At 36.5% G+C, this 60,396-nt stretch overlaps 2 protein-coding genes across 6 annotated transcripts; one reads left to right on the plus strand and one right to left on the minus strand.

The window, feature by feature from the left end:
* The first annotated feature begins 5,288 nt into the window (after positions 1-5,288).
* Positions 5,289-25,683, plus strand: Gnpda2 (glucosamine-6-phosphate deaminase 2). 4 transcript variants are annotated; one of them, XM_048363890.1, is made up of 9 exons: positions 5,378-5,429; positions 6,385-6,437; positions 8,098-8,245; positions 10,365-10,466; positions 11,460-11,642; positions 17,919-18,103; positions 19,329-19,503; positions 24,224-24,276; positions 25,537-25,683. In XM_048363890.1, the coding sequence occupies exons 3-8, from the start codon at positions 8,122-8,124 to the stop codon at positions 24,232-24,234; spliced, it is 780 nt and encodes a 259-aa protein (XP_048219847.1). In that variant the 5' UTR covers positions 5,378-5,429; positions 6,385-6,437; positions 8,098-8,121; the 3' UTR covers positions 24,235-24,276; positions 25,537-25,683. The 4 variants fall into 4 exon arrangements, with proteins under 4 accessions (XP_048219848.1, XP_048219847.1, XP_048219846.1 ...); XM_048363889.1 differs by having other exon boundaries at positions 24,224-25,683; XM_048363888.1 differs by lacking the exons at positions 24,224-24,276; positions 25,537-25,683 and adding an exon at positions 23,261-24,196.
* Positions 25,684-27,053: 1,370 nt separating this feature from the next.
* On the minus strand, positions 27,054-49,104 carry Guf1 (GTP binding elongation factor GUF1). Of its 2 annotated transcripts, XM_048363886.1 has the most exons (17): positions 48,872-49,104; positions 46,825-46,936; positions 46,531-46,679; positions 46,183-46,263; positions 44,487-44,564; positions 42,682-42,765; positions 41,309-41,373; positions 40,091-40,294; positions 38,333-38,472; positions 36,892-37,015; positions 36,413-36,545; positions 35,500-35,643; positions 34,323-34,456; positions 31,899-32,000; positions 30,480-30,599; positions 27,790-27,826; positions 27,054-27,205 (listed from the first exon to the last, which is right to left on the minus strand). In XM_048363886.1, the coding sequence occupies exons 1-17, from the start codon at positions 49,034-49,036 to the stop codon at positions 27,068-27,070; spliced, it is 2,010 nt and encodes a 669-aa protein (XP_048219843.1). In that variant the 5' UTR covers positions 49,037-49,104; the 3' UTR covers positions 27,054-27,067. The 2 variants fall into 2 exon arrangements, with proteins under 2 accessions (XP_048219843.1, XP_048219844.1); XM_048363887.1 differs by lacking the exon at positions 27,790-27,826 and having other exon boundaries at positions 27,153-27,205.
* Positions 49,105-60,396: the final 11,292 nt, after the last annotated feature.

Below are 60,396 nucleotides of genomic sequence, written 5' to 3' on the forward strand. Positions count from 1 at the left end.
GGGCTAAGAGTGGAGGATATTATTAAATATATATCATGCCAGGTAAGGTCATAGGCCTGAGCAAGGTACTTAAACTGTTTGACATAACCATTAGGGTCTTGGGAATATGATCCCAGTTTCTTCTCAATCTGAGCCATATCAAACATTGAAAATGGAGCATGCACTCTTACTATCCCTTCAGGCCCCGCCACCTCCCGCAAAGGACACAAGGAGTTTGGTGGGGCTCGAGTGTCACCTGTGCGAGATCGGGTGCGAGCCGTAGGAGGGGAGGGGAGAGGAGGTGAGGGAGGGGGAGAGGAAGGGGAAGAAGGTGAAGGTGCTGAAGACTCGGCAGGAAGAGGGGTGGAGTCAAAAAGGGGGTCAGAGATAACAGGTTCCAGAGGGGCCTCAGAGCTCTCAGCAACTGTGTGTCCACGTGCCAGCAGAATGGGGAAAGTCAGACATGTTTGACAGAGAGCTGGGTTATTCCTGAGAGCAAAAAAGGCCTGAACATGGACGACCTCTGACCATTTACCATTGCAGTGGCAAAAACTGTATCTGAGCGAGTATTTCGAGCAGGCCTCATTGCACTGTCAAGAGGCGTGCTAGCAGTGTCGTGGCTTGGGTGTGACTGTGATGCAAAACCCAAAAAGCACGGGAGGGAGGCGCCTGGTGAGTGAATGAGCTTACCGGGCAGAAGCGGCAGGCAGAAGTGGCAGACGGAGCGGCAGAGAACCCGGGCAGCAGCAGTTTCACTCACCAGGGTAGACAAGTGGTGTGGAGGTGGAGGTGGATGTGGAGGCCAGCAATGGTATTAGTGAAAAGTGCCGCGTGGCTACTTGCAGTTCGGTTCGCTGAAAAAGGGCCGTCAGGACTGGGGATACTCCCAGAAAAAGGAGAAAAATAGATGGGAATTCCGCCTGTCCTGACTCTTAAGCCCTTCCCGAGTCACGGCACCATATATGTTAGGTTTTTAAAGTAGGTAGCCGGTAAAGGAGAACGCCACGCGGTATTCAGGCAGGAGAGAACGTTTATTACCGAACTGCTGGCCTGTGGCCGAGATGATCCATGGCCGGAGAGAAGGGAGGGAGAGAGAGAGAGAGAGAGAGAGAGAGAGAGAGAGAGAGAGAGGAGAGAGAGAGAGAGAAGGGAGAGAGAGAGGGGGAGAGAGAGAGAGAGAGAGACTCACACCCAGCCCTGCTTTATTTAGGGCAGGGGCAAGGGGTGTGGCCAGGTGGATTAGGATGTGACCTCAGGGAAAGGGGAGGTAACTGCCTCCAGGTCTGCAGGTTACCCAGGTAACTGGGTGGAGACTTAATGAGGTAGGGGCATCTACATGGAGCCCTCAGGGAGAGGACCTAACAAGACTGAGCTCAAAAGGAACACATCTGGATGGTTTGATCTGTTTTTCCCCTGTGTTGAATAAGAAAGAGCAGAACCAATACATGTACAGCAAGTGCACTAAGTGTAGCACTTTTATGTGTTTTACTATGTAAGTGGCTACAATTCTCCAAAAAAGTATTTATTGCATTATTTCCTAAAAAGTTTTAATCAAAATTCTTTTTAGCACGTTTTTACTAGTGTATATTAGTTGTAAAAAGGAGTTACATTGTGGTGAAATACTATGATATTGACACAAAGACAGGCATACAATGCAATGGAATAGAAGTTAGAGTAATCTAATTTTCAACAAGTCTGCTAAGGCTATTGAATGGGGGGAAATCATCTTTTTAATATAGAGTGCTGTGATAAATGAATGCCTTCATATAAATGAATGTAGTTGGACTCCTACCACATATTCTATATAGTTATTAGCTCAAAAACCTAAATATAAAAAGGTAACACTAATAAGTTTTACAATTAAAGTTAGGTATAAACCTTTTTGTCCTTGATTAGGCAATGACTTCTTAGATAGTGGACCAAAATCATGAGCAAGAAGTTAAAAATCAATTCTGCTTCTCTAAATTAAAAACTTTTTTCTTCAAAGGACATTATTAAGAAAGAGAAAAGAGGAGTTATAAGCATAGCTCAGTTGCTAGCCAATGAGTGAAAGTGTCAGGTTCTGAGTTTGAATCTCTGTCTCAGACAAAGGAAAGAAAGAGAGAGAGAGAGAGAGCATGTGAAAGAGGGAGGGACAAAGGAAGGAAAGAGAGAGATAAAGAAGAAAAGAAAGGAAGGAAGGAAGGAAAAGAAGGAAGAGGACAAAGGAAGGAAGATGGAAAGAGGGTAGAAGATGAAGAGGAGGAGGAGGAGGAGGAGAGAAGAAGAAGAAGAAGAAGAAGAAGAAGAAGAAGAAGAAGAAGAAGAAGAAGAAGAAGAAGAAGAAGAAGAAGAAGAAGCACAACAACAACAACAACAACTTGGGCACCAATAGTTCACATTATAATCCTAACTAATTGGAGGCTTGAGATCTGAGGATCTTGTTTTAAATCCAGCCTGGTCAGGAAAGTCTGCAAGACTATTCTCTTCATTTAACTACCAACAATGTGGGAAGTGGAGCTGGGTCTCATGTGGTAAAATGTGACAGCCCCCCAAAGCTGAGCAGTGACCCCTGAAATGATTGGGAGGCTGGACTGCCTCTTCCCAACATGAACTCTCAGGAAACTGGGAGTTTCCTCAAATGGTCACTCAGTCCTAGCTTCAGATTTGTATCTTGGATGTGTGCTAATTCCACACCAAACTTTCTGGGAACTTGGGGATAGACAAAAATCTATGCTAACTGTAAGTCATTGACTGCTTATACCTACTTCTTAACATAAAGAAGTTATTTATCACTTGAGTAAGATTATACCACATGACTGGTGCTTGTGACTTCAAGAAAATTGATGAAGATTATACCATGTTATTGATGCTTGTGACTTCGATAAAATTGTGACTTCTCTTTCTGCATGTACATCCCTATACCCTACTCAATAAATACCTTGTAAAATGGACCCAGGGCACCTGAAGGTGGCAGAAGGCTTCAGCCCTCTAGTGGCCCGAACCTCAATTCAACAGTCTAATGTCTGTTATTGTCTTGTCTCCAGTCCCTGGGGTTGCTACAGTAAAGTGCTACCCTTTGAGTTACACCTTCAGGGCTGCTGAGGGTGTGGAGGGGGGAGGGTAAGGGCTAACTTGAGAATCTGAGTGACTAAATATAAGTTTAGTGTTAAAATTATAACAGCTTCTAAACCCTGGTGATGACTCCATGCTAGAGGGCTGCACCCCAACCTGTGAGACTAGTTTTTTATAGTTTGACATTTAAAAATATAGGGAGCCCTTGTTCCCCTCTGTACCTAGGTAGCAACCATGGTAATGGACAGTAAAAAATGATCATAGTCATAGACTATAGAAATAACCATAATAGTAGTAGAAATGCCATGGTAACTGTTGGGTTGGTTTACTTATGATTGAGTACTGGATTGTTTTAGCCTGCTCAAGCTTGCTTAGTGGTAATGGGGAAAACATGGTGGCAATTGTTAAAATAAAATTGCTATTAGGTTAGCCTGACTGCAGAATTCTGCTTCTGTAAAGTTTGCTTAACCCATTTGTAACTTGCTCTACCCCCTGCATTAACCCCCTGCATTAGTGCTACATAACCACCTGCTGTCAGTTCCTGATACCAAGGCCAGTTCCCGTTATCAAAGCCAAAATAGATAACTGAAAGTGTAGATAGCCAATAGAGGTAGGACAAGACTTACTTGCTAAATGCCATCCAATCAAGTATCTGCCAAGTTGGAAATACCCTGCCCCTGTTGTAATCACAATAAAAGCCCTGCCTATCTGAGGGTTGGGGCTCTTGATTCTGACTGGCTGTGTAGGTGAGGGTCATGAACCAAGCTCTAGCTTGCAATAAAGACTCTTGTGGCTTACAGAGGATTGGGCTCCTTGGTGGTCTTTTGTGATTCCGAATCCTGGGCATAACAGAAGGAAGGAAGGAAGGGAGGGAGGGAGGGAAGGAGGGAGGGAGGGAGGGAATGTGATCTAGTGGTAGAGTACTTGCTTAGCATGCATGGAACCCTGGGTGGCTCTGTAGCTCAAGTGGTAGAGTGCTAGCCTTGAGCAAAAAGAAGCCAGGGACAGTGCTCAGGCCCTGAGTTCAAGTCCCAGGACTGACAAACTGACGAGAGAGAGAGAGAGAGAGAGAGAGAGAGAGAGAGAGAGAGAGAGAGAGAGAGAGAAAGAAAGAAAGGCAGGAAAGAAAGAGAGGGAGGGAGTGAAGAAGGGAGGGAGAGAGGGAGGAAGAGAGAGTTAAAGATAGAAGACAAACTACAAAGTGGAATAATATATATTTAATATATATAATAAGGATCTCATCTTAAGGAAATATAGAGAACTCTTACAACCCAGTTATTTAAAAAATAGCCATTTAAAATCAAATAAATGAGATCTGGGAGCCTAAGTGCATGCCTATATTCCTAGCTACTCAGAAGTCTGAGATTCAGAGGGTGTGTGTGTGTGTGTATGTGTGTGTGTGTGTGTGTGTGTGTGTGTGTTTAATTGGAGATAAAACTCTCACAGACTTTATTTGCCTTGGCTGGTTTCCAACTGAGATTCTCAGATCTCAGCCTCCTGACTGGCTAGGGTTAAAGGCTCTTAACCAGTTTTTTAATGGATCATTTGTCTAATGGTCATTTGTCCTTGAAGTGATTGTTTTGAGTTTAACAGTGATATTTTCCTCCACTTTCCCTTACAGGACCAAGACTGTTATAACCATTCAAAGCCTATTTTCCTGTTTTTCCAACTCCTCAGAACAATTCCCAGCCCTAATCAAAGAGTATTTTAGTGTTTCCTCTTTCTGAGGAATTTCAATGGTTTTCTTTCCAAATTACACACTTTGACTTCCGGCAAACATTGTTTAGCGAGGTGTCATGATTTAAAGCACTCAGAAGCCATTATGTTTGCAAAGAAGGCAAGCAAAAGAACTTGGAGTAAAATAATAGGCAAAATCATATTGCCATTGTAAACAACTAAAGTTACATTGATGCAGGCGCCTTACAGTTCCACAAAATGGAATTGATTGCAATTTAACCTTTTGAGAATTTTATATATATATATTTTTATTATCAAACTGAATTACAGAGAGGTTACAGTTTCATACATTAGGCATTGGATACGTTTCTTGTACTGTTTGAGAATTTTTTTTAAAAGAAAAAAAATCAAATTGTAAAGGGACGCCCCAGTGACCACAGTCCCCTGACAGCCACTCCTCCCCTCCTTCTCACCCCTGGTGGGAAAGGAAGGGTGGAGAGGTTGAGAACTAGGACACAGCTCGCCACCCCTCCCAGACGCGCCAAGCCGCACACATGCGCAGTGCTTGCTCAGCGGCCCTTTCCGGCGCGCGGGTCTGCATCCGGGTCCTTGGGCTGGGCGCACCCCGCGTCCGGTTGGGGGGCGGGGGGACGTTCGCAGGTTGCCAGGTGTGGGCAATTCCAGCTGTTCTGGCATCCGAAGAGCTTGTGTGTCCGCAGGTGAGTTTAGAGACACGGCCCGGAAAACGGGGCTGGGACGGGGCAGTGGGGACCGCTGCCCTCCCGCAGGCTAGGGAGTGGGGGGGAGGGGACGGGCCGGGCCGGTTTGGGGATCCCGGAGCCGGGGTGGGGCGCGAGGGTCGCTTGGCGTCCCGGGCCTGGCTGCTTTTGAGCCTGGATGACTCTTGGGGCTCTACTTGGGCATAGGAGGGGCGCCTGCCCCTCCCCTCATTTCCTCACGCCTTCCTCCAGACACCTCTCCTCTCACTCCTTAGGAATTCCTAACAATCACTCTCATTTGCAGACCCTGTAGCTTGCTGCTTCGTAGCCGGGGTGAGGGGGCCCCTCCCGGGCACGCTGGCTTTCTGGGGGATTCTCCCCCCCCCCTTGAATCAGCACGGGGCCCCCGCAGCCTGTCCCAGTCCCCCCCAACACACACACCCCGGGGTCCCCAGACCTTCCAGGTCCCCTCAGCAACTTGCACACCAGCTTGGCACCGAGATTCCGAGAACTCAGATGCCAGGGCCTGGGCGCCATGGGCTGTGAGCTGACTAACTCCGGGCGTGAAGACCTACCCGTCCTCCCCGAAGGGGGCAAGCAGGTCGTGCCCGCTGCCCGGACACTCCCGTGGCATGCCCATCCGAAATGAATCAGCACCCACTAGGGGGAAGGATGGTGCGGTGGCTCAATCCTGATGCCAGAGAATTGCTTTCAAGCTACAACCAAGTTTGGGCCTCTGGGGATTGGTAAAAAGTGGAAAAGGTGAATCTTACAAGCCCAAATGGATGTGGCCAAGGCATTCTTCTTTTATTTGGATGAGGACAATTCCTTTAGGATGTTTGGAAGTGAACTCTGGGCCGAAACAAAAACAACAAAAACTTGCCTGTACCTTGGTTTGAGAAATTTTAAAAATCACCTGTGGCATTTGTGTTACCTCTCTTGGATTTTATTGCAGATGTGCTGAAACACTGTCCTAGGAGAAGGTCCTGAAAGTCTGTTTTTAAAAAGGTACTAATTTAAGGGATTTTCAACCCGTAAAGGATTGTTGGGAACTTGATTGAGTCTTTGAGTCAGACACACTTAAGTCCAGCCTTCTCTCAAAGTTAATACCTTTATAATTTCAGCATACCCTCCTTGGTATTGTGTAATTTTCATCTAAACACTCAAGAATGATTTCAGCCTTACAAACTCCCTTTCACTGATATGCCTTTGAACAATACCATCCTTATTTAATTCAATCTCACTGTCTGTACTGGCTAGCATAGTACATCACATAAAGTAGGTTGATACCAGCTGTAATTGGTTTGCTGAATATTCGTATTAGAAGTGTGTGTGTATATATAACGTGTGTGTGTGTGTGTGTGAGAGATCCTAGTAGCCAACAGTTGGTTTTGACCTTTGGACATAACTATGAAATTAAGTTTTGATGTTAGAGTATTGATAGATTTAAATAGAAGGGGAATCTGTTTATTATAATGAATTTGGCTAATTTTTTTTTCTGTAAGTGCTATTTATTTTGTTACTGTGACAGAAATCTAGATGGTGGTCCTGGACTAATTATGGTGGTATTAACTTTACTGATGTGCCAGGATTCTAGATCATTGTATTCTTAAGAATGTCATCTAGATTCTGTGTACCTGTTGTATTAAGACCTTGTATTCCCATTAAATTCAAACTTTTGAGTTTAAAACATTTGACTTAATTGTTTAGTAAATTAAAATATGAGGATACAAAAGCCAGGAATGCTAAAGAACTGTTATGAAAAGATGGGCGATAACTCACTTAAAGATAAAAATCACGTTAAGACTTACAATCTGAGGCTTATACTCTTCATAACCTAAAGGTAACATTTCCTATGTAATCCAGGAAGTGTGAATTAGTGCCAGCTCCCACATCTTTCATATCATTTCACAGTGCTTACCTTAATACTCTTATAATAATCTTTTCAAAAGTACAATTGCTCTTTGTGAAGAAAATTTCCCTTAGATATCAGTAGTTCCTTTATCGAACTGTGTAATTCACTTAAAAATTAAAAAAAGAAAACCAGCATAGTAGGACCTTATTCTCATAAAATATTTCTTTGCATTTCATTCAAATACATTAACCTGGAATCATATATACCTAATAATAATTATGAGTATTTCTGAGAACTGGGATTTAAATACTTTAAAGAGAAGGGAGATTTGGTTATTTTGTTATTTATGAGTAGGTCTGGACTTTAGTATATAACTCAGTTTCTAAGTAATAATTACATTTACTTGAATGAATAAATGAGTACTTCTTTGTTTATAAGGGTGTTCTATATAGCTTTTGTACTTAATTAATTATTTAATGTACTGTATGTGGTGTGTAAGTGTGCTGTCATTGTAGGCAGACTGCTCTCATGAATTCTGTCCTGTTGACCTCAGTCCATTTTGTCATCTAAAACTGGGCCATGTATTTACTTAGCAATATAGTTGTTGGGCTTTAGTTATGCATTGACCTTCCTCAATCACTGTGTGAAACCTAGGATCTGCTCAAAAGAGACCAGTCATTATTACAGTTTTGCAAGTACAGCTTGTGTTGTTATATGTGCCTGTTCTTTCAAGTGAAACCTTTTTAAAAATCATCAATGTATTAAACTTCTCATTGTAAATGACTTAACTTCTCTCGAATGGCATTTTCATAGGTTTCAAATCCCAACATCACCGAAATGAGACTTGTAATTCTGGATAACTATGACTTGGCCAGTGAATGGGCAGCCAAATACATCTGTAATCGTATCATTCAATTCAAACCTGGGCAGGACAGATATTTCACACTGGGTTTACCAACAGGTAATAAAAAACATTTTCTAGTGTAGATATTCATATTACCTAAGGTTGTGAAATGGTAGGGTTTTCCTTAATGCTTTTCTTTTTCATTCCATGCCACATCATTGATTTAATGTTGTTTTATAAAGCCAGAAATAAAAATAAAATTTGTTTCTATTTCTTGTACTAAATTTCTGTTTTACTTATTACTCTGAAGTGCAACAACTAACTTAAATGGGATTGTGGTATTGTTTCTACCTTTTTCTAGTATTCATTTGTTTCTAGCATTGCTGTCACTATTATTATTATTGTTGTTATTATTATTTCTGTGTTGTTCTAGCCCTTTTGTACTCAAGGGGGATACCTGAAGTATGTCCTGTTTTGTGTTAATTTCATATGACTTGCTTTATAATGTCTCTTATTTGCCTTCTTTTTCTTCTACAATAGAAGTATTTCAAGGGAAAATTTTAAAGGTTGCTATCTTCACAGCATACATTTAAGCATTAATTACATATCATGTTAGATTTAGTTTTCTGTTAAGGATTTTCTTAGGAAATATCCAGGTATGTTGGAAATAACAACAACAATGACAAACCACTTGTTTCTATAACTTTTGTCTTTCTTTCACATGGTTTTACCCCTGATATCACTGTAAATGATTTTGGTACCCTGGATATTGAATATACATGGATTAGGAACTTTGGAAGGGAAAGGGAATACCAAAATCAAGAAACAAAGGATAAAAAGACAAACCAATGCAACAGCAATACTTATAAAACTATATGGTGTAAACCTACTGTACAACTCATGGGGGTGGGGAGAGTAGGGATGGGGGAAGGTAGGGGAAAAGAGGAGCGGGGAAGGCAGGGGAAAAACAAGGGAGGAGGTAACAAGTTGGATAAGAAATGTACACACTGCCTTATGTGTGAAATTGTAACCCCTTTGTACATCACTTTAACAATAAAGAAATGGGGGAAAAAAGTAAAAAAAAAAAAAAAAAAGAAAGAAAGAAAATATCCAGGTAGTGACATTTGATTCGTTTAGCTACATTATGATAATCATCACTTTGTTCATGGTTCATAATTCTAAATCATTATGTTCTTAAGAATACCTTTTAGTTTCATATATTCATTGTGATACCACCTTCTATTTTATATTCTTCACCTTCATTTCTTATTGTTAATCTTTCTTTGGCAAAGAATAGTATATCTAGAGTCAGAGTGCTCCTTACTGATTATGACACTTGTGCTATATCCTAGTAATAGCAATAGAATAGTAATAGAATAACATGCTGTTTGAGGCTTAACTAAGTTGTGTAAGTCCTCTCCATATTGTAAATTGTGTGTGTGTGCGTGTGAGAGAGTGTGTGTAACTGATGACAAGATCACATTTTCTTGAAGTCTTTTCTGTATTAAACAAGACTTACCTTTCTCATACCTTGTAGTGGATATGTACTAAAGATGACAAGTTATTTAGAAATCAGAGCTTTAGATAAAAAAATGGAATTAAAGTTCCTTTCATTCCTTTCTGAGTTTTGTGGATCAATTTGAAAGCAGGGACAGTTATGTTACTTGGTTCTAGTTTTTCTTTTGATTTCAGGAAATTGTCACTATTTAACCTAATTAGGTATCATTTATGCTAGAACTAAAGGTTTTTTTCCCCCATATGTGTATGTTTCTTTTTATTCAGATGTGTTCTTTAGAACATTTTCTTTTTTCAGTTGTATTTTTATTATCTTTAAGTAGTTGTACAGAAGCATGACCATTCCATAAATCAGTTTATGAATACAGTGCATTTTGATTGATGTTGACCCTTTCATCATTCTCACCCAACCTAACTCCTTACCTCGGTTTTCTCAGTCTCAAAGGATATGCTTTAAATATGCATTTTCTCTCACATGCCCTACTACTCAGGAATAACATTCTAAACATTTGTTTGTAGACAGATTCCCAGTCTTACTCAGCAAGTTCTAGCTTGTAAAGAGAGAATTTCAGCCTGTTTTTGTTAGTTGGGTATGTATTTACATTAATAATTGTTTGCCTAGTTCACTAGAAATATGGAATGTTGTGCAAAGAATAATTGATGGAAGTATTTTTAGTAGATTTTTAATTTATTTTAGAAAATGAAAATCTCTTTCTTTTAGGGAGTACACCTTTAGGATGTTATAAAAAACTAATAGAATATCACAAGAATGGAGACCTTTCTTTTAAATATGTGAAGACTTTTAATATGGATGAATATGTGGGTAAGATATATGTGAATATAATGAAGAAGTTATTTGAGCATGTTTTATATTATTTTTCAAATAAAATGAATGTATTATCTGATTAATATATTTAGGCCAGAGTTTATAATATATTTGAATTCACCCATTCACATTTCTCATTCTCTTCCTCTCTCCCTCCTCAGCCCTTTTTTCACCTAAAGGCATGGATTAAATCACCTTTGTGTGTGGTGGGTGGTAATTTACCTGATGTATATATAAAAGAAATTAGAAACATAAGAAAAATAGTATTTCTTTGGAATTAAAGACAGCATTAGTAGTCTTGAGCTCTGATTGGAAAAGTCTCTTTTGCATAGTAATTGTTAAAATATAAGTATAAGAATACCTTAGGCTGGATGTGGTTTACTAGTAGAGTGCTTGCCTAGCATGCATGAAGCCCTGGGTTCAATTCCTCAGCACCATATAAACAGAAAAGGCCAAAAGTGGCACTGTGGCTCAAGAGGTATAGTGCTAGCCCGGAGCAAAAAGAAGCCAGGGACAGTGTCCAGGCCCTGAGTTCAAGCCCCAGGACTGGCAAAACAAAACAAATACCTTTTTGTGGTTATATAAGTGCCAGATAAAGAGCTATTGTGATTAAATATTCTCACAAATCTAGAAAGAATAGAGGACCATGGCAGCATTGTACGGTTAATTTGTTTTAACACGTAGATTATTTCCTTAAAGTTTTTGTGTATGAGAAGTGTATAGTAAAGTCCTCCTGTGTTTTCATCTCAACACTTTGTGAGTTGTGTGCTTTAGGAAAAGTACTTGCTCATATGTAGAATAAGAACTATAGTATTGTTTCCCTGGATGTATTGCAGATAAATATAAAACAATATCCTTCTAGAATACTCCAAGCATATATTCTATAGATTCTGTATATTCTATAGAAATACTTTAAAATTGAATATGACATTAAAAAGTGAGATTTATTTTGGAGATAGTTTCATGTTTGTTTATTAACTTCATACTTAGGACTTCCAAGAAATCATCCTGAAAGCTACCACTCCTATATGTGGAATAATTTTTTTAAGCACATTGATATAGATCCTAACAACGCCCATATCCTTGATGGGAATGCTGCAGATTTACAAGCAGAATGTGATGCATTTGAAAAGAAAATAAAAGATGCTGGAGGAATAGATCTGTTTGTTGGAGGTATGTACGGAGATTTTTCTTAAACTAAGATTTTTAAAATGAGAAAAAGAAGAAATCTTATCATTGCACTGCCTGTGACTAACTGTAATATCAACTTCTTAAAAGCAGAAATAGTCCTGGAAATAGTGATGGAGCATGAGTGTAAAAGGGGAGTGGCTTCATGGGAGGGATGGGAGAAAGAAAGGGATACTGAATGGTGAAAGAAATTAAAAAGGACATTACTATATACAGCAGAGGCAATGTAATGCAACCCACAAAGTGCTTTGTAAAAGGAGGATAGAGGGTGGGAAGAATGGGAAGGAATATGGTGGAGGAGATAAATTTGTTTGAAAGTTCACTGTGAGCATCTCTGGAAATAATACTGTTACAAGTGTATACTGACTTAAAATAATAAGCCAAATGAATTGTAGCTTTTAAAAGTAAAACAGATATAGACATTTTTATTTCATCAAAACACCTAATACTTGAATTGGGTTCTTCAAAATTTAAAAATGTCTTCCATTGTACAACATACAAATACTTGCAACAATCTGTAATCTTCACTTATTACAAACAAATTGATTGTCATTTAACTTTATTTAATAAAATTATAATTTTAAAATTCTAACAATAAATAAAATTGCTTAGGCCTTGAGAGGTAGGTCCCAGTCCCTGTTGTCTATTTGTTTGTTTGTTTATTGTCCCAGACCTGGACTCAAATTTGGTATCTGATGCTTTTGCTCATTGGCTAAGGCTCTACTACCTGAGCCACACCTCCAACCCTTTTAAGAGAGGGTTGGTTCTTTCTTTTTTTTTTCAATCCCTGTTTGTGCCAATTATCCCTTTAAGGTTTGACAGTTTACCCAATCTTTAACAAATGGGTGCTTGTTTATGTTTCTAAATGATAGCTTTAACTTTTATATTTTGTTAAGACTACAGCATACTCTATAAAATTAGAGTTGAATGTAAAAGTTCACTTGGGAAATGGATGGATTTTAGCAGATCATTTAAATTGATTTATCTCACTGAGAAAATCAATTAAAATGACATAAAATTGTTTTTCTCATCAGTCTTTAGAGAATAGAAGTTAAACTATATAATTGCCTTCACGAATTCCAAAGTTTAATATATTTAGTTGACCAATTCTTATGTGACTTTATCTATATTTTACATTTATAATGAGTGTATATGTGTGTAGGTGTACATGTTATACTGAATATAGGAGTTTCTTTCTCGTAACAGTAAAGTTTTCTGGAATCATAAAGCATCTGAGACAGCTAGCTAATTGCCATCAGAATGGTGTAAACTAAGCTAGAGACAAAATTTTTTCTCCAGATTCTTTAGTTTTCAGCTAAAACTAATGCTCATCTAAATTAACATTAAGATACCTGTGTCTAATAGTTCATTATAAAGCTCAATATTACATGAATTAGATCTGTCAAGAGGCTAATTGATGCTTGAAGTGGCTGTGTACCATTGAGGTAGTTCATTATTTTTATGCAAATTGAAATTTGCCATCAGACATAAATTAGCATTCTTCTTAGGACTCTTGTTCTCCTTGGGTCCCTGGTGGTTTTAATAAGCTAGGTGTAATTAAATCATTTGTAGAACAGAATTAATATGAACCATTCTAAAATTAAATTGTGAAAACTAAATATACTCTAACATGTTTAAAATGCCTAAAAACACTGGCTAGCCTATAGCCCATAGTCAGTGTACTTCAGTCTTGTCCTTTTCTGAAATGTAGAGGGTAACATAGTTGTCCCTGTGTTTATTGAATTTCCTGAGATTTTTTACTGAGTTATTTATGAGGATATCCAGAGAGACTGAAATCTTCTCTGAAGAAATTTTTATTCGTGTAGGAAAACTGATATAACATTTGTCTTCGTCTGTAGATAGAATGATTATTTACCTGAGCAAGAATGCAAGCTCACTAATTTGTATTTCAAAATAGAATTTCACCTGTTTTCACTTCCAATGTTTAGGTTGAAACTTTAGATATTTGAGAATGTTTAAGCAGTATACTAACCACCTACTCATTAGATTTTCTAAACTCCATATTCCTAAACTGTGTTTTATCATAAAATGTTTGCATCCATTTACTGTTCTGCCAAAAAATAGAAAATAAAAGCGTATTAGTTGTTAGAGGTTAATCAGAAATAAATAAAATAGCCCTTGAGTCTGTAGACACAATGGCTCAAGCCTGTAATCTTAACTGCTTGGGAAGCAGAAATCAGGAGAATAGTTGTTCAAGGCTAGTCTGGGAAAAAAGTTGGGCATACTCTATCTTCCTCAATACAAAGTTGGGTGTTATGATGCGTACCTGTCATCTAGGCTGTGCGGGAAGTGTGAATATTAGAATTGTAGTACAGGCCAGTGATGATATAAATGCAAGACCATAGATGAAAAATAAGAAAATAAAATGGAATGGGGCATAGCTGAACTATTAGAGTGCTTGCCTGGCAAGCTTGAAGTGTGGAGTTCAAACTCTACTACCACTACCCACCCCCTCCAAAAAAAAATGTGTATGAAAAAATGTCTTCATTCTGGGCATTTTATACTCTGTGAATTCATTGAGTACATGAGGATCCCTGGGGCAAATCCCTTGAAGATGCAATGCCAGCAGGCAGGATACCTGATAAGGACTCTGGGACTTCTTTTGCTTGCTTTCCAGAAAGCTTTTTTATTTTATTTTATTTTTGGCCAGTCCTGGGCCTTGGACTCAGGGCCTGAGCACTGTCCCTGGCTTCTTCCCGCTCAAGGCTAGCACTCTGCCACTTGAGCCACAGCGCCGCTTCTGGCCGTTTTCTGTATATGTGGTGCTGGGGAATCGAACCTAGGGCCTCGTGTATCCGAGGCAGGCACTCTTGCCACTAGGCTATATCCCCAGCCCCCAGAAAGCTTTTTTTAGTTTGCTGTGATGCTTAAGAATGTTAATACAATATTTTGGGCATGACACTCATCCTGAGCATTCTTTAAATCGTTTTAAATTTATTTTAGTTAAATGATTTCTAAGCATTTTGCTTTGTTTCCTCACCACAGAGCACCTTATTTATCCCTTCACAGTAAATGAAACATAAATTCTAGTTATGTTTATCTTGTTTTCTAACCAATCTAGGAAAGCTTCCTTTTGGTATATTTTCCTCCTCTTGCTCCTCCAAAAAAAAGAAAGGAAACATTTTTACAGAAGTTCCTGGCTTCCCTACTCACATCTTCATTGTAATCTGATGATGAGAGATTTTATTTGTCAGGTATAATTACTAAAGCACATAATTACACTGGAAGTTAAATATTATGTTTCCTATTTTGAATAGCTTAATTATTGCATCTGCACTAAAGAAGCTCATTTGATTATTGGCATTTATTGACTAGGTTTTTATAATTGGAATTTTCAAGATGAGGCTTAGTATATGGGTCTTACCACTTGCCCTTCTTTTATTCCAGGGCTTGGTTAATATACACTAAGAACTGTGCCAAGTGGGATCAAAATGTCAGCTTTATTAAAGGTAAAGTGGGAATAGCGATTGTAGGTGGGGCTTGAAGCCAAAATGGGGTTTTCTTCTCCCTCTGAACTACAAATATGTCTAGATAGCTCGATTGCTGACCTATTATTGGTCACTTCAGGAAATTTAGAGCACAAATTCTTTTCTCTTGATAGAAAAGAGAGAGGAGAAAACACACTCTAAAAAGTTCTCATTCTTCCTTTGATGTTGAGAGAAATGTAAGGTGTGTCTAAATATATTAGCTTAGAGTATCTTAATATTTTGAATTTATGAAATAGAGGACAATGGGAAATTTTTGTTGTTGTTTTGTTTTGTTTCATGAATGACTTAACTTAGTTTATAGTAATAAGGACTGACAAATAGAACCAGAAGTAAATTAAAATTGGAATGATTCTTGGGCTAACACACAAAATAGAAGGAAGAGTTCAAATAAGAACCAGAGAACCTCAGGTCCCAGGAATAGGAATTCATCAGCCTTCTCTCTGCACTTCTGTCTTCTACTACCTCAGTTCTAGTAGTTTCTTATCTTTTTATTTCTTTCTATATAGATAGGTTCAGATCCACATCTAGAGAGCTATTATGTCTGGTTCAACTTGGGACAAAGTGTTCATCTTTAGGTTACAGTTAGTAGCAGAAAAATGGTTCTTCCAGCCACTCTGTAGTGAGGAGAGGAGAGCAGATGAGATAGGTAGGGGAAATAACAATGAGTCTTTCAAACAACCATCTATTCATTCAACCATTTTTATTGAGTACTTCCTATTTAGAACAACTGTTCTTACATGGTCAAGATACAGTAATGAACATAAAGTCTTTACTCATAAATTTAAGTTCTAGTCAGAAAACTAAAGGAGGCGGTAGAAGATTTTTAGATGTTTCATTGAGTCAGTGATCGTTTAAGTCAGTCTTAAAGACCAAAATAAGAATTAGCCAAATTATTTTTATAAAATGTCAGGAGGCTCTGTTTTTGCATTATTTATAACCAGTAAGTAAAACTGCTGGCCCCTCTGTTATTACCCTTAGATTATAATTTCAGGTTAGTTATGCACTTCTTTGTGTTCCAATTTAGCAGTAAGAATACAAGGATAAATCCCCATAGATTTTCTATTCTGGTGCTTTTTTTTTAGTCTTGGTATTTGTACCTAAGAGGAGGAACAATACTTTTGCAAAGCTAGAGATAAATGTATAACTATAATGCAAACTTGTATTTACAGGCAAATATATACTTAATAGTGAACATACTCCCTGTATATTAATGATATGTAGATCCTCATATTAAAATGTGTCCTCACATTACAGATACATAGATTTTGGTATTTCAATCATCTTTATTTGATTCATGTATTATTTGTTTCTTCCTCCAACCTTCAAAACGAGATAGATTATACTTTGGTATATTTTACTTTATTTTAATTTTGTAATTTGCTTTGGGAAATTTTAACGACTTATATGTGACGTGCAACTTTTGTTAAAATAAAGTAGAATATAAATGTAAAGGGCTCTTTAGTTAGGGTAATCACTGATGTTTCATGGTTTGGGTTTTTGACTCAAGTTTTCATAAGTATGAGCACTAAGATAAGGATATAAAAAGGATTTCTTTTATAGTATCTTGATTTTATGTAAAGAATTATCTCTCATGTTTTGAAAGGAATACCATATTGTTATCTAAGCAGTGTTTTTCACTAAATTATGAAATCAGTACCATCCATCACATCCAGTCTTTGTTTTTGTTTTATTTATGAAATGGAATGTGATAGAATAGCTTGGCTGGGTACCACTGACACATACCTATAACTGTATTCTATAATTCTATTCAGGAGGTTGAGATCCAAGGATCACAATTTGAAGCTAACTGGAGATGTAGCTCCAAGGGTTGAGCACCAGCCATGAGCAGACAGGGAGGAGAGAGAAAGGCCCTAAGTTCAAGTCCTGGTACTGGTATCTTTCTCTCTCTCTCTCTCTCTCTCTCTCTCTCTCTCTCTCTACTGGTATCTTTCTCTCTCTCTTTCCCTCTCTCTCTCTCACACACACACACACACACAAGAATGAAAGGAAGGAGAGGGAAAGGGGGAAAAGAGAAAAATGAGAGGTGGTAAGAGAGAAGAGAGATGAGTCAGAAAAAAGAGGAGAGGCTTACATAGCTTTTAGAATGCCTAAGTGTGTGTGTGTGTGTGTGTGTGTGTGTGTGTGCGCGCATGCATACGCTCATGCACACACAAAAGAGTTGAAATGTTTATTTCTTAAAACAGGCTGCAGTATGTTTGGCAAAACAACTGGATATTATCTTGTCTCATATATTTTTACAAGTGAGGAAATAAACTAACAAGATGCCCTTTATTTAATTGTTTCATCTGGACTCCTAATCATAAGACTTCTGACCTTGAATGAGTAGCTTATTTCCTTGAGCATCAACCTTTTCTGTTTGTGTTTACAAAAAGCTGGAGGAGCTAAGAGAAATAGGTGTGTGTCTGTGTAAAACAGATTGTTAGGTATATGGGTTGTGATGATGTATGTGAAAATACTTTATGAAGTGTTATATTAAGGTGATAAATAGTTCTGTGCTATTTTAAGGATTATGCCAGCTCAATACTGTGCATGTAGAAAATAGGGAAATATTTTGTTGAGTGAAACACAGAAGTACTATTTAAATGCAGTATTAGGAATGCAACTAATAAAACAATACAAGGTAGGTGTTTTAATGATTATTTGTTGGCTCCTGATGTGTGTTCAAGTTTGAAAAAAACTTTGTATCTAGGAAATAATTTATATGTGTATCTATGTATGTTTCTTTTGAAAGGAATAGGTCCAGATGGTCATATTGCTTTCAATGAGCCAGGATCCAGTTTAGTATCAAGGACAAGATTAAAGACACTAGCGATGGACACCATTTTGGCAAATGCTAAATATTTTGATGGAGATTTATCAAAAGTACCAACTATGGCTCTAACTGTTGGTGTGGGGACAGTGATGGATGCTCGAGAGGTAATGATGAAATACTTGGATCTTTTTTCTTTTATGTTTATTTTGTAGAGATTCTGACACAGAATAGCCTATGAATCTTTGTTTTGTTTTGTTTTTTGTCAGTCTTGGGGCTTGGGACTCAGGGCCTGAGCACTGTCCCTGGCTTCTTTATGCTTAAGGCTAGCACTCTACCACTTGAGCCACAGTGCAACTTCCAGCCTTTTCTGTTTATATGGGGCTGAGGAATCAAACCCAGGGCTTCATGCATGCTAGGCAAGCATTGTACCACTAAGCCACATCCTATGAATCTTATATGCAGTAAGAACTGTGATTTAGTGCTGGGAGGTAGCTTAGTGGCAAGTGCAAGGTCCTAGGTTCAATCCACAGTACCAAAAAAGAAAAGACAAAACTTTAGCTTTGTGCTTTAGTTTTCAGGAATTCCATTTTATCTATCTCCTTGAACCTCCTCCTCCTTTTAAATCTTCTAGAGCTATAAACTAGGAATTAGACAATTTTTCTTTTTTTGAAATACTTTAGTTGACTATTCCTGTTTCACATTTTGAGGTCCCCAAATCTCATTAAGTATATGGTTTAATTTCAGTTGAAACCATTTTGTGGAAGGACTGTTGAGACATAGATACAATAGCACCCTACCCAGTACTGGAGCCCTAAGGATGACTTAGTATGGCGTTCTTGGTATGTGAGAGTATAGCTTAGTTTCCAGATGAAGATGAATCCATTTAGGGTGGATCTGTTCCAAATTTAATACATTTAAGAATATATATATGAGCTCTGATCAAAAGACCCTTCCTATTTTTTAAGTTTTTAATTATACTCTGATCTCATTCCTTGAGAAATATAGGACAAATTATAGTCAGTTTCTGATAATCAGTGATTCATTATATGGAAGTTTGAAAAGGTTTGTAGAAAGAAGACAAACAAGTCATGATGTGTAATTATGTCTAGACTTGAACATACAAACAGAACTCATTTAAAACATGAGTTTCTTATAACCATCATGAGTATTGAAATTTCATAGTAAATAAAAAGGATCTTAGAGTTGTATGTATGCCCTAGATATAAATAAACCCCCAAAATGATGGATTATTCTTCCCATCCTAAGCTACCACTAGCCCTCTTTATGTATTTTCCCTTCATATTGTCAGTGCTGGTTTTGCAAGGCAAAACTACTGTGTCTATAGTCCTATTGACTATTAACTAACAAGTGGTACTTGCAATTTTTCAGGTGATGATCCTCATAACAGGTGCACACAAAGCATTTGCCCTGTACAAAGCCATAGAGGAAGGAGTCAGCCACATGTGGACAGTTTCAGCTTTTCAGCAGCATCCTCGAACTATTTTTGTGTGTGATGAAGATGCTACTTTAGAACTGAGGGTTAAAACTGTGAAATACTTTAAAGGTGAGCATTGACTTCAAAAGCATAGTGTGAGATGTTCTATTGTACATGATAAAACTTCCTGTGACCGGAGTTAAATCCCACACTGTGTCCTATTCAAAACTGGCATTGTGCTGATACACTAGCCAGTTTCTTCAAGAAACAAAACTTTCACCTTGGATAATAGTAGCTTACAGAAATGTTTCCTATTTTGTTTCATGAAGGAATCTCTATCTATATTTTCATGTTACTTTCCTTGAAATCTATAAGTAAAATATTTTCTTTCCTATTGATCATACAAGATTAAATAGCCAAGACACTATTCCTTCTGGGTTTCTTCCTCACTCAGTCCCATCTAACCCACTCCCTAATCTGTTAAGGTGTATTCCCAATAGGCAATTGTATTTCTGAGTATCAAAATTTACATTACTATCCTCATTTCCTGGACAGGCACATGCTAATTTTCCTTACATTCTTTCCTGTAGTGCAGTTTAGTAATTCACAAACCTCTAACTGAACTAGCTTGTGTGTGAAATCACCACGTACCCCTGGCATAGAGGTTAGGAGATTTTCAAGGAACATTTTAACTGCATTAGGAAAGGTGCCATTCTATGTATTTAAAGCAGCTATATTTATATAGCCAATACTGAAAATTAATTGGTCATAAAGATAGATGGATGATACACAAATGTATGTATTACATAAGCTACTACAGTTGCATAGCTGAATACGCCTTTTTTACTGAAGTAACTGTTGAATAGGTATTGAGAAAATGTACTGAAAAATCAAAACTATGTTTCATGAATATCATTGCTTAAGTTAGGGTTAAGAAAGTTCTAAGTGTCTAAAATGCACTGATCTTGGTGGAAATTGCTATATGTCTTGAAAGTGGTGTCATCATAGCTTGTCTACTGGTAGTGTTTTCTTAATGAGAAAATAATCTCACAGTATATAGCATCTTACATGCAGAAATTTAGTATATTAAATTTACAATTCACTTTTCCAAGGAAACCAATAAACTATAGTGCATGTAAATATTTCAATATCGGAAAATCACGAAGGTGGGGTATACAAATGATCAAAAGTTTGGCAAACACTGAAAATAGTACTTTGGAAACGAAGTTTTAAACATGCTGTGCATATTGCATTGCATTTGTACTTACGTTTTGTATTTTACCCTTTTACTAAATATTCTTCAGAAGCATTTTAAGATACCTCATCAAGTAGATGTGTCATTTAATTTTGTCACTTATATTTTTATCATTTAGTTTGTACAAACCATACATATATCAGATTAAAATAGTTGTTTTTTTGTACTTTGAGAAGTATAAGCAGAGAATACTTGAATGGGTTCAACTCATATATTTTCCTCTGCATTGCATGAACAGGAAGTAGTAGCTTCCTGATATTAATCCAAGAAACCCTCTTCATCTACAAAATTTAAGATGTTGAACAAGTCCATTACCAGGAATCATATTGTCAGATAAACTCTATATCCTCAAATCACCCTAAGATGATTGTCACTTTTTTTTAATCAGATGTTTACATTTCAGTAATTACTAAATGATAGCAGTACTTTTATGACCAGAAACCAGGCTAAATGCACTGTATTAATCTATGTACTCTGTTCTTAGAACAGTAAGTACTGTGAAGCAATTTCTCTTTTACTTCCATTTTCAAATGTATTAACATGCCTAACAGACAGATATAAGTTACTAAAGTTACATAGCTTGTCTTTGAGCAGTGCTGGTTAATTGAAATGGACTTATCTGGAATCTGAGCTTTTGTCCACTCTTTCAGACTGCCTTCTAGAAGAATAGTATTCATATCAAACCATATTTCTGTTTTATATACTATAGCAATACTGTAAGCATTGCTTCTTGTAAAAGTGTAGACATGTTAGGTAATTTAGAGAAACATGTATTTTATACATATTTAGATCATTTAGTATACAGACCGTAAACTTCTAAGATGTGTTGACACATACTATTCAGGAAAAAGACAATTGCTTTGCTATAGAAGACATTATCTTCCACTTTGGAGCTGTTATGTTTCTGGTGAGGTTTTAATCCATCGATATCTGATAGAAAAGTGGGATCAAGTTACTCACTGGGCAGGGCTATCTCTTGAGTCCCATTTTACAGTATTTATACATATTCACAGTAATTGACTACGTATAAACTTTATTTAGCGTGTCCTGTAATATATCATATCAAAACACTGAAAGGCATTAATCCTATGTGTGGTTGTTATTTGTAATTTTTCGAATTCCACTTAGGTCATTACCCTTTTTTCTGTTATCACTTAAACATGCCGATATAAATCTTAAAAATATTGTAATTATTTAATTCCTGAATAAGAAGTTAATAGCTCTAAAACAGTAACAATTATTAGTAAATGGAACTTCTCTCATTATGTATTTTTTGAAATACACAAGTTGAATATTTGAGAATTTTATTATAGCTACTTGTTTTTGCCCTGTATATGAATTTTTATGTAGATACATACATGTACAATATAGAAGTCAAAAAACTTTGTAAATCAGTTGGGTTTTAAGTTTATCGTAATGTTTCAGTGAATTTTAAGTTCTCCCGTATTCTATAATCAAAACTGTTGGCAAATGATAGATGAATTCTAGTAAGTGAAAAAACTGTCCTAAAGTGATTCTAGAATATGGTGGTTCTTCTGAAACTACTGCGTGTCCTCTCCCACTAGACCTTGCAAAAATTATGGTGCTGGCTAAACCGTGAAGTAGATTGCTGAGAAGTCCACATTGCTCCTTTCAGCTGCACTTCCCACGTGGAAGACTTTTGTTAGGGTTTTCTCCCTCTATATATTGCTCTTTGCTTGTTCTCTAGGAGTGGATCTCTGTCTCTGTGTGTGTGTGTGTGTGTGTGTGTGTGTGTGTGTGTCCTGTTTCCCCAACCTAACAATAGTTTTATGAAGAAACTGCCTCTTCTCCAACCTCTCCTAGGTCCTTAATGATTCTTAATGATCTGGGAAATTTAACTACTTTATTTTGCAGAGTGTACTGTCTTTGGTTTATTGCCAAAGACAATGCTTTCATTCTTAACAACTTTTTCTTCTCAGAGAAATATAGTGATTACACATTGATTATGATTAACTGGAAGACAAGTTACTTACCAAGATTTGGTAGGTTAGAATGATTTGGATGCATATATAACTCTTGCAAAAATGAAATTTAAAATCAATTTAACTTTAAGCCTGTATTTAGACTCTATAGTTTAATACAGGTTTCTACCATATTGTTTCAGGAAAGCTTCCTCATCTTGTAATGGTTAAGATTGTAATTGACCTTTTTTGTAAATACACATTCTAAGTAGCAGAAAATATATAGACAGCTGAGTGCATCCCAAGTATTCTTTAGAACTGAAGCTATCCCGATGTCCTAGCAGTTTTTAAGCCCACCAATGGAGAGGAATTGCCAGATCAAAATCAACAAAAACTTGTAGGTGTAATGTATTTATTAACCAAGTCATATTCAATTTTGCTATCCTATCATACAGATGAAAGGCAAGAACTCCATCTCATTCTAGTTACTTCTAAAATACCTGTATACATTCTATAGCAACACTGTTTGTTAGGTATTTAAAAGTCAGCATTCAGAACATTTCTATCTGTGTGGTTTTTTTTTCAATAAACTTGACTTACTTTGTAACAAGTGGACCAAATATACCTAAAAATCTGTTGTTCTCTGAAGGAAATGAGATAGGTCAAAATGAACAAAACACAACTGGAACTGTGGCTTTTTTTCTTTAAGGTTTAATGCATGTGCACAATAAACTTGTGGATCCACTGTACAGTATGAAAGAAGGAATTTGAAGGAGACTGGAGCAAAATTCTGCTTGAAAGAAAGAACGCTTTTTTTTAGAGGAATTTTCTGCTATGCAATATGATAAATGGGAAATTTTGAAGATTGCCATTTAAAAATCTCTATGTTAAACATTCCATCTTTAGATTTAGAGGTGTTTGCTCTTAAATTTGGTTGGCTGTTTCTTAGAAAGTACAGCTCTATAGCCGCCTGAAAAATAGCATAAAAATGAATGCCTATTTAATGCTTGTTTTAGAATGAAAGATTCTACACACCAGGTATCATTTGTAACAAGATTTCTATGTCATGGATGTCTATTTTTTAACTATGAAACAACACTCCACAGCTTTCAGATGTCAAACCCCCATCATTATGGAGCTTTGCTTTTTTGGAAGAAGCTTGTATTTTCTGAGTCACGTTTTTGCACGTGATTGCCTTAGTCATAGTATCTGGACATCAGAAGTCCTGTTATATATTGCTAGTTAAGGAAATCTAAAGAGATAACAGTGCCTACAAGTACAGTTTACAACTTTTTGGAAAGTATGTGTAAATGTGTTTTCGTGCACCCTCTATTGCACTTTTTTACAAATATGCTTATTTTTATTTAATGGTCTCATATCCTTACTATAAGTATCTTGGCAGTTATGAGCTTTTTACTTAGCTAGCTTCAAACTCAAAATTATTCTTTCAAAAATATTTTGATTACTGTTGAACTTCATCAACAGTTTTGTTTCTTGTATGTGAAATGTCTAAAGTGATCAAGTGAAGCATATTAAAAGGAATACTGTATACTATTTAAGATTCCCCTAACAAGTTGCAGAATTAAATTGCAAATAAAATTATGTTGTTTTCTATCTTTAACTCAAATAAAGCTTATAACAATAATAAAGATTATCTACATTTTATTTGCAGAAGTGAAATAAAGAACACATGTACTTGGGAGATTCCAACTATTAATAGTCCCTGTGAGTCTAAATTTACTTTCAATAGTTGCCGTCATGTAATTAGGAGTTTTAAGGTAGTGTTTCTGCCCATAGTTTCTCAGTCTTGCTCCAGGAGAAGTAAAATAATGTTCCCTATTCTTTATGTATTTTGTATTCTATAAACCCGTTATCTTTGTGACTGATACAGAGTAAAAGTGTTATGTATGTTAATTCCAGATTACGATGTACTAATAGTCTTACTTTTTTTCATCTTAAAATGCATTTTCAAAACGAAATGACCTTGAATAAAAATACTAAATAGGAATTTAGACAGTGCCTGGCTATGGGAAAATAGTGAAAGTTTTACATAAGTGTGTGAAAGCTGGGAAACCCTGCAAAAAGAAATTTTACAAAGCCCCAAGTCATTTAAATATCTATTATGGCCGGGCACCAGTGGCTCATGCCCGCAATCCTAGCTACTCAAAAAACTAGGATCTGAGAAACTTGGCTCAAAGTCACCCTGGGCAGAAAAGGCAGTGAAACTTTTATCTCCAATTAAAGAGTAAAATGGTGTAGCTCAAGTTGTTGAGGGCCTTCCTTGAGCAAAAGAAGCTAAGGGAGAGCATGAGGCCCTGAATTTAACCTCATGTACTGGTATACACAAAAATTATCTATGCTGGGACTCCACCCCCCTCTTCAGTTCATAGTTCTAAAGTAAGTGCCTAGTTTCAGATTCATGTATGCAGTAGCCTTGTAGAAAGCAAAACATACTAAGAATCTCAATTCATTGAAAAGAAATCTGAGCCCTCCTACTGTCACTAGCCAGTTTCTTCTAGCCAGTAGGTGTTAAGCCATTCAGTCAGGAGCTTTGACCAAATACTAAAGAATCAACTGTTTGTCCTCACCCTACTATCTCACCCCTTTCTAACTGGCATCTGAGCCAAGCTATTACGTGTAACTTTTCTCATCACTGACATATCCTTGACAAAAACAAAGAGGATTTGTCCCGTTCATGCCTTTGGGACGTCATGGTAGGAAGGGTGTGGTAGAACACAGAAGTTCACATATGGTGACCAGGAAGCATAAAAAATGTCTATGTCCCCTTGTGACTGAAGTTGTTTCCTAAAGATAACTCTTATTACCATAAGTCATATAGTAACACAATGTGTAAGCTACAGTTGTATTTTGGTATACTGTTGTGTTATTTGAGATTTAATGGTATAAGATCTTTCTCATTATAGCAATGATTATGTACAGGTTCTCCTCAAGTACTTCAGCAAAACTGTTCTCTGGCCATTACAGCTCCCTAACTCAGAAGATACAATGCTTTAGAAGCTATGAAAGACATTTCACGAGGAGCAGTTAAGTTGTTTACCTTTGAAGAAGGAAACCATTGTTCAAGTTCTATTTGTCACTGAGATCTTGACAATAAATGTCAGCTTCTTTCCATCTGTTGTTCTGTTATTTTTCTGTTATGTAGACTGAAGGAGGACAGCATGTGGAACTCTGCACCTTGACTGACACATGTCATTAATGTTGGCTATGCTGAGAACCACAGCACTAATAGGTATTCTCTGGAGAATACATTTTAGAAGCAAACAACTCCAAAATCACTAATACCAACTGACTGGAAAATTGGTCATAGAATTTAAGCTTCTATTAAAAAGGCTAAAAACTGCTTTTCTTGTACTATTATTATTAGTACAGGTAAAATTATTTCCTAGAATCATAAAGAATAAAATTTGCTGAAATTAAAAAACCCTAGGGGAAAGTGTATATCATATGCCAAGTACCAGTCAAGTACTGGTATTTCCTTGGCAATAGTGAACACTTTTAGAAATCACATTACTCCCCCAGATTCAAATTTAACATCCTAGTTAAAAACTTGTCACGAGTTTCATATTTGTTTTTTCACAGCTACAAGGGAGTTTATGTAATAAGGATAAACTAAGCCTTCAAGTCTATTTGTAATTGTCTCAATGTAAGCACCTTACAGTAAAATGTAAATTCTCACTCAAGGTAGTAGACAACACAGTGATTAAAATATTTATTAGTCTGTATGCAAGCATTCATTGAATGTGAGAGCTAGCCAAGAGATTTGAATCAATATACCCACTTACTTGTGTGACATGGGGTCTGAAATATGGGTAATTAATAAAGTAATAATAGTTGCTGTTAGTACCAAACACTTGTACTTTGAATATCAAATAAGACCGTTCCTTCCCTTACCTATTGTGTACACTGTAATCCATCCAATTTCCAACAAACACGATAAAATATATTACCTGCAAAACCTAGAACCGATGTTTAGGCACTATGTTGGTTACTTATCTAATAAGTGAGTCGTAAATATGAGGTAAGTTGATCTAGATAGCAAATTAGACACTTGTGGACTTCAGAAACCCATTTACTGAAATTAGATGGAATCTCAATTATGAATGGCTCCTCTAAGTGGAAAAACTGCATGAAAAATAAAGGTTAAAATTCATTGTGTAGAATGCATTCTTTGGAATAATGTATTATATAATCACAACCTGGAAAGGTACTGTGAAGTATTAAAAACTCAAGTTTACTAATATGTAACAGATTAATTGTAGGTAATTTGACCATGATCACTACTAGTCAGTGATCAGAGTGAAATATGAGACAAGGCAATATAGCTTTAGAATCCTACGTCTTTACTTACCCACTATTTCCTTTCCAATAAAGTCTATTAGATTATTTAATTGGAAAACCCTTAAGGCAACATACATATTTCAAAGTTTTTCATTCTGTTCTCAACATATTATGAGTTACTAAAAACAGACCACTGAAACGTCTTTGGTCCCATGAATTATTTATTAGGTTGTGCTTTCAAAACTTTGATAAAGGCATCTTTTGGAACTTCAATGTTGCCAATTTTCCTTAGCTTCCTTTTACCTTCTGCTTGTCTCTTCAAAAGTTTCATTTTTCGGGAAATATCACCACCATACTGGAAATATTTTGAAAAAATTAGAAGTCCAACTCAACCCAAAGAAAAATAATCATATAATTACATAAGGCAAGAATACAAATAACCTTACTATTTATGAGGTAGACACCTGGAAAATTACTTCTTGAATTGCCTAGCTATCAGATCTTAGTTACACCACCTTCTCAAAATATAGGAAGGGCTTTATTTAGCTCTTCTACTAGGGCTTGAACTCAAGGGCACTGGGCTCCCTCTGATTGCTTGCTCATGGCTGATAATCACCTGAGACCTACATTGTTTACATGTACTGCCTAGCCTTTGCTAGTTAATTCGAGATGCAGTCTTAAGGACACGTCTCCCTAGACTGGCTTCAAATCAGATTTCTCTAGATCTTGTCCTCCTGTAACACTTGATTTATATTTTAGATAAATCCTATGGAAACTTAGTTATCAATCACATTATTGATTCTGGGCTTGAAGTCTGAATTATACAAATCTAGTCCTAACATAAAGACTATTAGACATAAATGTGCCAGGAACTCATATACCATTTAGACAAAAATCACAAAACAGACATGTAACAATGTAAAATAGCAATATACGTACACATTTTGCCAAAACATTTTTTCTATAGGCTTTCACACTGTAAAAGAGGAAATGTTTTAAGTACATCATTTCTTTCTAGTGATTAAAAATTCTTTCTCAAAACAATTTTTCCTTTACTAATATATTTTAATGATAGTATTATTACTAATGTAAAATTACAAATAATTATGTACTGCAAAATACCTTTTAACACAGTGGCAAATAAACTCAAATTATTATCAGCATTTATTTCATTAAGAATAAAAATGTTTTAAAATTTTTAAATAGTTGTACAAAAGGATATCACTTAAATATGTCAGTTATGTGAGCACCTTGATCAACATTACTATTCCATCTGTCCCCAATCAATCCTAGTCCCGCTTATCTCAAATTTCCTGGTTCCATTTTCATGTATGGACATTGAGTATTAAGATTGCATATGCCCGTCCTTCCCTTCTTCACCTGCTCTCCTCCCCTTAATCCCTAGCCTCCTCCAACAAGACATAGTTTGACTTTCTGGTATTCATTGTATTAAATTGTTAATTGTCCAAAGAAGTTACACCATGGAAATCCAACCTACATAAAAAGTACTTCAGTCAGTTTGATGGTGTATATATGCATTTGGCACTACATATACTCAAAAATGGTTATATTTTAGATATCTACAAATGAGATGTGCCAAACTCCACGCAACATCTAACACACACACACACACACACACACTTTCTTTTGTCAGTTGTATAGTGTCTGAACTGTTTCTATAATTTGACTATGATGAATAGTACAGCAATAAATATGAGTGTGTAGGTATTTTTATGGTACTGGATAGATGCCCAACGTTGGTATTGACAGATATAGGTTAGTCTGCTTTACGTTTTCTAAGGAAGCTCCACACTGCCTTCCATGTGGTTGCCCCAAGTTTACTTTCCTACCAACAGTGAAAATTGGGTCCCTGTCCATTCTTGTAGTTTGTATTCTTGATTGCCCTTCTAACTGTAATAAGATAGGATCTCAGTGTTTTTTTGTTTTGCATTTCCTTTAAAAATGTCATATTTTGTATCCGTCAGGCTTTATTAGATCAATCTTGAATATTATGACCATCATAAAACAATTTAACGGGTTGCTTCTATCTTAACCTAGAAATACTAGTAATTCTAAATCTTTATTTATTTATTTATTTATTTTTGCCAGTAGTGGGGCTTGAACTCAGGGCCTGCGCATTGTCCCTGGCTTCTTTTTGCTCTAGGCTAGCGCTCTACCTCTTGAGCCACAGCACCACTCCTGGCTTTTATATATATGTGGTGCTGAGGAGGAATCGAACCCAGGGCTTCATATATCCGAGGCAAGTACTCTACCACTAGACCATATTCCCAGCCCCCTAATTTATTTTTCTTTTTTCTTTTTGCTAGTCCTGGGCCTTGGACTCAGGGCCTGGACACTGTCCCTGGCTTCTTTTTGCTCAAGGCTAGCACTCTGCCACTTGAGCCACAGCGCCACTTCTGGCCATTTTCTATATATGTGGTGCTGGGGAATCGAACCCAGGCCTTCACTGTATATGAGGCAAGCACTCTTGCCACTAGGTCATATTCCCAGCCCTAAAAAATTTTAAATTGTTAATATCTTACTACTGTATATATTAGATTATAATATAATTTATACTGTATATTAGATTAGCTAGTAAAATAAAGAATATGTTACAAGATTTAGGCTTTTATAAAAACCTATTTCAAGACAAACTAGTTTAATACATCTATCAGCTATACTACTTTAATATTTATGAAAGATTTGTAGATCACATTTTTTAATGTATAAAATAATTTTTTTCCTCAAACATCTGCAATATAATTATGTTAAATAATTTGTTTCCTTAAATTTCCTTATGTTAGAATGTCAACTTGGCATCCTTGTTTTCACTTGCACTTTCTAGGATGTTCTTTATAACTCCATCTTGCCTCATCTGAGATGAACAAATGTTATAAAATCTATATAAAAATGACAAATTCCATAAGTTAAATTTGGCATAAGCTAGAATTTAGTAGCTATTTCTAACTTTTCATAACTGAGGAAATACTCCTGATTTCCAGAGCTCATAGGACTCATAGGCTAGGGAGAGGGAAGTGCTGCAAAAAACTTTCTGCACTCACTGTTTCAGGCAGAGCAGCCCTCAGTGACCTTGAGTATACATTATATTTCATGTAAATGACCAGTTTCCTACTGAAATTAACTTTGCTTTCCATGTCTACTATAAACTGGTATGAAATCCTTAATCTAGAATTTCAAAAAATGATACTCATATATTTCTTTGATTTATAACCTCTCTAATGAAATAATAGTAAATGCCTCAGTTTAAAAACTGATCTATAGGTTCAGTTTCAATACTAATAATTTATCTGAATAAGATTCTAAACTATGTAGATAAAAATCTTAAAAACCAACCAACAAACAAAAAAATCCTACTTATCCTGGAAACCAGATAGCCACTCTGGAAACGAATGGAAAAATGTTTAAGCCCATGTACATCACTTGCTGGTGTGTAGTCTATATAATTCAAAGTAATAGTCATCATTTAAATCAATAGAACTGAGAATCGGCACTATCTTACTGTTTACATAAACCTTAAGTCAATGAAGTTAAAATTTTCAATGTGTTTTATTTAGCTTTCTGGAAATACCATTTCTAAGTAAGACTGGGATAAATGAATTTCAACTCACGTTTCTCTTGCAATGATTTTACTTCCTATAGAAGCTTGAATTGCTATTTCAAACAGCTGCCTAGGAAGAGAATCCTTTAAGCGTTCACATATAGTTTTACCCACAGAGTATGCTTTATCTCTGAAACAAACAAAATGTATAATCAAAGTAAAGTCAATATTTTAAGGAGTTTACTTGAAACTTTCTTATCATAAACATATCAATTTCTAAGTCAAATTTTTCTGATTTTGAAAAATATATATTATCACACATTTTTATAAATACATTAGAGTCAAAAATTGACATTTTAATTATTTGAGTTGTAGAGCTCATTCCCAGGTCCTTTTCATGTGCAAGGCAAGGGGTCTACCCCTGCCTATATCACCAATCTAAGTAAATATTTCCCATGCCTTCCTCTCACAGAAAACCATTATTAGTATTTTCAAATTTTAAATGTATGTCCTTCTAGTCATTTCTGTAGGTACTTTTTGTGAGATAATGTATATATTCTACTTTATTAATTGATATTTTTGTCACAAAATATTTCACAATAACTTAAATGACAAAATATAGTAATTATGAGTGTATCAATTTATTGTAACCAATCCAGCAATTTGTGCATATGTATTTGACTTTTTAAATGTTTACTCAAATATTTATAATATGAAAAATAATTTTGTTCTAAATCCCCAAATCATCATTATCATGTTTAAAAACCATTTTCTTGTACTTTTACATGGTAAGAGAAACATTTCTTCTCTTAACACATTTTGTTGTTGTTGTTTGCCAGTCCTGGGGCTTGAATTCAGGGCCTGAGCACTGTCCCTGGCTTCATTTTGCTCAAGGCTAACACTCTACCACTTGAGCCACAGTGCTACTTCCTGCTTTTTCTGTTTATGTGGTGCTGAGGAAATTAACCCAGGGTTTCATGCTTGCAAGGCAAACACTCTACTGCTAAGCCATATTCCCAGCCCCCTCTTAACATATTTTTTAATTATTGTAATTATACTCTTTATATTTTCAGTAGTTGAAGAGTGAAAAATAACAGAAGGAAAACTGGTGGTGTGAAACCTATTTTAATTAATTTAGAGGTTTTCTTCTTTTTTTGTTACCATAAGTTAATTGCACAAAGCGGCTTCACGATATTTACACACATGCATATAAAATACTTTGATCAAATTCACTTCTTCTACATTAGCCTTTCTCAATACCCTTCTCTTCCTACTTTCAAAGGAGTTTTAGTGAGTTTCATTATGCTTTTTCATGTATAATGTATTTTTATATATAAGGCTCCTCTTCCACCTTCTACTTTCTCCTTCCCTCAGCTGTTAGCCCTGCCCTTTCAAAAGCAGTTTTGAAATAAAACAGAGAAACCAATAACTAAGAAAAACAATCACGTTCATGTTTGTCCATTTCATGGTTAATTTCTATTCAACTTACTTGTGTACAACAGTTGTTAGCTCCTCTATAATATTTCCATTTAATAGAATATCCATCTTTACAAGTTCTGCAGTCTGGTAGCCTGCATCTTCATAATCAAAACTAACAAGGAGGGAAAAATAATGACAGACATTATACTTCCCAGGAGATTACTCACCCTTTTTTTTTTTTTAAAGAAAATATACTTTTCCTACCATCTTGATTCCCCAGCCTCAAATATCTAAATACCAGGCAATATATCTAAATACCAACCAATATTGTATGTGAATGGATATAAATAGCCATAATAAGAGGCAAATTCCTCAACTTCTCTTTATGAAATAAGGGATGAAAACAGGAGAAAAGAAGGAAACATCTACAGAGAGTGGGGGAAAAGGTGGTTAAACCAGACTAGGAAAATGGATGGCTGAAGACAAATGAAATAAAGCCCTTCTTAACCCCAGCAGTAAGTGGGCTCTGGTCACTACTACATAGTAAGTCATACTCAAGATTCTTCCATTAGGTTTCTGTTTAGTGTTATATTATCAATGATAACCATAATTTTGATGTTTACAGCTTCAAATTTTGTATGTTCTGAGTTCCCCAATTTTATAACTTACATTTTCAAAGGAAACAACTATACAGTGTCTGTTCCAAGGCAAATAATAGCAACTTAACCTCTAATCAAAACAGGGTGTTCCATATTCTGGCTCAGCAGGTGGCTCATGCCTATAATTCCAAGTGTATAAAAGGCTTAGACCTAGAAGATCATAGTTTGAAGTTAGCCAAAAGAGACTTCAAGACACCTATTTACCATTAAGCAGCAAAAGGCTGGGCCAGAGGTGTATGTATCTCAGGTGATAGAATGCCAGCCATGAGCAAGCAAGCTGCATTCAAGATCTGCTAACGGGAAGACAAACCAATACAGGTATTGGTTTATTTAGAATGTGGCACATAGATTTAAGAATTCACAAGGATACTGAGTTTGGAGGTTAGGGACTAAAAGAAAATAGCTGTATCTGTATGGTTGGTATCACATCTGCATTCAATACAGTAGATTCTTGAAATTTAGCATAAAATAATTGTTCTGATCTCAACCTATGGTTGGTTATGTGGCCTAATCTACAAGGCCATACACCAAAACAAAGGATAGAATTACTTCATTGAAAAATATCCTTGTTTATAAGAATTACTGTAATTTGGTATGCAGGAATATTTTATTTCTCTATAGTTCAATATAAACTGTGTTCTTTCATTTAATTTCAAATGTACTTACTTCTTCAAGCCAAAAGATTTTCTTAACACAATTTATAAAAGCATGACCAGAGGGAAACTAGTGTCAAGATTTTGCTGATAGTGTGTATAAACAAAGCCTATTAATCACACATTTAACTCTTAGTTCAGACATGCCACTTCATTTCACTCTAAATTCTATTGCCAATTATTTGTTCAAAGTCTTCTCTGAAAAAAGGCACAGGAGAAAAAATACTGATCAAATAGGAAAAATAAGTTCTCAGTATAAACAAACATACAACCTTCTTATGTATGAAAAGATACTGTATATATGCAAGCTCTCCACCAAGAAGCTCATTTTATAAACTTAAAACTCCTAAATTGGATGGGAGAGAATTATATCCACATACTACTCTGATGAATAACTTCTCTGTACAACTACTTAATATTTTTTTTTTAGTTAAGGAAAACTCTTCCAAGTCACTGGAACACAGCTGCTAATATAAGATTTGGGGAATGCTTAAAATGGACATCTGGAGTTATTTGTCATAACAAAAAATCAACTGCCAAATGCTACAGACTGAGTTCCTCATGATTCAGTATTAACTCTCCATTTACTTTTTACCGGTTGTGTGCTCCATGTACTCCTCGTGGATACACAATGGATTCTTATGATATGGACCATTCTTTCAGGAAGATCAAGTTCATTAATATAGTGTTCAATAATGCAGGTGTAGTTTTGATAGACTTTTATGTGTATCTGTTGTTGTTTTTTTTCTTTTGGTGCAAGTCCTGGGGCTTGAACTCCAGAACTGTCACTGAGTTTTTTTTTTTGCTCAAGACTAGTGGTCTAACACTTGAGCCACAACTCCACTTCTAGCTTTTTGTTGGTTACTTGAAGGTAAGCATCTCATGGACAATGTCTTGCCCACGCTGGCTTCGAACAGCGAACCCTCCTGAGTAGCATGAACTATTAGCACCCAGATAGCTTTTTCATTTAAAAGAAATTGATAGTTTCCTGATTAACAAAGTCTTTCTTCTCCTATTTAGAAAGTTTCAGGTTATTCTGAACAACCTGTAACATAGTTCCCGTCTTTTTAACTGAATGGTACTCATATGCATAAGTTGATATTACTGAACAGGTAGAATATTAACATATTCTTATTAGTATTTAAAAAAAATTGTCCAGGATTTTAATAGCCTGCATTTTACCTAGCATAGCCAGAAGAAACAGTTTTCAATGAATCATAAAAGTCTACCACAATTTCATTCAAAGGGAAGAGATATTTAAGCATAACTCTATTTTGATCAATAAACGTCATATTTTTCTGAACTGCTCTTCGAGTCTAAAAAAGAAAGGAAAAATGTGATTAATTCAAATACTGCTTCACACTGGCACAATATCATCCACCAAGTTGCATATCACATCAATAAATGACAGAATGATGAACAAATGAAGGAACATTAAATGGTCTAGTGAAACATAATGAGCAGTGTGTTTAACACAGAAAGAACCATTTTGTGTTTCAATTATATTATGCTTCCAATTCTTGTCTTTATCTAATAGTTTTACCTCTAAAGTTATACAGTACATCATTGCAATAAATCAGATATAACTATAAAGTTCTAATTTCTTTTTTGAAAAATAAAGAAACTAGATCCAGAGAAATCAAGTGGCTAAACTTACAATCTAGTTTGGTAGCAAAACTAAACCTCAAGTCTTTCAGCTACTATTTGAGACACTAGAAAGAACTACAAAGCAAACAGACATACCTTCTATTTTAAGGTCTCTGATATTTTTGAATTATTTTTTAAATTGCATTCAATTTCAACTACTCAAAAAAAGTAAAAGAAATTATACTTTTACCCCTTTCAGAATAACTGTGAAATTTCTTCTGGCTATAGTATTTAGTAGTTTAATATGATTATTAAAAATATTGATTATATTTTTGTTAAAGTCAAAATCTACTACATAGGGGCTGGGAGTATGACCTAGTGGCAAGAGTGCTTGCCTCTTATACATGAAGCCCTGGGTTCGATTCCCCAGCACCACATATATAGAAAACGGCCAGAAGTAAGCTGTGGCTCAAGTGGCAGATTGCTAGCCTTGAGCAAAAGGAAGCCAAGGACAGTGCTCAGGCCCTGAGTCTAAGCCCCAGGACTGGCAAAAAAAAAGCACAAAAACCTACTACATATACATGTGTGGATACAGATCGAGCTACCTGCTTACGTATCTACCTATCTATGAATATAGACATATATGAAATCTCTTTTTGATTTATTAAATTTAATCTGCTCAGCAGAGGGACATCTTTCAAAACCTTAGCCTGGTACCATTGTTTTGGAAGACTTAAACACATTTTGTAGTAGGTTATTTCTACATTTCTACCTGGCAAAGGCCCATTATTTTTCCAGAGTATTCATCTGGTGTTATAATAGTGCCTAAAACAACTGGCTCCAAATATTCTGTTACTTTGGACTTGTCAGGGAACTGTGCAGGGTTGATGATTGTGATTTCTTTTTCTCTGTAATCCTAAGAATTAAAAAACATATTAAAAGGAATGTCAATAAAATAGTTGCTTTTAACTCATACTTTTTATACAATTTATTTTGTTACTGCTTTATCACACTTAATAAAAACACAATTTCCTAAAAGTCTTTAAAAAGAAAATTTTTTAAATCTTTCTTTTAAGAAAATGCTTTTAAAAGAAAATCTTCCAATGTTAAACAATCATATTACTGGTAATGGTCAAAAACAAATACTTTAGTTATTCACATTTAAATTATAAAATTTAGAAAATTATAACTATATTTTTAAAGACTACATTAAACATGACCTTTATAATGCATTTGAATTATAGTGCTAATGAATTAACTTTGTTTAAAATACGTATGCCAAAATTAATAGTTAATAAATTGCAATTCATATGGAATACAATATTGTCTCTCATTAACTGGAATAAATGCTTCACTTTTTATGCTACTTATGATGACAATTATAGCTTTCATGTTTGTGTTGGATTTTTGAATAATACTTTGATTACTAACTAAAAGAAATAGGCTAGTTTTTATAATGTGGAGATCAGTTTAAGAAAAATAATACAGTTTTAAGAAAGGTCCTTTATTACTAAAGAGAATTTAATCTTTATTACTAGTAAGCAATAATGTATTTGAATAGGTCATCAGCTATTAAACAAAAAGATAATAAAAATGTATCTTGTATTCTGCATATGTTCTACATTTATTTGTGAAATTTTCCCATTTATGCTCATACAAAGTAGTAGTATTAAATATTATACTACCTTTATCAACTTTGCTGATGAAAGAGCAGCTTTGTATGGAACAGTGGGGGTTGTCAAAATAACAGAAGCATTATATTCTTGTTCTAGTCGCTGATTGAAAACTTCCATGTGTAAAAGTCCAAGAAACCCCAACCTGAGGGAGAAAAAATGACTCCAAAGTATTTATGTCCTAGCCTACGCTGTTTTTCAAATGAATCTACTGATATGACATAGGAGAGTGGTATCAAAAGGGTTATCCATCCAAGCAATTCATCCCACAAATAAGTGCTTCTATAGTTTTATTAAATAAGATTCAAGTCTTCCATTGACAATCTATTTAAAATTAACTGTAAAACCTACAAAACATGAATCTATACTGTGAAATAAAAAAGTACAAGTTTTTGTTCATTTTCTCACACCAAGGGACCTTCGGAAATTTCAAACACTTAAAACTTTATTTTCCTATAAAAACATGACTCTACTATATGAATAAATCTCACCTCCAGCCAGCACCTAGGGCAAGGCTACTATCCCGGTGAACTGTCACACTGGAGTCATTTAAAGTCAGTTTTTCTATAGCACTCTTCAGGTTATTATATTCAGACTGATCTATAGGATACATTCCTGGGGACACAAAAATTATTATTACAACACAATTTACTGCCTCATAAACCAATCCTACTGTGTAGGGCTGCAAAGTGCAAAATCAGTATTACTTTTCTAGTTCTGACTCACCAAACATTATTAATACCAAGAAACTTGCTGAAAAGTACCTTGCACATTATTAGCTTTAATACAAGTAGGCTCATACTCCAAACTGTTTATGGTGTTGAAGAAATGTAGAGAGAAGAAAAACAGCAATGATGGGAAATTGAGAATTAGGTAATTGTGTTGATTTCCAGAAACAAGCATAAGTATTCCATAGCTAAAAATAAAATTATAAATAAGCTAAGAAATAGGAGCAAAATAAGAACTATACTGAATTCTTATTTTCTAGGGCAGATTTTTCTATTAAAACCAAACATAAATTTTGTTTTTAACAATTTAGTGCCAAAAAAAATCTTCTGGAGAAATAGACTTGTCAGATTCTCTTTCATCTCATACCTGCAAAGCTGACACCAAACAAGTGCTCTCAAATTCAAATGACTGGCTTTACTAAATATGGCACATATCCACAAGGATAGCAACTTCAGGGAGAAAACCTCGGTAGTACCCAATGTATAGAACAACCTGGTGACCTCCTGTCAGTTCTTCCTTTTTCCAAATGTCCCTAATAGCACATGTAGCAAAAGGTTCTCAAGTTACACATAGTTGAAGCCACACTATTCTTCCAATTGAACACTTGTACCATATGAAATTCAGAAAAGCATGGCTAAGAAGAAGGCAACAATGTCTACTGATATCTTTAATAAAAACACTGTTAACTAGAAAAAAAATCTTTCAAAAATAATAATGAACTAACTGCCTAGAGATATAAGAAGGAAATTCCTATATCCAAGCTCTTATATGCCTCAACTCACTTCTTATTTAAGGCATCCTAAATGATTTCTCACATAAAATCTCATCATATACATGCAATCAGACAAGCATATGTTTTGTGCATACATTTGCGCTATATATACTTTTACATATACTTTCATTTTTGAGACAGAGTCTTGCTATGTAGGCCTGGCTGGTTTCAAATTTACAATCATCTTGCTTCAGCCTCTCAAATATTGGGATTAGAGGTGTGCACCACTTCTGGATATAAATTGGATATAAACTGCTATATAGAAATAAACACAAACACACACATGCACACAAGGAAATGAGTATCCTACCATTAGCAATTACTTGAAATAACCAGAATGTATATCTTCTAGTAAGTTTACTTTCATTGTAGACATACTTTCAGCTTTAAAATATTTTAGCCCTCAAACTTGGACTTTGTGAGCTCCTCACCTGCAAATACCATTGGTTTCGCGGATTTAAACCCAGGCAAGGGCTCCACTGGATGCTTATGTAAATACAATGTATCTCCTATTTGTGCTTCAGTGACATCTTTCATCCCAGCAATCAGATAGCCCACCTGGCCTGCATATCTAAATAAAATTATTATAGGCAAATATTTACTGCTTTCATGTTTCAGTGCATACTCACAATCACTACTGTTGTCCCTGGAAACTATAACATACTTTCCAAGCAAAATCTGATCAAACTACAAGTACTACATATCAATCCCCTGGGCTGGGGATATGGCTTAGTGGCAAGAGTGCTTGCCTTGTACATATCAATCCCTAAAGGCCCTTCAACAAAACGAAAATCTTTATATCCTGTTCATTATCTACAATCTCTGCTCAAGCTTCCAAAGCCTTCAGGATCTTACCACCCTTTTGCAATTCAAAAGGCACAGCTTATGACCTATGATGTCTCTTAAATAGCTACAGATGATCTTTAACAAAAATGCATTTTTACCCAAACAGATACAAATCCAATATTTACTTTAATATTCATAGAAAAAAATCAAATTCCACAATTTCAAAATGTAGACAATTTTTTTTAAATTTTTTATTGTTTTTGCCAGTCCTGGGGCTTAAACTCAAGGCCTGGGCACTATCCCTGAACTTCTTTTGCTTAAGGCTAGCACTCTACAATTTGAGCCACAGAATCACTTCCAGCTTTATCTGAGTAGTTATTGGAGATAAGAGTCCGACATAATTTCCTGCTCAGGCTGGCTTTGAACTGTAATCCTCAGATCTCAGCCTCCTGAGTAGTTGGGATTACAGGTTTGAGCCAGCATCACTCGGGTAAAAAATATTTTAATCACCCAAAATAGAGGATTTCTTTGTATTGTATTTGAATTGTGATGTGTTTAACTGTCACACACATTAATATGGGACCTAGTCAACACTAGATCATTAATTTAGCTTAAAAAGTCTTACATAATATAACAAAGTGATTTGTATGTACGAAGAGGTACAAGAACCTTAAATAAATATAATGCTTAATACATATGGCAGAATGTAAGCAGATTGAAGTAATATTTCAATAAACTTCAGACTAAAAAATTGAGTAACATACTGCTTTTTTAGACATATAACATTAAACCCTCAAATGTGATCTGAAAAGCCATTTGGTTTAATACTTTAACTTTTATAGATGAGCAAACAGGACCTTTGCAGCTTCATATAATTTGTCCAAGGTATGTCCCATCAGTATCTAACATGGAATAGGGTTTAATGAGTGTTGTAGAAGCAAATTCAGATCTGTTTTTGTCTAGTGCACATGTCTTGTTAGTCCTATGAATTAGTCAACCAAAGTTCTACCATGAATTTCACACTACACAAAAAAAGAATTGTCAACTTTTTTGTATATTACTTTCATTTTTGAAAATTGTAATGAAATATCAAAATAAACCCTTAAAATACCGCACATGGATACGAATATAGGAGATTAACTCATACTCTCGTCAAATACTTCAATATGGGCCCCATTCAACCCTGATCATTAAGTTACAGCTAGTCATGAAGAACAGAAATTTTTCCATTTATATTTCTCATTTCCCTTCATACGTGAGATCGTTTTTGACAGAATATTTGCTGTATAGCTACATTGATCAGGTTTTATTTTTTTTTGTTACCAAATTGGGATTCTTCTTAGAGAAAGCAGGAAAAATAGATATTCATATGGACATATTTTAACTACTGACAGATTACTTACAATTTATGAGTTGGCTGCTCATTAGGAACCAAAATTCCTACTTCATTAACATCATATGTCTTTAGCGTATGGGCAGATACAATTTTGTCTCCTTTGGAAACCATGCCATCAAATAAGGCTACATTGGCTATCACACCTCTATACTGGTCAAAGGTCGAATCAAATACCAAAGCTTTCAGTGGATTGTTGCGGTGCACATTAGGCCTGTTAGAGACAAGTTTAAAGGAAAAACATATACACATACTGAAATTACAATCTTCATCTATAAAATTTCTGTTTTCAGTTATTTTTCATTTAAAAATTATTCATCATTATTATGTAAACCCAAACAAAAACCTACTATGATACATTTACTCTAACCTCCACTTTTAAGTAAATGACTGTTTTATTTTCAGTACTGAGGTTTGAAGAAGTTTAAACTCAGTGCCTCTTGCATGTTAGGAATCAAGCTACTATGCTACTTGAACCACACGCCCACCCCTTTTAGCTTTAGATTTTTCAGATCAATTCTCACAATTCTCATACTGCCACTGGACCACAAGCATCAATTATGCCTGAATTGTAGCTGAGATTACAAGTGTGCATCACAATGGCACAGCTTGCGTTTGAGATAAGGTCTCACTAACTCATGAACTACATTCAAACCATTATCCCAGTACTTCTGCCTCCCAAGTAGCTGTGATTACAGGTATAGGCTATGGTGGTTAACCTTATGTTTTAGTTACAGTTACATATGTGGGTGTGTATGTGTATATATACTTATAAAATTATACTTCAATATAAGGCAAAGAACTACCAATGTATTTAAGTCTCTTTATGATTGAGAGGTGATTCCTATCCTTGCCTTCTTAATTTTATTATATTTGCCTCATGCATGTTGTTAAAAGCAAAAATTTATTCTCATTCACTGCAAAAGTATGTAGCATACACATTAAATTACAATGAGAGGTTAAATTGATGATCTTGAACTAAATGTAAATTAATAGTATAAAGATAATAAAATGCAGGCTGAAAACACGATTGAGTTATACAGTGCTTGCCTTGCATGCATGAAGCCCTGGATTCAATTCCTCAGCACCATATAAACAGAAAAAGCCAGAAGTGATATTGTGGCTCAAGTGGCAGAGTGCTAGTCTTGAGCAAAAAGAAACCAGAAACAGTGCTTAGGCTCTGAGTCCAAGGCCCAGGACAAGCACAAAAAAAAGAAAAAATGCTTACGGAGGTATCCTTTCAATAACTGCCTGAAGAACACTTTCAACATTAGTCCCAAGTTTAGCAGAAATCTGAAAATACACATATAAAAAGTACAAGAATTTAAGTAAACTCAAGAATACAATGATCAGAAGTTAGAAATCTGACAGTGACCCATTTGCTTGAATGCAGCTAACACATAAACAACAATACAAGAATACACAGACAAATATCCCTCTGCATTCTAGTTAAGTGAATCTACATCTGAATTACAAGAACATTTTTACTATGGAATGAATAGAGAAACTTATAAAGAGTTCAATGAATCTGAGGAACTATCAGTGCTACAGACTTGGAGAATAGATATCACTGACCAATAGTTAATTTTCTTGAGCTTTACTTTGCTCATGTGATAAATGATATTTCACAAAAACCTCAAAAATGTAAAGATTATGTCATGCCTTTCAACACCCATACTGTCCATCTTGACAAGTTCACTCTCAGGTGATGACTTTGCTACTTTCTTAAGATTGTATGTAATAATTTATTGTGTTTAGGATAAAAACAATTTGCCACCTGAAACTTGCTTTTAAAAACCAAGTAAAGCTGAAAGGGAAAAAAATGACACATTGCTGAAATGAAACAATACACTACCGAGCAGCACAATAGTCTGTGGCTGTTAATAAGCAAACCATCATGTGACACTTAAATAAAAAAACTCACATTTAAAAGTGCATCGATTTTTTTTTTTTGGCCAATCCTGGGCTTGGACTCAGGGCCTAAGCACTGTCCCTGGCTTCTTTTTGCTCAAGGCTAGCACTCTGCCACTTGAGCCACAGCGACACTTCTGGCCATTTTCTATATATGTGGTGCTGGGGAATTGAACCCAGGGCCTCATGTATAGGAGGCAAGCACTCTTGCCACTAGGCCATATCCCCAGCCCCTAAGTGTATCGATTTTTAATGGGTTGTTTCCTATAATTATTATAGCTAGCTTTTATAACTAGCTCTTTTTAGTTTTAAGAAAAATACACAAATGTTTTAAAATTAGTTTGGACCTGCTTTACAAAGATAGTATTTCCATATGAGGAAAATGCCACAGAAGAAGTAATGTTGCAATGAGTTCTAAAAGACATTAAACATTAGTGTGGGCACGCTGGCTAAGCATGAGATCTTGGGAGAATAATAAAATCTGTGAGCCTTAATTCCTTCAGTGTAACACAACAATAATTTTGCATGTCTTAATAAAAGAAAATGGGTTTCTGGTAAGAATCAAGTAAAATAATAATAATTTTTAAAAAGCACTGTACCACTATACAAACATATCCTATGAAACTTCACTTAGGCCAAGTACCTAAGACATTTCAAAGTATAATCAGTGTCTTCCAAAAAAGGATTTACCTTAATACATTCCTCAGATGGAATATCAAACACTTTTTCAATCTGCTTTTCAACCCTTTCAGGGTCAGCATTCTTCAGATCTATCTTTAAAAAAAAGTTTGTGTTAGTATAATAAAAATAAAATTCATTTCATACTAGCAATATTTGGTGATCGTTACAAGCTTCTCTGACTAAACCTTCCTAGCCCCTATGACGTTTTACATATGATAAAAACAGTTTTAAAGAGTATTGAAAACTACAAGTCAAGAAGCATATAAGCTGGGCCAAGATTATAACAACAACATAATCAGTACTTTGTGAATTGATTTTAAAAGTTAAGCAGAAGCCCCACAACCGACAAAAAAAAAAGTTGAAAATAATTTCCATTTTAAAAATTAAGCTTTCCATGGCCTACATTATCAAATGAGCAATAAATTTTTTAAAAAGTTAAGCAGAGCTTGGCACTAGTGGCTCATTCCTGTAATCCCAGCTACTCAGGAGGCTGAGATTTCAGGATTGTGGTTTGAAACCAGCCTAGGCAGGAAAAGTCTGTGAGACTCAATCTCCAAATAACTACAGAATAAGTTCACAGAGAGCTATGGCTAAAGTGGTAGAGCACTATCCCTGAGCAAAACTGCTCAGGGACAGTAGCCCACACCCTGAGTTTAAGCCACAGGACTGGCAAACACACAAAAAAATGTTAAGCAGAATGTAGTAGCTCACACCTATAATCCCAGTACTCAGGAGGCAGAGATCAAGAAAATCATAAATCCAGGCCAGGCAGGGCAAAAGGATTCAAGACCCCATCTGAACAAAAGCTGGGCATGATGGGGCTCAAATACCTGTCATTCTAGTCACAGCATTAGTATAAATAGGAGGATCACAGTATATGTACTAAGAAAAGTGAGACTTCATCTCAATTAGGGCACAAAGGGCCTGAGGTTGGCTCAAACAATATACCACATGGCTAGCAAACACAAAAACTTGAACTTAATCTTTGCTTCAGAGCAATTATCTTTCCAACCATGTGTCAGAGTGTGCCACAAGCCAGCCGCAGCACGAGCAGGGGTTCCAAGGGGCTAGGGGGTGATGATGAAAGAGACAGAGGCTGATGGCACAACTCTGTTTATTCCAGAAAAAGCCTTAACTATATATACTTTCTATATTTGTCACATGCTTGCATAATGTTGTCCTAGGACCCACTGCTCAGAAAAGTACAGACAGCAAGCTGGGGATATGGCCTAGTGGGCAAGAGTGCTTGCCTATGTATACATGAAGCCCTGGGTTCAATTCCCCAGCACCCACATATACAGAAAATGGCCAGATGTGGCACTGTGGCTCAAGTGGCAGAGTACTAGCCTTGAGCAAAAAGAAGCCAGGGACAGTGCTCAGGCCCTGAGTCCAAGGCCAGGACTGGCAAAAAAAAAAAAAGAAAGAAAGTACAGACAGCACACATCCTTTCTCATTCTATTTCAATCAATCTTTGTCCACCATGCTCCCTCAGATATGCTCCTGGGTCCAGAAGCTGAAAGAAATACTTCCCCAAACAAAAGGACAAGTATTTGCAGCCCTGAGTGTTGGAGTCAATGGTGGTGGAGCCTTTGCTCACACCCTGCCAGCTCCTGGCACCTCAGGGTCTGTAACAAGAGTATAGGAGTTTGACTTGCAATTCTGTCACATGAAACTCAAGGAGATAAATCTTGCCAACATAATGAATAAATATCCTGAGATCCCTCATAGAAGAAACAGTATATCTCAAATTTAAACGCTAAATACAGTTTTATAAAGTGAAATAATAAGTAGAACTATTATCTTGGTGCAATTACCTTGTTTATAATTGGGATTACTGACAGCTGTGCTTCAAAGGCAAGAAAGAAGTTTGCTACTGTTTGGGCTTGGATACCCTGGAAAGATCAAAACATGACACAGAGATGACACTTGCTTTCTATTGCAAAATTTATCATTCAAAACAATTCTATATATCTTCATCAAAATAAGCTTTTTGGCCATTGTCAACCTAGAAATAATCCACTTTGAGTCTATTAAAAGTATATTCCTTTTCTAGTAAGCTTCCTAATTGCTTTCACTACATGAATAAAAAAAATGAGTAAGAACCTCCGGTTTTATATCACTCAAAACAAAGAGCAAAATGCCATATATTTGTATGTCTCCCTGTCCAAAGTTCAAGTGTTGAATGTCCTTTTTGTCCTGATGGTTAGTAGACAGGACCTAGGGGGAGGTCCCTAGATCACTGGAAGCGTGCCCTTGAAGGGGCCGTAGGATCTTGGCCCTTGCCCTTCCTCTCTTGGATTTCACCAAGTATTCTCACTATGATAGGCTGTTTTGCCACAGCCCCAGAAAATGACTGGAACTTCTAAAACTGAGCACAAATAAATCATTGGTTTGTGTAGGTATCTCAGTAGCTTATTTCAGCATCAGAAAGCTGAACACTAAAGTTCTTTCTATATTTTTCTCCAGCCTATGCCTTTGGGTTTAAAATACAGATTGTTATGGTAATGCAATCATCAGGTAAAGCAGAAGAAACAACTGTCTACCAAGTTTAATGTAGACTCTCGCTAAGCAGCGGTATAAAGCAAACTATGGTACCTGTACTTCCATGAATCCGAATCACTCACTGTGATAACTCCTGTTAGTTCAGAAGGAATTTACTGAAGGTCCTTCTCTGTGTCAAGCACTATGTTTGGCACTCTAGACATAAAGATGACACTACGACCTTCAAGGACCTACTATAGAATAGTCATATGATACTGTTTATAAAGCCTCCTTCAAGTACGTAAGGCAGAGAATGACCTTCCTCAAGAGGATCAAAAACTTCTTCACACAATAATCAGAACACCTCTTTGAGTTTTAAATGAAGACTGCAAAAAACAGATATACCAAAATCTTTAGTGTATCATAATTCTTATAACAATTATATGTAATATATATACATATGCCTAATATAGGTGGGGATTTTTTGTTTTTATGAGCTTATATTACACAGGACAGGAGTTCACTGTTGTTTCCACACATGTTTACAAAATATTCAAATCTGTTTTAGACCTTTTATCATCCTAATGTGTTTTGATAAGACTACTTTACACCATAAAGGATTTGGTAATGCTACCAATATCGCTGAAACCTAACATTTATACATTATTGACTTAAAATCACCTAACATGACTTGTAAACTAAATACTTTCAAGCTTTGCTAAAAACTGCTATAGGAACTTCAGTTAGGAGGTTTTGATACAGTGCACTTATAATACAACATACTTTAACAAAAACTAAAGCCATCTTTTGAACAATTCCTCAAAAGTTTAAATACAAGACAACCCCATGGAATGCTTTAGTGCAACACATTTTCAATTCATCAGTATCAAAGCTTATGATTTTGAGTAAGTAATACAATATAGGTTTTATTCAAATACAAGGACTTTATTCCTAAAACATGTTTTAAGGAAAACCTCCCAAAACTAACCAAATAGTCATGTCACGTCGACTAAAATGAAAAAGTCTTACCTCATTTGCATCGACCACCAGTAAAACCCCTTGGCAAGCAGAAAGTGACCTGGACACCTCATAACTAAAATCAACATGTCCCTAGGGAACAGAAAGATTGGTACTTTTTAACATTCACTGTAAGTTTTGAATTTTTTTAATGGAGGGATGTTAGAACAAATCTACTGACTCTACTTGAAATGAAGTTGTTATACATATATTTCATCTTTGGATAACTTTTTAAACAGATTTCTATTACCACAAGAATAAGAAAACAAAAAGATAGATGTTTAAAAATAGCTCAAAAATCAATTGAGAACTCATGTTATTAATACAAGGCTAACTTTAACAGTTCATGAATGAACTTACTGGCGTATCAATGAGATTTAAAAGATACTGCTTTCCTCCAAAACTATAAAACAGAGATGCGGTCTGTGCCTTAACAGTGATTCCTCTTTCTCGTTCCACTTGTAATTTATCAAGTACTTGCTTGTTATTCTTGGTCTTATCAATTGTTCCTAGAAACAGAAACCCTCAATGATATTTCCAAAGATTTGCAAAACACCACATATGAAAGTATAACCAAATATTAAAAGTGTCTGGCAAAAGTAAACCCCCAATTATACAAAGTCCATTAAGCCTATGGTATAAAATTGTCAATACCTGTCAGTTCCAGGAGTCTGTCAGCTAAAGTACTTTTACCATGGTCCACGTGTGCAATAATACTGAAATTTCTGATATCTTCAACAGGAAATCTAGACATGTCAGGTTTTTCCTAGAAAGGGAAGAACACCAAAATAAGATAAATGTTGCATAATATAAAACAAGTATATTACTCAAGATACTTTTAATACTCAACTTCATTTACTATAACATGAATAGTGTTTACATTTAATTTTTCAAAAAATAAAGATATATGACTAAGCTCATATAACAAAGATAAATTACAAAAGAAACATGGAAGATAATCAAGACCTGAATTTATCTTCATGGATGGAGAATTCCTAGAACTCCTAGATGGTACCTAGAAGTCCTCATTTTCTGAAAACTCTCCAGAAAAAATTCTTAAGGTTAACAAGCTACAGAAAAAAAAAAATTGCAGGAAGTGATCTGCTCCTATCACAACAGGACTCCACAAGTCAGGCCCACTTAACAATCTGTGCTTTTAAGAGTAGAGCCTTCAAATAGTTAATTTAGGTACAATTTTCATTACTTTGTAACTTCTCTTGAGAAAAATTTCATAAACCACAACAGAAAGCTTTTTAGCACTTAAAAGTTAAATATTTAAATATTAAAGTAATACTTAAATATTAAATCAAACTCCTGGCTTTTTCTCCACATATCTTTAATGTTTTACTGAGCCACAACACCAACTGCTGAAAAGAGGTATTCAGACTAGAGGTCTATATCCAAGAACTCTGGAGACTGAGAAAGAGAGACTACCAGAAATTCCAGGATAGCCTGTGCTACACAAGAAAACTCTGATTCAAACACCGAAACAAAGAAAGTTCATTCAAGTAAAATGTCCTCCTTTCCCTTCTTTTTTTGCCAGTCCTGGGGCTTGAACTCAAGGCCTTGGCAGTGTCCCTGGTTTCTTTTTGCTCAAGGCTAGCATTCCACTCTTGAGCCACAGGGCCACTTCCGGCTTTTTCTGTTTATGTGGTGTTGAGGAATCAAACCCCAGTGCTTCATATTTGCTAGGCAAGCACTCTTCCAAGCCACATTCCCAGCCCCAAATGCCCACATTTTTTATATTATAAACATTTCATTCTTCCAATATAATCCGTATTACATAATCAGCAAACACTGTGAAATTATAAAATTCACCTCAGCTCTGTAATTCTTTCAACATGGGGTAAAGCTAGGATTGTACCTTCACACACGCGCGTGCACACACGAACATGTGACATTTTGTACGTTCTTCCCCTCCAAGTCAACGATATACAGAATGGTATCATTTTAAGTACTTTTTGAGTTGATGTATATACAAATCTACTTTTAGAAACAGGAGTTTCTGAAAGTTAAAGTGGGTGAGTTTATATTATTTTTTCCCCACTTATTTAGAAGTTGCATCCAATCACCTTCCTGCCTCAACTTTTACCACTTCAGTTATCTCTAGTGGGATCTAGAGCTGTTGAAATCCCACTTTCTCCAATCCGGAAATGGGAGTCAAGACTTTACAGGTCTGTCCTTCGTGGAGGGATGGGGGTTTGGTGGGGAAGAGTAATAATAAAAACAAACGGAAGTAACCAACGCTTCTTAAAATATAGGTGAGGGACCTCCAAGTTGTACGTCTTGGATCAGGCAAAGATCTCCTGGCTGTTTAATTGGCCTGCCATTGTACAAATGAAGTCGAGTCGGAGAAAGGTCAAGTCAGATCCTATAGCTAATGAGCTGCACGAAAGCAGCTTCTCAAGAGGATTTTCGGGGAGGAGGGGAACTCCACAAAACTAAGTGTATTTAATATGCAAAGCGCCTGTACCAGTACCTCCCAAGAACAAATCCTGGGGAGTCGTTTGGGCCACCCCGGGAACCCTGGCCAGTCCAGGTTCCCGCGTGCAGCCCACTCGCCGCAGTTTGTGGCGGAAGCCAGGCTTGCAGCCAGGGCCTGGAGGGCCTGCAACCTGCTCCGGGCCTTGGGACCACCCCCAGAGACCAACCCCTGCGGAGACAACCCGAATTTAACCCCCGGGCTGGTCGTGGCGGTCACCTTGAGCTCGGCAGAGCCGTAGGGCCTGTGGGGCGCCCGGGACTCCGCGGCGGCCGCGGCGGTCGGCGCCGGCCGGGACCGGGGTAGCCCTGTTCGGACGGACCCCGAAGCCCAGGGCGCGAGCCCCCGACCGCGCCACCAGCTCCGACCCGCCGGGATCCACATGCCCTGGGCGGAGGAGGCGTCAAGAGAGAATCCTGAGAAGGGACAGCGCAAGGGTAGGAAGGTCCGTTTCCGACTTGGCAGCCAGGACCAGAGAACCGCGCTAGCCAATCAGCTCGTCCACGCTCGTCACGCATGGCGTCATGACGTCAGACGCGATGAGATCACGTGGGAGGAGGTGTGGCTGCGGCTACAGGCCCTTTGCCGGGTTTCCCTCTAATCAGTCGGGTAAGGGACCCAGACCTGGAGACCGCGTACCTGGGCGTCTCGCCAGCCTGCCGCCCACACCGACGAAGACAGGGCTGGGTCCCGGGACGCTCAGATGGTGTCCTTAGCACACGAGGCCACTTAAGAGATAGCAGTGCATTGATGGGGCCTCAAAGTGTGGACACCAAACTCAATCCTGTGTGATCAGTGACAGCAGAGACTAAACCGCACCGCACCTGAAAGGAACGACTCTAGTGTCATGGTGAATCCTGGAAAGTCTTGTGAAGGAGAGAGTTGTAGGAGAATTCTGAAGTTATGTAAATAATTAATCTGTTACTATACTAACTGTACATAAGTATTGTGTGTTCAGTATTAATGTCATTGTTAAATGTGAAACTTGGGCTGGGAATATGGCCTAGTGGCAAGAGTGCTTTCCTCCTACACATGAAGCTCTTGGTTCGATTCCCCAGCACCACATATATAGAAAATGGCCAGAAGGGCCGCTGTGGCTCAGGTGGCAGAGTGCTAGCCTTGAGCGGAAAGAAGCCAGGGACGGTGCTCAGGCCCTGAGTCCAAGGCCCAGGACTGGCCAAAAAAAAAGTGAAACTTCTCTGAAACCGGCCCTTTGCCCTGTATTATGTAGTTGCAGTTGCCCACACCTGTTTTGCTCTGTATTATGTAGTTGAAATTGCCCACACCTAGACCCCCCAGGGAGAGCGGTACATCCTATTTTGTCACCAGATAGCCAGATGGTTTCCATTATGGTCAAAACTCCCTTACCTGTTCGAAACTGGTTTCTGGATATTCCTCTAAAGCAATGAAACCTGTTTCTGGATATTTCTCGAAAGTAATGAACTGGTTCCTGGATACTTCTCGAAATTAACAAGACCCTGCAATTAGGCAAAAGGAGAAATTCTTGTGGTTTTGGGGTTTAAAACCAGCCTTCTGAGATGGCTTGGGACTGCACCTTGAGATCCCGACCTTGAGTGCAGTCCTGGTGCCAGTATTTCTCACTCAATAAAATTCTTTTCCATTCCCCATTGTCATCTGAGTGGTCTCATTGGTCGTCGATTTCCGGACCCCATAACATTTTTATCCTGAATTCTTAGCAATTCCAACAAGTTTAAGTTAGAGCTTCATCATATGCTAACTAACAGAAAGGAGGTCTGACAAAGTAATGAAAGGGATAAGGTGACAGACATGAAGAGACCAGGCAGCATTGTGCCTTCCTCCCACAAAATTCTCCTGGAATTTTTCTAGAGTGCACGGAATTTGTGCAATGGAGAGATGGGGGGAATGAGGAATGTCAGTGTGTTAGTTCACCATTGTGACGGAAATCTTTAGTATCATTTCTTAAGACCAAACGTTTGCTCATTTGGCGATCAAATCCTTGGTTCTATTAGAACCAAGCATTCTGTTACAGGCTCAGGTCTTTCTTGGGAATTACTTTTTTTTAAGGCAATCCTGGTTACATGACTAACTGTATTAGTGAAGTAACTATCTTAGAATGCAACGAACATACTTTAGGTCTGTTGGCCAGACTTTAATGATTTCGATTTCCTACTCACTGGATAGACAAAGCTTAGCATGAGTGAAAGTGCTGAGAACAGATTTGTAAAAATAAGAAATATAAACCAGAGTGAGTTAACTCGCAGTTGGCAGTGGTGAGTGTGTGTTTTAATGGGAGTTGAAGGAGTGGGGAAGAAGAAACACTAAGCTTTGTAAGATCCACCCTCAGGAGGGCTCCATGCAGATGCCCCAGCCCCACATCTAAGTCTCTGCCCAGCACCTGCATTACCTGGCACAACTGGAGGCAGTTACCTCCTCCTTCTCCCAGGTCACATCATAATCCACCTGGCCACACCTCCCCACCTGCCTTAGATAAGGCCAGGACATGTGGTGGTTCATCCTTTCTTCTCTCTGGCCATTCATCATCTCAGCCACAGGCTAGCAGTTTGGGAATAAACTTTTCTCTCCTGCCCGAATAACTCCTTCATTGGCTACCTACTTTAATAAACCTTACAGATTTCCGCACAAGTAGGAATATAACAAAAGGACAGCTGGAATCCATGAAAAATGGATATATGAGCGCTGTGATCCCAAGTGTGACTCTAGAGTCACACCTTTAACCATTCCATTAAATTCTGTTGAGCAAGGGTGCAGATGAGCAAACACATATCAATACAAAACATATAGTTGGCAGAGAATCATGGCCATAATTCAAGACAGTGATATTTTGAAGCAAGAATGTCTGAGGCACTAATAAAAATTTTAAATTCATAAGTTATGACTCATTTTCCCTAAAAATTAATGCACAACTGAAAGATTACATTCTTAGTAAATACACTGGCCCACAACCATTGTACTTAATTTACACTAGTTTGCTAGTGTTAACATAACAAACTACCACAAAGGGAGTAGTATTTGTATTTTTTTCTTGGTTCTGGAAGATAGAAATCCAAAAGCAAGTTATCTGAAATTAGACCAACTTCCTAAATGTATAGGTCCCTAACTTGTCAGAGCATCCTCACATGGTCTTAGAATGACACAATCATGTTTGATTTAGGCCCACAATAATGCCCACATTTGAACTATATTACTCTTTCAAGATGCCTATTTCCAAATATTGTTACATTCTGAAGTATTAAAGGAGGGGCTTCAATGCAAGGTGAGGAGGGGGCAGAAGTCAGCCTATAATATATTGAATGGCATAAAAACATTATATAAATAGCAACGTTATCACCTCTAAATTCTCTTTCAATGTTATCAATATTGTGAAATATTTTAACATTATAAATACCATCAATAGTGTTTAAAAGAACACCATAATAGTCATTTAAAGCACATATACAATTCCATAGCATATTCCAGGCAATACTCAAGGATCTCTAGTATTGCTGTAAAGCAGATAATGCACTGCCACCTTGTGTCTAAAGTGAAAACTACAGTTTTTTGTTTGTTTTTTTGGTCACTAATTTCTAAAATGAATTTCTTAATTTACTTTTTTATTTATTGTAAAACTGATGAGGGGAGTTACAGTTTCATAAGTAAGGTAATGAGTACATTTCTTTGTAAGCACTGTTACTACCTCTCTCATTTTCTCTGGCTTACCATGCCCAACTCTCCTGCCCCTTAGATTGTAAAGTTCATTTCTAACATAGTGTTAGTGAGTATATGATGATTGTTGCCTTTTTTAAACTTTTGAGCATGAATTAGGGCTTTGTAACAATTTTAATATCAAACACTAAAATATTGAAGTAGTAAAGAAGAATATTTGCATGAGTTATGTATGGAAAGAATAGAGCCAGTTTGACAAAGTCCTTCAGAAGGTTAAAACTCGCTAGTACTTCAACCTAATCCTGTGAAGAATCATTAAATGAAGGAAGTACTGCATAATATTTTGCTTTTGGAAGCCTACTGTGACAATATTATGTAAAGGAAGGCTAATAAAATTTTATGTCATAATGCAGGTAAAATACAACAAGGTTCTAAATCAATTGGTGGAAAAGAATAAGGATGAATTGGATGCTGTCAGACATTTTGAAGACTAAATTGAGGCGATGTGGAAACCGCAGTCTGAGTTCTGGGTAAAGGTTTGTTGTTGTTTTTATAGATTGAGGAGTACCCTTGATGATTACCAGAATGTGAAATTATATTCTATTTCATTTAGAAGATACTAGGTTAAGTGAAACTTAGGGGAACAGTTCATAGTTAAATTTTGGAATTCATAACTACAATTTTGGTAAAGATGAGAAAAACTGAATGGCTGAAGTCAAAAGGTGGGAGTAAAATGGTTGAGAAGCAAGAACTCCACACAATTCTTGTGAAATTGGAAAAAAACTTTTTTTTTGGCCAGTTCTGGGGCTGAACTCAGGGCCTGAGCACTGTCCCTGGCTTCTTTTTGCTCAAGGCTAGCACTCTGCCAACTTGAGCCACAGTGCCACTTCTGGCCTTTTCTATATATGTGGTGCTGAGGAATCAAACCTAGGGCTTCATGTATACGAGCAAGCACTCTTGCCACTAGGTCATATTCCCAGCCCCAAAATATTTCTTAATGACACAAAATACAGTGCATTGAACATATGTTTATATGTTTCAGAAGTTTATCTGAAGAATCTATATTGGTCAGGATTCAGAGGAAGAGAATTGATAGCTACTTTCTTATTGAATCCCTTTTACGTTCTATTGCTGGAATAAGCCTCCTAAAGCAATAACCTGATTATTTAACTATTAATTTCTTGGTTACTTGGTTGATTCTCACAGTTTCAAGACCATTCACAAACTGACCACACACACACACATGCACATGTGTGTGCACACTTTCACAGAAACACACATATGGTAACAGTGACAGAGTTGGAAAGAGAGGAGAGAGAGATTGAGAGTAAAATTTTAATTTAATAGCTTACCAAAATTGCGGAGGCCAGCCAGAACCAGAAATAGTTGTAACACAGTCTGATAGTAACAACACATGTGTAACTAATAGAAGCCTCCTGAGCACTCAGCTGTCTCTCCTTTAACATCTCCATATCCACCAGCAATGCTTTCAGCACCATATTGTCTTTTTCTAAAATGTCACTTGAAACTCAATCTCTACTTATGACCTCACTTTAAAACAACTCTCACCTTTTAAAAGTATTTAGTATGGTAGCATTCTACAACATGTTACCAAAATCTATAATGAAGCACCACAAACAGAATGGCTTGGGCAATAGAAATATATTTTCTCAGCACTGAAGCCAGCAATCTGAATTCAAAGATGCAGGCAAGGTAGTGTCTCTCTGGGAATGGGGGAGAGAAAGAATTCAGTTCTTCTGTACTAGCATCTGATGTTCTTCTCAAAATCCTTCCTTCCTGTGTAGACACATCTTTGTCATCTCTGCCTTCCTCAAATGGTATTTCCCTTTTGTTTAACAGTCTTTCTCCTGCGCATGTCTTTCTCTGGGCCTGAAATTTCCTTTGTATAATAACATCAGTAATGTTGGATTAAGGCCATCAAAATCTCATAATCTCTTTTCAACTTTGTCCAAGAAATTTTTTCTTGAGGCCAAGCTGAGAGTCTGCATCATAATTTAAGGAAATTTGTGAAAATTAAAGCTACTTGTCAATCAAATAAACTTAACATGAACCAGTTTTGTAGCATTTATGTTTGCGCTAAAAAAGTTACAAATCCAAGTAATCTGAATAAATACTTACATGGACTGTGTTTTTAAATGGCCACAGCAGTATTTCTTGTCCAGTATGCTTTCCACATAACCTGGCCGCCACACCCACTGTACTGGTTCTCCCTTACTAAGTAACTAACTACCACAACTGTAGCACATAAAACTATTTATTACCTTACATTATGTAGGGTTTGTGTCCTTTGAGTGTCCATTGGAATTAAGGCCTGGCTGCCATAGAACCGCTGTTGGAAAGAGGGATATCTAATAATCTAATAACAAACGCTTTAATGTATTTAATGAGCTAATAATCAGTTGGCTTTGCCCTCCTCCCATGTTGATGTCCTTAAAAAATTAATGTTGTTATCAAGTGAAACACTGTATGAATTTTTTTCAAATTCAGGAAGAAAGTATAAGCTCTCATAGCGAATACAAACCTTTTTGAGATGAAGATTCGTATCTCTGAGTATTAGTAAAAAAGTTATTCTAATCCAAACCACATAGAGCTTTCATAATGGCCCAAGGATATTCTCTAGAGAAAACAACTTGATATGGACAGGAGAAGAGTTGGATATTGAATAGCAAAAGATATCCATTATCAAGCTTAAAGGATCCATAAGCACATCAGGAGAATGCATTTCTAAGTGACAAATGAGAAGGAAACAAATCTTATTTCTTAAAGGAACTACTTTTTTTTTTTTGGCCAGTCCTGGGGCTTGGACTCAGGGCCTGAGCACTGTCCCTGGCTTCCTTTTGCTCAAGGCTAGCACTCTGCCACTTGAGCCACAGCACCACTTCTGGCCATTTTATGTATATGTGGTGCTGGGGAGTCGAACCCAGGGCCTCATGTATATGAGGCAGGCACTCTTGCCACTAGGCCATATCCCCAGCCCGGGAACTACTTTTGTTGTGACTTTGTCATTTGAAAAATTCACTTTAAAGTTTGGAAGTATAGCTTAGTGGTAGAGTAATTGTCTACTAAAAATAAGGTCCTTAGTTTGGTTCCCAGCACTGAAAAAAAGGGGGGGAAATCTACCAAATTGTAAAAGAATGAGAGAAAAAGGAAGGGAGTGAGAGAAGAAGGAAGGAAGTGAGAGAGGCAGGGAAGGAGGGAGTGAAAGAAAGAAGAAAGGGAGTGGAAGAAAGGGGAAAATGTTCCTCTGCTTCTTATGTCTTTTATGTTTCATTTCTCTGATATTTTGTTCTGAGTATAATCATTGATCTGATGCTGATTTAATCTTCTCTTCTAACTCTTCTGATTTGTTTTATTAGACTCATTAGATTCCTCACATTGTAGTCATTCATTTTGTTGCTGTACTTGTTTTTCTGTGGCATTGGTAAGTAAAATTGAATTTTGCTCCCCAGAAAGGAAGCTAGTATATTTTGTGCAAAGACCATGAGAATAAACTTACACAATTTTTGTCACATCAAAGAAGTTTAGCTGTCAGCTTGTGTCATTTGTAGTCTTCATTCAGGTATGTCTGCTGTGGCATCTTAGAAGTATAATGTCTACTTATCTGAAATATTTCAGTAGTTTTAGGAAGTGCACTAAAATGTCATAAATATCCTGATGATCTGTAGTTCTAAAATGTCACTGTATTGATGAAAAAACGGAGGTAGAAAGAAACTAGGTAAATTGAGAGTTTTCATGGTAATGAATACTTTTCATATTAATGATCAGCTGTCAGAGATTCATTTATTCTACCTGGAAAGAAATTGTTATTAGGCAGAGAGAAGCTCTTCCAATGTGAGTGCTCAAAGTATAGGCTAGGCTGACAAAGACTTACAGCTCCAAACTGACAGCTGGATGCATTTTGCTCTAGGCTGTAGCTGCTCAGGTTGCTTTGTTAACTTTGATTTTGTTTGAATTTTGGAAATCAAAGCCCAATCCTCAAACTACCTTCAAGAGAGGAAGAACATCCCAAACTTCTTCAACAAGAAAGAAAAGTATACAGGATAGCCCATCACTTACTGAAACAAATGGTTTCAGAATGGGAGAAAATAAACATGTATTTGTCAAAAGGAAAATATATAAGAAACATAAATAAACAAGCATTATCAAACATTGGTAGTGCTTTTATCTACCTGGCTTCACAGAACTGGAAGTACTTTGACACAAGAACAAAGACAGAACCAGAAATACCTTAAATCCAAGTCTCTACACCTCCATTATATCTTATCAAGTAATATTCATGTTATCTATTATCTGTTGTTGATCTCTCTATAACTCAAAGTCAAAAATACCTGATAAGGTTTGAGGTTGAATCCCAATAATTATTCTCCCTTAATGAATGATGTGTTTTCATGGGTGAGAAAGATGTAGGATTAAGAAAGCTGTGTCACTTCCTATTGTTTCAAGTAAGAAAGCAGTAAGATATATGTGTACCTTTTATGCATCTCCACTTTCTGCTCATATTGATATAATGCAACAATAGAACATAAAACTTACAGTGTTTTGCAAGATTTCTATTGAGAGAAAAGATAATGATCATTGTATTTACTGACTATTTGAACATCTTATAAATCAATTTATAATCTGTTTAATGTTTTTTCCAAAGATAGGCCATTTTCTACCTTAGGCCACCAAGAGTGATGAATATGTAACACTAACATTCCACTAAAACCCTTATTATTTACTGAGAGGGTCTGAAAAACATTCTAATAATTCACTTAGAAACACTATGAAAGACATGCATAAATATACCTAAGGTCTTAAAAATGATTTATAATCATACCCTTGGTTTTACCATCTGTGTCCATATGTTAATGGCGGCTTCCTGGTTTTATCTGCTTCAAATTCATGTATTAAGAACATTTTGCTGAGAAAATCTAGGATTGGCAAAAACATTTTATTTTCAAACCAAGAAGTCCTGACTCTTTAATTTTCTCTAAATTCTGTTCAGAATCTTGACAATTGTTATGTTCCTTCATCTTTCTTTCTTTCGTTCTTTCTTTCTCTTAATGGTTGCTGTTAAAAGCTGGTTGGCATTTTCGGATTCCTTCCTGGAAAGTTCCCATTTCTTTTTCACAGTAACTTGGCAATAGAATTGCTAAACTTTTTACTCTATGTAAAATGAATTCCATTTTTTTATACCCTCCAAAAATACATTTTTTCATTGTCCTTCAAATCTTCACTTGAAAGCCCTTTGCGCTTTTACTCACAATCTCTTGCAGGTTTTGCTTGTGGCCTGGTGCCAGAGCCAGTGTAGCATTTTTAAACAAATTCTACATATAAAATTGTATTCTACTTATATATTGCTGGATTACAAGCCTCTTTGAAATTTTGCATCTTAAAGAATTAGCATTCACTTTGTTCACCTAACAGCCATTTGGGCCAGACTTGGGAGGGATGGCTTGTTTTAGTAGACTCCACACTGTGATGACCGGATTAGTGTGGCATTCCTTCTGAGTCACAGGGTTTGTCCAGTGGCCAGTCTCTCTCCAGAGTCTCACCCAGCTCGACCACCTCTGGATAATTGTTAAATGAGTGTTCAAATGCTCAGTGACCTATTATCTAAACTTGAATTCTGACAATATCAGAGTGATTTTTTTTAAAGTTCTAATTGAAGTTAAAACTTTATGATAAGTAACTGGGTTATTTTATCATGCCAAAAGAAGGCATTTGTTGTTTATAAGACAAAATTTGTATACTGACAAGTAGATTTAAAAAGATTTAAAGTAGATTTAAGTAGATTTAAAATTTTCTCCTTAAATCTATCATGAGCACATTCATCAGTCATAATAAATGATTCAAATTAACCTTGAAATACCTAAAAAATAACATAATAATGGAACATTCCCATAGTTTGTGAAACAGTAATGTAATTAGAATATATGATTATGACAGAACATTGAGAAATAATTTTTCCCTTTTATTGCTATGGGAAATGTGACCAATTAATCATTCATGTTTTCCTAATGACAATAAGTAGATTTTAGTAAAACCAGTTATATTCTGAAGTAGAAACAATTATTTCAATAGTGAGACAAAAACTATGAATTTGAAGACAGTGTGACCATCTATCTATAATATTAACCTGAACTCTGTTCTTTAACATACAGTGCAACAATTAGGTGATTTATGAATAAAAATATTTGAATGCATTTGTTGGGGTTTGGACAACCCCTTCTCCCCCCACGGGGAGAATGGTAACCACAAACTCTATGAAAGAGCACTCAGCCTGGCCCTCCGCCAGCGGAAGGCCAAAGGCGTGCTCACATGGGCAAGCGCTAAGTTGAGGAAAGGTTGCTGAAGCCTCCCCTCCCCCCAGTCCCCTCACATGTTACCAAGGGCGGAGGCGAAAAGGAAGGCATCAGGGACACGCTGCAGTGGTGGGAAGCGTCTCAAAGACTTTAATATGGAAGGGCACTTATATAGAAGTAATGGCGGGAAAGAAAGGGGGTTGGCCAAAGGGCCAGTCATAGGCTAGGGATCACGTTCATCAAGTGACATCACGAAACTTCCCTTTGTGGGCGGGACAACCCCATCATGGTGGCACGCACGTGTTCACCTCCCAAGGGGTGGAGGCCAGAAGGTGGGAGGGACTTCCATTGTCCCAAGGCTGGCGGAAGGGCAGCCTTCCCAAGGCCATAATAATCCCCAACATGCATTTGCATAGTATTACATGTGTGAGTAGCTTTAAACTATACTACCATATGTATGAATGAACTATATATGGAGTTCTGAGGATATTCAAGTCATTTGGTCTTCAATGTTACATGGTTCATGATTCACTGGGGACTTAGATTAATTTCATTGTATGACAATTTTTGAGGGTTTTTTTTTTGCAGTTCATTTAACCAAATGAATTTTTCATGAGAAATTTATGTCAAAAAGTATATGATCACAAAATTTTTAACATTTACTTAAATAAAATAAGGTTGAAAATATATTGTCTTTAAGCATATATGAAAAGATAAAGTATGTTCTCCCCAGTCCCTGCTGTTCTCATAAGGAACTTTAATGCTAGATACCCTGATTTCACACCACATGTATGTGTTGAAACATCACACTGAACCCCATTAATATGTACAATTGATCCATGCTAAGAAGAATAAAGTAGTTAAGTAGGAAAAATCTTGGGAAAAAGAATGATCTAAGTAATGGCTATTGTACACAATTTGGAACTTTTGCAGACCTTTACACATCTGAATAGCATACTTGTCAGAATTCTAGAAATGACCATCCTTAAGAATGGCCTTCCTGCTCACACCTATCTAACACAAATTGTTTCCTGTGGAGTCTACTTGCCATATTCCTCATAAAGGCTTATAGAATGTCCCAGCTTATAGAATGCCCCCGGCCCAGACATAAGATCTGCCCTTTGGCAATGTGACTCCTCTCTTGGCTGATGATACCTGAGGGGCAGGCAGAGCACCTCCCACTTCAGTTGCCTGAAGGTATATGGGAACTTGGCCTTGCAGGCCCTACTGACAATAAACTCTTTTGCTCTGTCTATGGTCTGTGGTTTTCTGGGATAATTTTCCTTTCACTATGGTTTCCAGAAGTGTCTTTTTATAGACATGGCTGCCCTTTTAGTCTGTCCTTCCTTCAGTTGCCATGACTTTCATAAAAGTTCCCCTAATAATACTGTAACCAATTTGAACCTCTTTTCCTTCCTGCTTGTGCTATTGTGATAGGCCCCTCCTATCCAGTCTCCCCATTCATTTATGCATAGCCCTGATCATATCATTGCATTGTTTGGAACTCCTAGGTGCCATGTCATTTCAATTGCAACAACACATAGACTCTAACCATGACCTTCAGACTCCTTTGCAATTTAACCTCTGTATTTTCTTCTGACTCATCTCTGTTAAGCTTTCCATGGTACAAAATCACTAACTACTTTGGCTTTCTGTTTAAACCACAGATATCTAAATTCCTTGTCTTCTCCAAATTTTTGCTGAACATGCTTGTCACTTAGTCTCCAAAAGAACCTTTCACCCATTCTTCCCTTGTTGTGGCCTTCTGGAGGGGGCTTGGACCTGGGAAAA

The sequence above is a fragment of the Perognathus longimembris genome, chromosome 16 (genome assembly GCF_023159225.1).
Source record: "Perognathus longimembris pacificus isolate PPM17 chromosome 16, ASM2315922v1, whole genome shotgun sequence".
In the NCBI taxonomy this organism is placed as follows: domain Eukaryota; kingdom Metazoa; phylum Chordata; class Mammalia; order Rodentia; family Heteromyidae; genus Perognathus; species Perognathus longimembris.

Bases quoted from the DNA above. Each gene is read 5' to 3' on its own strand.
- Gnpda2 (XM_048363891.1), top strand. From the start codon at position 8,122: ATGAGACTTGTAATTCTGGATAACTATGACTTGGCCAGTGAATGGGCA. The intron at 10,467-11,459 runs GTAAGATATATG...CTTCATACTTAG, and splicing joins TAATATGGATGAATATGTGG to GACTTCCAAGAAATCATCCT. The intron at 18,104-19,328 runs GTAATGATGAAA...GCAATTTTTCAG, and splicing joins CAGTGATGGATGCTCGAGAG to GTGATGATCCTCATAACAGG.
- Guf1 (XM_048363886.1), bottom strand. From the start codon at position 49,036: ATGTGGATCCCGGCGGGTCGGAGCTGGTGGCGCGGTCGGGGGCTCGCG. The intron at 46,264-46,530 runs GTAAGTTCATTC...TCTGTTCCCTAG, and splicing joins TAAATCTCATTGATACGCCA to GGACATGTTGATTTTAGTTA. The intron at 36,546-36,891 runs GTGAGATTTATT...TTTCTCCCTCAG, and splicing joins GCCCTAGGTGCTGGCTGGAG to GTTGGGGTTTCTTGGACTTT.